The sequence below is a fragment of the Indicator indicator genome, chromosome 2, assembly GCF_027791375.1.
Source record: "Indicator indicator isolate 239-I01 chromosome 2, UM_Iind_1.1, whole genome shotgun sequence".
Classification (NCBI taxonomy): Eukaryota; Metazoa; Chordata; class Aves; order Piciformes; family Indicatoridae; genus Indicator; species Indicator indicator.
In genome coordinates, this window is record NC_072011.1 from 5,994,926 (window position 1) to 6,065,955 (window position 71,030).

The following is a 71,030-nucleotide window of genomic DNA, read 5'->3' on the forward strand; positions in this document are numbered from 1 at the left end:
AGTATTATTTGGACCAGGTCCCCAGGTAATACTGTCAATGAGGTAGCAGAGTGTTAAGTTTCAGATACAGTGACTTGGGGGCCTTAAGAACTGTTTTGCTGCAAAACTAGCACTTTAAATGCTCAGATGAAAATACAGAATCCAGAGAGTACTTTTTCTGTTTGAATGTAGAAAAGCTCAGCATGTGAGGGGAAAATGTTGGATGCTTGCCTCAACAGAATTTCACTGTGTTTTCTTATGTGTCAGCCGTCAAGTGGAGTATGTAGTAACAAATAGCAAACCTATTGTGTATTTGTTGCAGACTATTTTGGCCCAAATCAAGGTGCTATGATTACTTATATCAGGAAGCTGAAGCACTTCTGAAAAACTTTCCAGTTCAAGCTACAATCTCCTTTTATGAAGACTCAGAGAGCGAAGATGATGATGATAATGAACTGGAACAAGATTCAAGAACAGAATCAGATTGCTGATTGCAAGAAAGGCCAATGCAACTTCAAAGACTTAATTTAAACTTAATATAAAAATGTATTATAGTATTTTTAAAGATAATTTATTTGTATGTAAGTTATTCTTAATAAAACTGAAATGTCTTGTAATTTTATCTGACACTTTTTTCATCTGTTCTTGTCCTGGTTTAGGCAAAGGAGGTTTTGTTTTTTTTTTTTTTTTACTCTGAGGTCCTATATTTTGTAAACAGTAATTCGGATGTCAATTTTAGAAGCATGGAACAGATGCGTTGCTTAAAAGTCACTTTCTCCTTTTGAAGACACAAGGAAAACTTTATTATGATTTAGACTTCATGTGAAAGACTGTCAAGGAGTCATTGGAGGAAGTATTCCAGTGTTGTGCCTGCTATTACAACTGGAGTTTCAGACATGGAAAAAATAGTAAAGCTGTTTCCCCCTTGGAAGGAAGAGTCCAATTTCTACTCCAGTTTTGCCTTTCAAATAAGGGGGGCGGGGGGGGGGCTCCTTAAATTGCTCATGCTATCTCATGTTAATGAGGTGTGTTGTTACACAAACACAGCATGAAACTTATCAGTTGTTAAGTGGGTATCACAAAATAAGGAAAAGATCCAGTGTGAATTATTTTGATTGTGAGTTTGGTTTTGATACAGAAAACAAAGTTTAGTAGCAATGATCACAGAGGCCAATGCCCCTAACAGAATGAACAAACAAAAAGGCCTAAAATTCAAATTTAATTCACATATTGGTGCCTTTGTCAGGTACATCTTATGTGAGTGCTTGCATGTGTGTGTTGCTGCAGGCTGGGCCGGCTCAGTGTGTCATAGCATCCCTGGAATACTTGCCCTGTCACATCTGCTCCCAGCGGGCCTGACACAGCTCGGCAGGAAGGACGGGTCCTCCCACATAGCAGTTCTCACCTTTGGAGCGTCGGTAGTGCCACTTATACCCTTCAGGCTCCAGCACCATGCCCTGTGAGGGGAGACCTGGACGTAAAACCAAGCGCAGCAGGAGCCCAACTCCCCAGGGCAGATAAGGCGGCGGACGCAGTACCCGGAGTTCTCTCTTCAACGCCCGCCCGCGTTGCTCCGTCCTGCAACAGGACCTCACGAGCCCAGTCCGTTTCCACTGAAACCCCGACACTGAGGAACCGTCCAGGCCGGCAGCGCTAGGCCTAAACCCCGCCCGGCCGTGGGATCCGCCCGTCGCCGCCGCGCCTGCGCCCTGTGCCAGAGCGCATCCCCACGCCCGCCCGCTGGGGCGCAGGCCGCGGCCTGGCCCGGCAGGATGCTGAACGTTCCTCCGCAGGCCTTCCCTGCGCCCAGCTCCCAGCAGCGAGTGGCTGCGAGCGGCCGTGCCAAGGTAGGGAGGGGATGGGGAGAGTCACCCGCAGCCGGTGCAGGGGTTTTCCCCGGCGCCGCTGCCCTGGGGCCTGCGGAGCTGCCGGAGATCGGCGCGGGTGAGGGCCGAGATATTGGCCCGATTGGGTCAGCGTTTTCCGCGTTTGGTTTCGGCCAGCTGCGTGGCCCTGGCCCTCTACGGGAGCTGTCGTGGCTTGCTGGTCGGCCTCTGGTTGCGGCTGGTGGAGGGTTGCTGCCGAGGGGACGCGGCTGCTGTAGCCGGGCCCCCGGGTGAGGGTCTGGCTCCGCGTACCTCTCGTTCGAGAGGGTAGTGGTGATAACGCTCTTGCTCTGCTTTCCCAGGCTTTCTCGGAGTTGCTTCTGTGCAGAGACGGACAAGTTCAGCTTGAAATTACTGTGTGCAGTACGTGCTGGGTCCTCATCTTTGGAGTAGTTTTGGGGGCTGCGTCCAGTTCTGGAGCCCCTATTACAAGAAATATCTGGACATGTTGGAACGTGTCCAGAGAAGGGCCAGGAGGATGATCGCCTCTCGTATGAAGACAGAGTTGGGGCTATTCAGTCTGGAGAGGAGAAGGCTCTGAGGAGATCTTATTGTAACCTTCCGGTATCTGAAGGGCCTACAAGAAAGCTGGGAAGGGACTTTTTAGGGTGTCAGGTAATGATAGGACTAGGGGGAATGGAACTAAAATAGAAATGGGAAGATTCCGATTGGATGTTAGGAAGAAATTCTTCACCATGAGGGAAAGAACAGGTTGCCAGGGAGGTGGTAGAAGCCGGGGAAGTTTTTAAGGCCTGGCTGGATGTGTCTCTGAGCAACCTGACGTAGTGCATGGTGTCCCTGCCACGACAGGGGTTTGGAACTAGGTGATCCTTGAGGACTCTTAACAGCTCCGTGATTCTGTGATTTTGTGTCTTCAGACCTAACTTGGAAAGCAGTCTTAACTACAGTAGCCTCAAGTGATGTGGGTCTGTGTGTTCTTTAATCTTCTCCTTGCTGATTTTGTTGTGGGTTTGTAAGACCACGAGCCTTTACCCTGTTCTTTGCTATTAGAGTTTGGGTCCAAGGAGGTCCCAGTCTGTGGGGCTGTTGAAAAGGAAGGTGCTTGTTGGAGAACGGCTTGAATCCCAGGGACATGGTTCTGTGGAACAACTATTTGAGCAAAATGTGTAGGCCGTATTCCATTCTGTTGCTTACTGTTTGTAGATAGCTTTTATGCTGATATGGCAAGGTCACCATGGCTTGTGACCATGTGACAAGTGGCTGTGGCTGTGGTTGTGGCTGTGCTTGCAGCTGTGTTGTTAATTTACAGGATGAAACAATGAATAGTTAGAAAGAAGCCTGTGAAATGGCACGTAGACTTAACCGCAAGTGGGCTGGATATTATAATGTAGCTTCTTACCAAAAACCTATCGAATGATGACACTTGTGCATATTCACCTGAGTTGCACCAATAGAATAGTGACATTTGTGCATATTTAGCTGAAGATGTTATATAAGCTGTGTATTCGAACAATAAAGTTGAAGCTTGCTTATCAATCACATTGATTGCCGCTCGTCTTCCCTCACGTTCACCAGCAAATCATATTGATTACCGCTCGTCTCCCTCGCGTTCGACAACAGTGCTAGACACCCTGAAGATCTTACTTTGTCTTTCTGGGCAGACTACGATAAATTAAAAGTCTTAAGTCTTATCTTTTGCTGGGTGAGATTTCCACTTGTTGTAGGGCTTTAGAAAGTTTTTGTGAATGACAGTGAAGGTGAGCTTCCCTACCTTGTCCTACCTGGCCATGATCTTCCAAATTTCTCTTCTTTGTTGCTCGTAGGATTCCATGCCATAACTCAAACGGTGCTGATATAAACTTTAACAGCACAGGAGGACTTGATATCTGCAGCTCTCTGAATATTTGCTGATGCTCAATAATTCCCTTGTCTGTGTTACTAGATAAGATGTTCCCCTAAGCAGCCTAATGGCTGACTAGGACTCCCAAATATCAGTAAAGAATATGGATTGTGTAATTTCCTGTTTCTTCTCATTTGTTGCCCTTATTTAGAGGAAATGAGCGAATCACTTTTGCCTGACTCTTCCTAGAAAGCTTAAAAAAAGTATATTGAACAGCTACTTGTTCTTTTAGAGTTTAATAACGTTTGTACATTTGTTATTTTTCAGGTACCTTTGAAACCAGGAAGGAGTCTTATGGATTGGATTCAACTAACTAAAAGTGGGAAGGACTTGACTGGTTTGAAAGGGAGGCTAATTGAAGTGACAGAAGATGAGCTTGCTAAACACAACAAAAAGGAGGACTGCTGGATATGTATAAGAGGTTAGTTGCTGTGATGTTGCTTCTACATTTTTTTGCCTAACTTCTCTCTTCTGAACTTAAAGAAGCAGCAAAAACCCCAAACAAACAGCAACAACAAAAGCTGCACCTCAAAACAAACTATGCACCTTCTGTGTTTAGCGAGGTGTAATCTGACATAATTGGATGCAACTCTGTTTGAGTTAGAGATTTTGTGCCACAAAGATTTTCTTTACTTTCATGCTTTTCTTACGAAGTCTTCCAAGTGGGCATATTTTGTACTTTTATATGAGCGTATATAAACAAACCACAAGATTGTATCTCAGAAGTTGAAAGTATTGTAAGTTAGCGGTGTTAAGTGGTTTGGAGCAATAGCCATGCCTAGAAGAGTATTTTCAGTGCTGAAGTTCCTAGTTGTCGTACAGGAGGAGTAAAATGTTTACTCTCCAGTTGAATCCAGTTGAAATTCAGAGGCTAAAGTACAGTGATACTGCCTTAAATTTGTCATGAGATAACAGCACTTCTATGAAGATAGGTTAAGAAGGTCAGAGTAGCTAATGTGACATTACTCTAGGAGGAGTGGTTCATTTAGTAGTGACTGAACTGATATGGAGCAGCACTGATATCTGACTCCATGTCATTACTCCACTCCAGCAAAAGAAAGTTAAGAATTTCTTCATGAAGGCAACTTTGTTTTTGTTGGGTGCTAAAGGGGTTAAAAGTATGGGTGAAATATTGTTCAGTACTGGCTTTTGAGCAAGATAAAAGGATTGATTAATTTTTTGTGTGCTGCTTTTGCCCATACTAGCAAAACTGTGGTGGGAGAAGAGCTAAAGAGAGCTTATTTACTGTGGAGGCCTGTTTTTTTTTTTTTTCCTCAAAAAGGGACTTCTGCTTCAGAATCACTGCTTTTGAAGGCTTCTGTTTTCTTTTCAATGTCTTATCTTCTTTGACTCCATCTCTGAAGCTTTTTTTTACAAGAAATCTGCCATTCTGTTTCTGTATCTTTTTTTCCCCCATCTCTTCCTTTTCTTTGTTCTCAGACTTCTAGTGAAAAAAAGCCCTCATAACTGAGAATCTTGGTAGATTACCTGTAGATCTGGTAGGTGGACAGGTAGTAAAACAATACCATTGTGGTATAGCTGAATGAGGTTTCTGCATTGGTCGTTAGACTGGGTCTCTGGAAGAAAGAGGAGAAATTGATGAGAGGAATGTGAAGGGAAACAGGATCTAAATTTGTTCAAAAACCCAGTAGGATGATCATCGAAGAAAGGCACAAATTTATACAGAAGTGGAATATCAGAGAGTTAAGAAATAGAGTGAAGGGTGTATAAATGGCATTTCTTTTGTCCCTGCAAGTTAAATGGTAAATTGAACAAGTGAGAAGTGCTTATTAACTATATAGATGCTAACATCTTATTGCATGCAGTAATCAGTGCTGCACACAAGATGGCATAGTTAATACATCCTTCCGAAGATCAGGTCACTAAAATATGCAAGAATCCTTCCTTTTGTAATCTGGAATGGTTATTCTTACCATCTAGGATTGTCCCAAGTATGTTTCCCCCTTGCCCAGTGCTGAATGCCTGCTTGCTTCTGAAGTAATTAATGTGTGCCTCTTAATGTGTTTGTTAGGAAAGCAGTGGCACAGTTCTCCTTCTGGTAGCTTCCTGTTTTGATAGTGTTGTGTCTTCAAATATTGTTCTGTATCTTCCAAAATTCTGCTAGACAGGCCTGCAGTAGTCCTGTTAACAGCAAAATGTCTGTAGTTATATATGTTTATGGCTGCATTCTTCAGGTGCTAGTTACGCTGGTTGCATAGCAACAATAATTAGCCTTCAGCATTTCAGACCTATGAAGAAGCATTGTTTTATCTCCCTGGAAATACTAAGGATAGTATTTGTGGAGAAAGAATACTGAGTCCTTTTACTGGGACAAATTTGATACCAGAGTTGTAAGCCTTTAATGAGCATAGACTATATTAAGTTTTTTCGTACCACTGAATCTGAAGAATGGAAGTTTAGTTGCTGTGGATACCACTTTTTCCCTATGGGAAACAATTCATTTCCATAGGCTTTTTTATTCCATAGGTGATGGGTGGTAAGGAAGCAACTCTGGCAGCACTTCAGGGGTAACTTAATAGGAAAGGAGAGCGAAAACAGTTCTGTGCACTGAGTGGCTTCATTTTATGTCTCTGTTTAAATCAACCTCTGGTTCTTTTACCTCCTAGCTAGGGCACATCATGTTCAACTTCCTGGGTTTATTTTGTTAAAGTCTTAACCTTCCAGGTTTCTCCAGATGTTCACTGGGCAAGTGGCAAAGCATTGCAGGATTGGCCTCTCTATGAAATAAGTTATGTTTTGTGCTCTATACAATTTTGTAACTTCTGTTTCTGGGTTTGGAAAGTCCTACTGTTTGTTGTGATAGCGTCTGCTGCTTGCCATTTCAGTGTTTAATGTGTGCTAGGCTTTTGGCTGGTAGGAGTGGTTGTAGCAGCTGTAGAAACACTGCTGAGGTTTTTGGTGTTCCATTTTCTGCAGGATTTGTATATAATGTCACACCATACATGGAATATCATCCTGGTGGTGAGGATGAACTGATGAAAGCAGCAGGAACGGATGGTACAGATCTCTTTGATCAGGTGAGAACAAACAGCAGCAAATGACAATTGTCACCAAAAAGTGTTCTGAAAAACGCATGAATTTTGGTTGGTTTTTAGGGTCATTCCAGTGGAAACAGTGATTTGAACTCTTTTATGTCTTAGGGAAAGGCAGTGGGTTACTGCTGAGAATGGCACTTAGATGTGCTGAAAGAAAATGTGACTTTTTGTTGTTGGAATGATGCTTCAATCTGACCATGTTATTAGGTGGGGTTTCTTTAGCAGGCATAGCAATAAAGCTATGCTATCTCAACAGCTTGAGATGCTGCTCTTAATAGACTACTACAGCAAGTAATTACTATTATTTGACAGGCATTTTCTTCTCAGAATTTTTAACTTCTTGAAAAATCCTTGTAGTATTCTTTTGTCTATTAGCTTGGCCACTGAACGGTGAACAGAGTACTAAGAAATAATGCTGGGACTGCCCTTAACTGACTGTGAGCAAATCAGAAGATAAGTGGTCTCTTTCTTTACTGCTTCTGTAAATGTTTTGAAAAGACTCAGAAAACAAAGGGTCTGCTGAATGAATGTACTTGGTGTAAGGCATCTATTGCAAACCTGGTGCTGCAAAAGATGATTCCTAGAGTTGGTATTTTTTAGAAACTTACTTCTTTGGGTCTTCTTGGCTCACAAGGTTTGTCTAAGAAATTGGGAAGCAGCAGAAAGGAAATCTCTTGTGTCTGAAAGGAAATCTTGGTCTCTATACAGTTCATGCATCACAGTATGTTATGCCTTTATTTGCAAAACATTTTTAGCAAGGAATGTAAATGAAGTGATGACGTTTTACTTTTCTTAAGTTTACCTTTGGTTAGTGCTTTCACAAATGAGCTGCTGCATTCAGGCACAATTCTCTGATTTCAAGAAATTTGGAGTTTCTCTCCTAGAAGCTCATCCAGTGTCAAACTGTAGACTGAAATTCTGTAGCTGGGTCATTGTCAAGTATTGTATGATGGACTTGGAAACTGGAGTCTTGACATCAAGGCCATTTAAGGAAGTTCCTCAAGTTTTTACTAAGTTCAGATACATACTGGAGATTTTTTTTTTTTTTTTAAGTTTTGTCATGGGAGTGCAAAGCAGTGTTCAGATCCTTAAAATAGGTTGTTCACATTTTTTGTTTATGGAAGCATGTCTCATTTAGTTCTCACTGCTTTAGCATTCTCTGTCTGTCAGAAACTGCTCTCTTTCAAAGTTTGGTAGATTACCAGTGTTTCTCAAATTTCTGGAAAAATTAACTGTCACTCAAAATCCTCCATTTCTATCTGTTAATTGTATATGAGGAAACTACAACTTGTGGATGAGATTCTTTATTGTGTCTTCTTAGTTTGTCCAGTTTAAAGTTCTTACTTTTAAATCTCTACATACCATTCAAATTTGTCATACAGCACTTTGTTTCCTTTTCTCTTCTTGTGATGTTATCCTGGATGCCCTATCAAAATTGTCTTTTCTGACATCCATTTCCTCTGCAAGTTCTCTAGTTCTGGTCTGTTAAGATACTGCTTTTTCTTCACATTATTTGACATTTAAGATAGGTAATTTCCAAATTGACTAAGTGATAGTAAGACAGAAACAAACAAATACACCAAATTGGTAGGTGGTGTTTGTGTGTCTAAACTACTATTCTTTATATTTGTTTTCTTCATCACTTTTCCCTTCATTTGTGTCTAACCAAGACTAATTACCCTTGAGATAAGACCTCAAGAGCCTAGACCCTTGAGATAAAAAGATTTTTATTTTGCTAATCGTTTAGCATACATTGTAAAAATTAAATTCACTCTGCAATAAAAGTAAGTACTGAATAACACAATAATGACTGTTTAAAAACATGATCTGCTAAAACATTAGCTACTGTACAAAATTAAGTTTCCTACTTCAGTGCATAGAACAACATGGTAAGAATTAAAAATTTTGTAAAACCTTATTTTGTTGATGCAGGTGCATCGTTGGGTCAACTATGAATCAATGCTGAAGGAATGTCTTGTTGGGAGAATGACTGTCAAGCCTGTTGCTGCTCCAAAAGGTGAGAGTTTTAAGTGTTAAACTTCTGTCATGCTTTATTTCAAAGTTATCTGGAAATTATCCTCATATTTATGAGGAAAGTCTCTATTCTTGCATAGAGAGGAAGCCTATTGGATATTGCCCTTCAATTTAAGAAAGATGTTGAGGTGTTCGAACGTGTTAGAAGGGCAGCTAAGCTGGTGAGGGGTCTGGAGCACAGCCCTGTGAGGAGAGGCTGAGGGAGCTGGGGGTGTTTAGCCTGGAGAAGAGGAGGCTCAGGGGAGACCTCATTGCTGTCTACAACTACCTGAAAGGAGGTTGTAGCCAGGTGGAGGTTGGTCTCTTCTCCCATACAATCACAGAATCATAGAATTGTTAGGTTTGGAAGGGACCTCACCACCCTCATGGTGAAGAGCTTCTTCCTAATATCCAATCTGAATCTACCCATTTCTAGTTTCATTCCATTCCCCCTAGTCCTATCACTACCTGACACCCTAAAAAGTCCCTCCCCAGCTTTCTTGTAGCCCCCTTCAGATACTAGAAGGCCACAATAAGGTCTCCTCGGAGCCTTCTCTTCTCCAGACTGAATAGTCCTGACTCTCTCACCAGTGACAGAAGCAGAGGACACAGTCTCAAGCTGCGCCAGGGGAGTTCTAGGCTAGATGTGAGGAAGAAATTCTTCACAGAAAGGGAGATTGGCCATTGGAATGGGCTGCCCAGGGAGGTGGTGGAGTCACCGTCCCTGGAAGTGTTTAAAAACAGGCTAGGTGAGGCACTTGGTGCCATGGTTCAGTTGATTAGATGGTGTAGGGTGATAGGTTGGACTTGATGATCTATGAGGTCTTTTCCAACCTCGTTAATTCTGTGCTGTATTCAGTCTTTTTGCAGCAGATACCTGAAGATGAAACTCTTTTATGTATGGTTTTGTAAGTAATGTAGTGCACATTTTCCCTTTTGTTTTTAGTCATCAGAAAACAGATGCTTGTCATGTGCATATATATAAATATGTATTTATTTATTATGCATATAAAAATATATATACATAAATCTAGGGTAGAAAATATATATGTATTTTGTCCCCTAGATCTTTCTTCCTTCTTCTGACCCCAGGGAACAAACTGTTTTAGGCAGTTCTTTCATCTTGAAATAAAAGTCAGTATTTTAAATCTGGTAATTTTGGCACCAGACAAAGTTCTGGCAAGCTGCATATATACTGAGATATTTGACTGCATTTTATAGACTGTTGCCCTTTCCAGAACATTTTATTGGGTCCTTTAATTTGAATTTATTTGGGCAAAATATTGCTGATACAACAGCCCTTTTAAGCTAGGACAGCAAGAGCTGTAGTATATTGTCTTAAAATGGCAGTGATGGCTTCCAGAGACTACTTCAGTATTTGCTTCAGTTTGTAAGCCACAGCCAAAATTTTCTATACCTGGGAAGCAAATGCTTGTTACTGAATCACAGAATTGCTAGGATTGGAAGAGATCTCAAGAATATCCAGTTCCAACCCCCCACCATGGGTAGGGATGCCTCCCACTAGATCAGGTTGCTCAGAGCCACATCCAGCCTGGCCTTCAAAACCTCCTTGGGCAACCTGTTCCAGTGTCTCACCACCCTCATGGGGAAGAATTTCTTTCTAACAAAAAATCTGAATCTACCCATTTGTATTTTTGCTCCATTCCCCCCTAGTCCTATCACTACCTGATCACTACCATAAAAGGTCCCTCCCCAGCTTTCTTGTAGGCCCCCTTCAGATATTGGAAGGCCACAATAAGGTCTCCTTGAAGCCTTCTCTTTTCCAGACTGAATAGCCCCAACTCTCAGTCTGCCCTTACAGGGACAGACTGACCCTCAGCAAAACTGCAGTGAAATCATGAAAGAATTAATGGCTGCAGCAATTTTTCTCCCATTGTGTAGTGTCCTTTAGTTCGCAGATCCAACCATCTCTTGCAGCTCTTCAGCTTGTGAGAATGTGCACTGCTTACTTGCTTAGTGCTGCTGTGGGTTGGATTTGCACCCCAACAAATTGGAAATTTACCCCCCCCCCCAGAGTAAATTTACCACACTAACTCAGAACTTGGAAGCACAATGAAGTTATATTTACAAAAGTAGACTAAATATAAAAGTATAAAAGGCAATAGAGACAAGAAACAGGTAAATGAGCAGCAGAAAGGAGAGAGAACACTCTGTGTTCCTAAACTATATAGAAATTTGCAGAAATGAAATAAACTTATCTCTGTTCCTTGCTTAGCCTCTTAGGAAAATTTCTCTAGGTTCACTAAGAACAGCAAATCTCTTCTTCAGGGGCACCTGAGGGGGTTCAGTGGCTATTGGTGTGCCACGGCTGCAACACTTGGGAGGAATTTGTCTCCACTGATCTCCAGTTTCTGAGTCATCCTGTTTGGGAAGCTGGCAAGGTGGTTAGTGTCTGGTGGCAAGGGGTCTTAGTGTCCTGACTACTGCATAGCTGGTGGGACAGTTTAGGAGGGACAGGGACCTGTTGGAGAGGGTCCAGCAGAGGGCTATGAGGATGATGAGGGGACTGGAGCACTGCCTTATGAGGAAGAGGCTGAGGGACCTGGGGCTATTTAGTCTGGAAAAGAGAAGACTGAGAGGGGATTTAATAAATGTTTCTAAATATCTGAGGGCTGGGTGTCAGGAGGGAGGGGACAGGTTCTGCTCACTTGTACCCTGTGATAGGACAAGGGATAATGGATATAAACTACAGCACAGGAGGTTCCACCTCAACAGGAGGAGGAACTTCTTTACTGTGAGGGTGACAGAGCATTGGAACAGGCTGCCCAGAGAGGTGGTGGAGTCTCCTTCTCTGGAGACTTTCAAGGCCCACCTGGATGTGTTCCTCTGTGACCTGAGCTAGATTGTGTGGTCCTGTGCTGTCAGGGGGCTCGGACTCAATGATCTTTGGAGGTCCCTTCCACCCTCTGACATCCTGAGATGATCTTACCATCATGCTTATTGTTTTTTCTTATGCTTGTAGAGATTTCTTCTGCTCTTTCTGAAGAGAAGAAACGACTTAATGGTAAGTATTAACCTGCAGTGAAGGGGGAGTTGAATCTTGAACTTATTGAATATTCTCAAAGGAGCAGTGGGGTTTTTGTGACACTTCTGTCTGTCTTTGTATTTGAATCTGGTGTTGAGGCATTAATTATTTGTGCAAATTAGAGAAGGCAAAATCCTGAACAGGTATTGTGAATTTAATGTTTAAAAGTAGAGTAGGATAGATAAGGCAGGTATGAGATGGACAAACTTTCTGCTTGAGTCAGGCAGGATAGGTGACAAATTTCTGTGTGCTGTTAAGTCTATCTCTACAAAATTGCCAGGTTTTCTGATCCTGTCTCAGAAAAGCTAGTTGACCATGGGGCTGCAGTAGCAGAGACAAGACAGAATCTTGGGGAATACTTAGAATTAGTAAGTCTCTATTCAGAACTGGAAGGTCTCCACTGGGAAATAAGTTGAAATGCAGGTGAATTAGCTGATCACTGAACTGCCTGAGATGTAACTGAGAATGACTGGGCTGACAATTGGCATGGCTCTAAGAGAAGCAAATAAGGTCCTGTAAATGTACTAGAGAATCATTCAAGCCTTCACTGAGCCTTTCCTGGAGTACTGGAGGTAGCTTTGGTAGCTCGTGATCCAAGAACTATGCATGTGATTTTGATGCTTTTAGGGAAATGCTACAGACTGGTTAGTGATATTAGTATAAGAGGTTTCCTGAAAGAGTATGGCTTCTGAGGCTCATTCAAATGAAGTGTGCTAGAAGTGTCTTGTTGGAGCAAATAAGATGACCATCTGTGAAGGGAAATAATACAATTTGAACTCAAACTGGTGTATTGGCATGAAAGATGACAGGTGCAAATTGGTTATGGAAAAGTCCAGGCTGAAACTTTGGACAAGGAGTCTGGAGCAGTCAAATTTTGGAGAGGCAGGAGAAGCAGAAACATAGATGAATCTTAAGGTGAAGCCAGAGAAGTTCCCAGCAAGTCCAGGCACACTGAGAGGAAGGTAATTTGTTCCAGGTTTCTCTGGTGAATGTCCAAGTAAAGAGCAGTGACAAGTGGCATTCCTCAGAGGTTAGTACTGGGTCCAGTGCTGTGTACCATCTTTGTCAGCAACATGGACAGTGGGATTGAATGCACCCTCAGCAGGTTTGCTGACACCAAGCTGTGTGGTGTGGTTGACATGCTGGAGGGAAGGGAACCATCCTGAGGGACCTTGACAGGCTTGAGAAGTGGGCCCATGCAAACATTATGAAGTTCAGCAAAGCCAAGTGCAAGGTCCTGCACTTGGGTTGAGGCAATCGCAAGCACAATTATAGGCTGGGCAATGAGTGGATTGAGAGCAGTCCTGAGGAGGAGAGCCTGGAAGTGTTAGTGAATGGAAAAACTGCATATGAACCAGCAATGTGCATTCACAGCCCAGAAAGCAAATTGCATCTTGGGCCTTGTCAAAAGAAATGTGACCAAGAGGTCGAGGGAGGTGATCCTGCCCCTTACTCTGCCCTGGTGAGACTCCACCTGGTGTACGGTTCTGGAGTTCTCAGCAAAGGAAAGACATGAACCTGCTTGTGTGGGTCCAGAGAAGGGCCAAAAAGATAATCGGAAGGCTGGAGCACCTCCGCTGTTAGGACACAGTGAGAGAGTTGGGGTTGCTCAACCTAGAGAAGAGAAGGCTTTGAGGAGACCTTATAGAGACCTTAGAATCAGAATTGTTAGAGTTGGAAGGGACCTCAAGGATCATCCAGTTCCAACCTCCCTGCCATGGGCAGGGACACCTTCCACTACATCAGATTGCCCAGAGCCACATCCAGCCTGGCCTTCAAAACCTCCAGAGATGAGGCTTCTGCCACCTCCCTGGGCAACCTGTTCCAGTGTCTCACCACCCTCAGGGGGAAGAATTTCTTTCTAACATCCAATCTGAATCTATCCATTTCCAGTACTCAAAGGGAGTACACAGGAAAGGTGGGGAGGGGCTCTTTATCAAGGAGTGTAGTGACAGGACAAGGGATCATTGTTTTAAACTGAAAGAGGCTATATTTACATTAGATATTGGGAAGAAATGCTTAGATAATCCAGTAAAATATATCCTTGGGTTTTGTCATCATTGGTTGCAGAGAAAGTTAGGGGCAATCAAAGCTGAGATACTCAGAGTACATTGCTAGTGATAAAAACCAGTGTGGGTGTAGCCTAATGTGCTCTTAAACATCTGTTCATACTTGAGTTTCAAACCAAAGACATCAACATTTCCAAATACTTCCTTTCCTGAAGCATGCCTTGTATTGGAGAACAAGTATGTATCATAGGTGTATTTTAAAAAAAAATCTTTTCAGCCTTGCACTTTTCAGCTAACTGAATTTCTTTCATCCAAACTATGACAATGATACATTTTTTAATATTAATAGTAAAGAAAAGTTACTTGGACACTTCCACCACCTGAAAACAAGGTGGTGGTTGAGTATATGCACAGTGGTCCTTGAAAGAGCTTACCATGTGGAAAAGGGTAACGGGAGGAGAGTTTGAGCTGGAGTTTCAACTGGCTGGAATTCTTTAGCTTAAGTAATGTTGCGTTCCTGTTTTTCATAGTAATATTTTGTGTTTACAAATATGGGTGAAGCTTGTTCTGGATCTTCTAAGAACAAAGAAAACAATATTTAGAGAAATCTTTCAGAGCATCCTAAAATAGTTTAGATTGGAAGGAACATCTGGAACTTCTTTGGTCCAGTCGCTGCCCAAAGCAGGGTGAACTTCTGTAGATCAGTTTGCTCATGAGCAGCCCCACCCTCATGGAAAGTGAAGAGTGGTGGCAATTTGGATTTTATTCCTTTTTAATTTTTTACCTTTTTCCTTCTCTATACTTGCTTCTTTCCCACCTTCTCTTTAGGTAGTTGAAGACTCCTGTTGCCTTTCCCCTTTAGGCTGTGCAAACACAGTTCCCTCAGCTTCCTCTCATATATGCTGTGCTCCTGGAGCTGACCGTTTTGGTGGCCTTTCTCTGGAGTTGATCTGATGTATTAATGTCTGTCCTGCTCTGGGGAGCCAGATCTGGACATGGTACTCTGGATACGGTCTCAGAAATGCCGAACAGAGGGGAAGAATTGCTTCCTCTTGCTGAGGATAAAGCTGGCTTTCACCACCACAAGGATGCAGCATCTGCCCAAGTTTGCCTTTCCTGCTAAGTCCCTGGAAGGTTTTTCTCCAAAGCTCCTTTCTATCCAGTCAGGCTTCCCACTTGTTTTTGTTATATCAGATTACTTTTTTTTTTTTTGGTAACCCAGGTGAAAGATTTTACATTTGCTTTTGAGCTTCATATAACTTTTGTCAGCCCGTTTCTTCAGCCTTGCTGGGTCCCATTGAAGGTAGCCATAACCTTGTGTGTTTCAGTTGCTTCCCATGTACTTTGTGACAGCATGACAGCATGTGCCCTTCAGATTGCAAGTGATGGTGTCAAAGAGTATTGGCATTCGCTGTTCCCTATACCATCTGTAACTGTCCACAGTTGGACTTTGTACTGCTGATCACACCTACTGTGTCTGGCAGTCCTACTGATTTTCTACCCAGGCTGCAATCGAGCTATCAATCCTAGCTCTTTCCAATGTAGCTGCAAGGCTGTGTGAGAAACTCTGTCATTAGCCTTGCTATCACACCTTGGGATTCTGCAAAGCTTTCCTGAGATTCAGAGTTGTAATTCATTCTGCCATTCACAGGATCACAGGATGTCAGGGGTTGGAAGGGACCCAAAGAGATCATCGAGTCCAACCCCCCTGCCAGAGCAGGACCATACAATGTAGCTCAGTTCACAGAGGAACACATCCAGATGGGTCTTAAAAGTCTCCAGAGAAGGAGACTCCACAACCTCTCTGGGCAGCCTCTGTGACCCTCACAGAGCACTGAAGAAGTTCCTCCTCCTGTTGAGGTGGAACCTCCTGTGCTGTAGCTGATATCCATTGCCCCTTGTCCTATCACAGGGTGCAAGTGAGCAGAGCCTGTCCCCTCCCTCCTGACACCCAGCCCTCAAATATTTATAAATGTTTATTAAATCCCCTCTCAGTCTTCTCTTCCAGACTAAAAAGCCCCAAATCCCTCAGCCTTTCCTCATAAGGCAATGCTCCAGTCGCCTAATCATTCTCATAGCCCTCTGTTGGACCCTCTCCAGCAGGTCCCTGTCCCTCTTAAACTGGAGAGCCCAAAACTGAATGCAGTACTCAAGGTGAGGTCTCACCAGGGCAGAGTAGAAGGGGAGGAGAACCTCCCTCAATCTGCTGGACACACTCCTCTTAATACACCCCAGGATCCCCTTGGCCTTCTTGGCCACAAGGGCACATTGCTGACCCATGGATAACTTGTTATCCACCAGGACTCCTAGGTCTCTCCATGGGGCTGCTCTCCAGCAGATCACCTCCCAACCTGTACTGCTGCCTTTTATTATTCCTCCTCAGATGCAGGACTCTGCACTTGTCCTTGTTGAACCTCATTTGGTTCCTCTCTGCCCAGCTGTCACTCAGTCCAGGTCTCGCTGAATGGCCTCACAGCCTTCAGCTGTACCAGCCAAGCCTCCCAGTTTGGTGTCATCAGCAAATTTGCTGAGCAGACACTCTGTCCCCTCATCAGTGTCACTGATGAAGATGTAACACCGGACCCAGCACTGATCCCTGGGGGACTCCAGTAGTTACAGCTCTCCAGCTGCACCTGGCACCATTGATCACCACTCTTTGGACTCTGTCATGTAACCAGTTCCTAATCCACCTCACTGTCTGCTCTTCCATCCCACACTTCCTGAGCTTGCTCCCTAGGATGTCATGGAAGACGGTGTCAGAGGCGTTGCTAAGGTCAAGGTAGGCTACATCCACTGCTCTCCCTGAATCTACCCATTCAGTTATGGTATCATAGAATGCTATCAAATTAGTCAAACATGATTTCCCCTTGGTAAATCCATGCTGGCTACTCCTGATAACCACCTTCCCTTCTAAGTGCCTGGACACCTTAAGTACCTGAACTCCATAGTGGCCATCAGCCTTTGGCTTCACCACTAGCTTTTCTTTGTTTATAACCACCATGACCCCATAGAGCACTTCCCTAAATCGCTTCACTGATCACTTGAATCATTGTCACTTTATTGCAATGTGGCCTTTTGTTTTCACATCTCACCTTATTTTCAGAATCTTAAAGAGTATTTCAGAGTAATTCATAAATAACTTGATTTGCCTGGGCACTGTCTTTTCTTTTGTATGTTCTTACATTTCTGTTGATCTGCAAAAGCAAGTGTGTATGACCATCATAGAATGTTAGGGGCTGGAAGGGACCTCCAAAGATCATCCAGTCCAACCCCCCTGCCAGAGCAGGATCACCTAGACCAGATCACACCAGAAGGCATCCAGGTGGGTCTTCAATATCTCTAGAGAGGGAGACTCCACAACTTCCCTGGGCAGCCTCTTCCAGTGTTCCATCACCCTCACAGTGGAAATTTTTTTCCTCCTGTTTCCATGGAACTTCCTATGCCTCAACTTCCACCCATTGCCCCTTGTCCTGTCATTGGGCATCACCAAGCAGAGCCTGGCTCCATCCTCTTGGCACTCACCCTTTACGTATTTATAAGCATGAATGAGGTCTCTCCTCATAAGGAAGATGTTCCGCTCCCTTTGTCATTTTTGTGGCTCTGCACTGGACTCTTTCAAGCAGTTCCCTGAGGTGCTTCCTGAACTGAGGGGCCCAGAACTGGACACAATATTCCAATGTGGCCTCACCAGGGCATAGTAGAGGGGAAGGAGAAGGATGAAAGTCTCTTATCCACTGAGGTCAACCTAAGCATATCTCTTCCTCCAGAAAGGCTTATCCTTTGAGTAGGCTTTTATTATTAGGTGATTGGTTTTCTTTCACAGTGATCTAACTGCTCTACCATTTAGTTTCCTTGGCAGCTGCAGATGGTGTGTACCTAGGAGTAATTAAGGATCAAAGAAGAAGTAATTCAAATGAGTTTTAATTGCTTTTAATTCCCCCATCTGGATGATCAAACCGTTCTGACTGATGGGATTAGACCAGAGTTGGCTCTCTTTGTTCTTATCTCTTTCCACATGGTGGAGCCACTCAGTTACTGTGTGGAAGCTTGAGGTCAAACTACAACCATCCCTGGCATTTAGAAGCTACTCATCTAGGTAACTGAGAACTCGGGGGTTATTACAGGTTTGCAGAATTTGCCTTTAGATGGGCTTGCAACCAGCACTTAACCAGCTGTTTATCTTAGACCTCTGCCTAACCGTTGTCCAGGAAAAACTTCATGTGATGTTACAAATCATGCTGTGTTTGTCTGTGCAGCTTCCTTCAGCATGATTCTATGTAACCTCCTTGTGTTAAAACTGATGAGGGATTGCAGTTCCTTTTATCTGTCATCTCTGCCCAAGTTTTTGCTGGTTTCTTTTGAGCCGTAGATGACTGTAGTTGACATTTTTCAAAGCCTGTCTCTATCTTGCCTCCCTTGAAAGGCCTCTTCAGGTTGCTTCATGTTTTTTAATATGTCAAGTGAGTAGCTGAATTCTGTAAAAATTCCTAGCAAAGTGCAAAGTAGAGAGATTAAGGCTGATGTCTTTGCTTAACTGACTGATGTGAAATTTTTACTTGTGAATTAGATTAGACCAGACATCCCAAATTGAATTTGTTCATCTGAATTGTATAAACAAATAGTTCGCTTGAAGGAAATTAATTCAGATAACCTTTTTCCCTGTGCTTTGCTATAGCAGAATACAGAAAGGACAAGCTAGTAACAGCTCAAACTGAGACCAAGCTGCATGTACCAGCAGGACTGCATGCACAGATTCAGTGATACACAGAAATCTTAATTTCTGAAGTAGAACTTCATGTTCTAGGAGCCTGCTCTCCAAGAGGAAGCACTGAATAAAGGCATAATAAAACAAACAAACAAAAAAAGCACAGGGGTACTTCTGGCTGGCTGTGGTAATAAAGCCACTAAATGTTGTGGGAGGGGTATTTAGAACATTGAATTAAAAAAAAAAAAAGGCACTTCTGTTCATGATTTCTATTACATGAGCACCGCAGCAAATGTTTTTATCACTCTGCTCTTCGTAGGTATGCTCCCTGAGAAGAAAGCTCTGGGTGCTTCTGCTAAAGATTTAACTCCAAGGTAAAAGCCTTAATTTCTTATTCAATGTCTGGTGAACATTCAGTTTAATAATTCTGTGCAGTTCTTAGTAAATGCAGACAACTTTTTCCATGGTTAGTTCTTGATGTTTCACCTGAATTGAGTACATATCATTGCCATCCTCTTACAATGTGGGAAAGCTGAAGCTCAGTTTTAAATAAACATCTTGCTGCAAAGTTCTTGGCTTCCTCTGTGTGTTTCTAACTTGCACTGCCTTGCATCATAGACAAATACATAGCTTATATTCTCAGCCTTGCCTCTTGAGAAAAATCCTGCAAAGTGATTCCAGATGGGCTGATTACTTCTTTGATTTTTAGTTAATTTATCCATATATAAAACCTGGTGTGCCTTGGGAAAGTACTTAATTTCAGACTGGAATATATTAAGATGTGGTAACTGTATTCAGGTTTCTACAGTATGCAAAGCAGGCCCTAAACCCTCACTGTGATATGTCTGCTGTTGTCACTGATCTGCCCTTCTCCTCTGCAGTGCCTTGAGTTGCTAAGGTTCAGTTTCTCACTTTGCATCAACATCCCTGTGAATGTGGCATCTCTGGGCCAGTTACATGCAGTCAGGTAGAGGACAGTGGTAATGTAGATACAGGGGGTAAATTTTGCTGTAGGGAAAGAGCTGACTTTCACTGGCTGAGATTGCAACCCAGGTGGAAGTCAAGGGAGAACTATAGATGTGTAAGGTGGAGAGCTAGGTATGAGGTTGTCAGATTTATGCTCTCCAGAAAAAAGGGTAGGGAAAGGAACAGCTGTTCTGGGGCTGGGTGGGTGGGTTACTTCTTGGCAAGTGTAAGGCCATACAAATAATTAATATTTAAAGCTTTGCTGATTCTTATCTTACCCTGGGTTTATTACAAGGTTTGAGCAACTTGGGAACATAGGAATGTGAAACCTTCATTTGGGGAGATGAAGGGAACTGCAGTTCCTCTCTGATATATGAACCAGAGCCTGAAGCTAGGAAGTCACCCTGGCTGTTTAATACTTTTGTCTGTAGTCAAGAGTTTAGTCATCTTATTAGGAAGGTTGATGTACTGCAAAGAGGATGCATGTTCTTTTGAAGTAAAACCAACAGCACATAATTTTAGCTACAATGTGCTGACTATCAGGATCCATAATTAGGCAGTTATTATTTTAATAGTCTTCTAAAAATTACTGGCTCTGGACTTGAAGAAAAGTAAATAACTTTGGGGTTTAAATTTATGAAAGAAGCTCTGCTTGAAAACTGCTAGTCAAATAAATTTTGGTATGCCCAAAGAAAGCACTTTGAAATTTTTTTCTATGTTGTATATTTTGTTTTACAGTTATGACTGGTTCCAAACAGACAGTTCGATCACCATCGTCATCTACACCAAGAAGAAGGTAAGTGTATTTGTTGAAAGGGAGGATTGCAAAATCCAATTGTGATCCAGATTGAATTTTGGGAGAACTTTATTAATTTAATTTTTTTTCCCTCATTTCTGAAAGGAAATGAATGCAGAGTCAGTGGTAGTTGACTGTCAAGACAAACGATTAAGGGGAGAGATCATTATGGATGACCACTCATATCTCATAGAAGTTGGTGGGTACTGAATTTTGCAGTTAAAAGTGCTGAGTTGTCATTCTACTTCATTAAAATCCTCTCATCAAACCATTTGCATTTTTGTATAGCAATTAACATTTTATTGCTCTTTGATAAGAGATGATTAATGTAAAAGAATTACGTTATTTATCAGCTCACTTCACTTGCTTAGAACACACTGAATTTTTTACACATGGAATAAAATGTAGCAGAAAATGGATGTAAAAAGTATATAAATATTTAAGTATATTTTGGAAGGTTTTTAAAATACTTTATTCAAGAAAGGCAACTGGAATGATTTAGATAAATGCAGACTTGTACCTTTACATGAGTCATCATTATAAATAATGAGAAAAATGATGCCTTTCTTAATTGCAGAATGTTAGGAGCTGGAAGGGACCTCAAAAGATCATCCAGTCCAACCCCCCTGCCAGAGCAGGATCACGTAGACCAGATCACACAGTAACACATCCAGGCAGGTTTTGAATGTTTCTGGAGAGGGAGACTCCACAACCCCCCTGGGCAGCCTGTTCCAGTGTTCCATCACCCTCGCAGTGGAAATTTTTCCTTATGTTTCCATGGAACTTCCTATGCCTCAACTTCCACCCATTGCCCCTTGTCCTGTCATTGGGCATCGTTGAGTAGAGCCTGGCTCCATCCTCTTGGCTCTCACCCATCACATATTTATAAACATGAATGAGGTCACCTCTCAGTCTCCTCTCCAAGCTAAAGAGCCCTCAGCTCCCTCAGTCTCTCCTCATAAGGGAGATGTTCCACTCCCTTTGTCATTTTTGTGGCTCTGCACTGGACTCTCTCAAGCAGTTCTCTGAGGTCCTTCTTGAACTGAGGGCCCCAGAACCGGACAGAACATATTAGGCTTGCAGAAGTCATGAGTGAAAGAGCTTTAGGCTCATTAGTTCACTCAGAATTCCTGGCCTTCAATTGTATGCATATATGACTACTAGAATCTAATTTTGATTTTGCCTAACATGGAGTTTTTTCTTTTTATTTCAGACTTGATTCATGCAGTTCAAGAAGACATGACTGGTGAGTTCTGTCTCTTGCAGCACTTCTGTATCTCTTCTAATATCAGAATTTGAAACTTCAGTTTATTTTTCTGATTCAGCAGTTTTGCTTACCACCAGGTTTTGACACAATTAAATCAAACCATAACATTGAAGAATTATTACTTTTTAAATTGTGACATTTGGGCCTCTGAAAGTAATAAGCTGACTGTGCTCTCATCCCTTTGATCATGACTAAACATTAAAATAATCAGAAGTTAGTTCTGTTGTGTATTGGTAAACTGTTCTTTGCTTAGCCTGGGATTTTCTTGTATTTAATTATACATTCAAATGGCCTTGGAAGGAAAGGAAGTAGTAAATGGTGGTAGTTGCCAGCTTCCAGTGAATGAGGAGTCTGAAATCATGAGCATTTTTTTTGACCAGACAGGCTGTGAAGATTTTCATGATGTATTTAATAAACAACATGCATTAATTGTGCATCACAATAAAGTGATAACTGGAAGCACATTTAATTTGATAATGGATCAATTCTCTCTGTCTTGAGAAAGGACTAATTCTTAAATTTCTTTATAACGGCTGAGTGACCTTTTTGTTTGTTCAAAATGTAACTAAGAGTAACTGTGAATCCTTTTCTCTTTTAGTAAATATTGCTGAAAAAGTTGGGAAAGTAGAAATTACGTTAAAGAAAAAGGATAACATACATTGGAAAATTCTGGGACATCCCTTGGAGAGTCATAATACATTTATCAAGCGCACAGACAGAGGTAAGCAGTTTCATGGCTGTGTTGCCAGCTGCTTTAAGATTTTTTTGGAGCTTGTTACTCAGTTTCTTCCAGGATTTCTTTATTTCTAGTCATACCTTCATTTCTTTAAGGAATTTTGTCTGGTCGTGTTGAAAGCTGATCAGGAATTCCCATTTTCCTTGAAAAGATGTAGCTTAGGTGGTTTTTTTGCTTTGCTTTGGATTGTTGTTTTTTGTTCTGCAGTGGAGCTGGAGGTCTTCTAGGTTTGTGGAAAGACTGCAAGAATCTGACAGGGGAAGGTGAAGATGGCTTGAGTGTGTCCCATGACTAGCTGTGTACTTAGCACCCTTTTTGTCCACGTGAAAACCTCAGCAGTCCTTGAGGAGATAGTGCATGGACTTTGGGTCAGTCATTATAGGAGTAACTGTAGTGAAGGAACAAAACCCTTCACTTTCAACTGCTACTATTGATCTAGTCACCTCTTTCAACATTGTAAATTTCCAGCATGCAGCATGTACCAGTACAAGTCAGGAGGTGGTCTGCTGGAGAGTAGCCCTCTACAGAAGGACCTGGGAGTCCTGGTGGATAACAAGTTATCCATGGGTTAGCAATGTGCCCTTGTGGCCAGGAAGGCCAAGGGGATCCTGGGGTGTGCATTAAGAGGAGCGTGTCCGGCAGATCAAGGGAGGTTCTTCTCCCCCTCTACTCTCTCCTGGTGAGACCTCACCTGGAATATTCCATCCAGTTTTGGGCTCTCCAGTTCAAGAGGGACAGGGTTCTACTTGAGAGAGTCCAAGGGAGGGCTACAAAGAGGATTAAGGGACTGGAGCACTGTCTTAGGAGGAAGAGGCTGAGGGACCTGGGGCTGTTTAGTCCGTAGAAGAGAAGACTGAGAGGGGATTTAATGTTTCTAAATATCTGAGAGCTGGGGGTCAAGAGGGAGGGGACAGGCTCTGCTCACTTGCACCCTGTGATAGGACAAGGGGCAATGGATAGAAACTACAGCACAGGAGGTTCCACCTCAACAGGAGGAGGAAATTCTTTACTGTGAGGGTCACAGAGCACTGGAGCAAGTTATGGAGTGTCCTCTGGAGACTTTCAAGACCCATCTGGATGTGTTCCTGTTCAATCTATGCTGGATTCTATGGTCCTGCTCTGGCAGGGGGGTTGGACTCGATGATCTCTGGAGGTCCCTTCACACCCTTAACATCCTGTGAGCCTGTGGTCTTGTCACCTGATCTACGATTATATAAGGGGCTTCAATCAATGTGTAGGTATCAAGGCCAGCTCCCAACAAGCTGATAGTCTGCAAGAAGCAGATTTTATGTATGAATTCATTTTGTGGTAACAGAATTGTATGGATTTGATGCAGCAGCAAAGTGTGTAACCCTGATGAGTGTCCTTGTTTTGCTGTAAGAAAAAATAACCTGCACAATTCCATTGCATAACATAAGCATGCTCCTGATGTCATTGCACTTGTCTAGTTTCTCAAAAGCCACTGTCTAATAATCCTCTGATATTAGTCTGCCTTACTGTGTGAAGACAAAATTGTGCTTTTTTAAGGCCTAATTAAATGTTCATCCCCATGTTATAGACTTCTTACTGACTCTGGTAGACTACTTAGGCCTTTAAGATCAAGAGATTCCTGTCGTACAGAAAGGAAGATCTACAAGCACATCTCTTTAGCTACCTTTAGCTTGTGTAGAATGTAATTATCCTTATGAGAGTTTCAGAGACTGTCATATCCACTTTAATATGATACTTTTCAATATAATCCTCTGCATTTAAGGGGATAGAGCCTGGACTAACATATTGCTTGCTGTTCATTGCTTGTTTTCTCCCACTTTATCAAGACTCATGATTATGGAAAACAAAATGAGAAAATAGCTTGGAAGAGCAAGAGATGTGGAATATTGTGGCTTTATAGATCCTTTGCAAATGAGGAAGGTGAGGATAATTGGATGCAATTGATAAAAATCCAAATTGATCCTGAGTAACCAATGATTCCTAAATGATTATTCTGCATTTTTTTTCTAAGAAGTCAGTCTCCAAGACAGTATTCCTCCTGTTATGCAGAGAGGTGTCACAGGTATTGGATAACTTTATTTTACCTATCACTGATGGACTGACTTCAGATTTGGTTAAAATGAATCTCCAGAAAACTTCAGTTCAAGGGTTTGCTGAGCCTGAGTTTCTTCAGATCCCTGATTACAAAGGTGACAAAGCTACCAAATACATTGATATGCCTTTTTAATCTCTACTCCAGAAACTTTTACTCTGTGGTTTGTTTTTTTTTTTATTTATTTTGCCCCCCCCCCCCCCCGAAATTTCAAATTGAACATGCTAGAAGGTTAGGAGGGAGAGAATATTCAGGCCTAGATGTCTTTCCTTTATTCCAACACTTGGCTTTCAGCTTGAGCATAAAATCTACACATTGGAGGCTTCTGTTCACTCAGTTTAGTCTTAATTAGCCACCTTGTTTCTGCTTAGAATTGTGCTCTCCTACTCTGCACTGAAGAGTTTTCAATTTTACTGCTCCTTTCGTGGGAGCAAAATAATGTCACAGTTGAAGAAACTTGCACCTTGTGCAGTGTGGGCACAGAAATAGTAATTAACAGCTTAGCTATGAATTTTCTTGTCTGTAATGGGGTTGCAGTTGGGTTTGTATGCAAAATTACATTTTCTGAAGCAAAATAACATTATTCTGGAAATAAAATAATCAAGACCTCCAGCCTGGTAAGTAATTCTGACCTCATAAATGAATGCATTTTGTATATGAAGTTAAACAGATCTTTGAAGAGCAGATTATTAGATTCTTCTTTGAGGAACTGCAAAAATGCTTAGTAGGAAGGGTGTTGAAGATAGAGAGACTCTCTTTAATACTATTTGCACTTTAGTGTGTTCTGCATGGTGGGATAGTAGCATTGTCAAGAGGTTCTTCTCCCCCTCTAGTGTGCCCTGGTGAGGCTGCATCTGGAGCATTATGTCCAGTTCTGGGCCCCTCAGTTCAGGAAGGACCTCAGGGGACTGCTTGAAAGAGTCCAGTGCAGAGCCACAAAAATGCTGAAGGGAGTGGAAAAATCTTCCTTATGAGGAGAAACTGAGGGATCTGAGGGCTCTGTAGCTTGGAGAGGAGGAGACTGAGAGGTGACCTCATTCATGTTTATAAATATGTAAAGGGTGAGTGCCAAGAGGATGGAGCCAGGCTCTGCTTGGTGATGCTCAAAGACAGGACAAGGGGCAATGGGTGGAAGTTGAGGCATAGGAAGTTCCATGGAAACATGAGGAAAAATGTTTTCACTGTGAGGGTGATGGAACACTGGAACAGGCTGCCCAGGGGGTTGTGGAGTCTCCCTCTCTAGAGATGTTCAAAACCTGCCTGAATGTGTTCCTTTGTGGTCTGTTATAGGTGATCCTTCTCTGGCAGGGGGGATCAGACTGGATGATCTTTTGAGGTCCCTTCCAGCCCCTAACTTTTCTGCACTTCCAGTTATTTTTCCTTGTGGCTTCAGGTTTCATTGGAACCACTGCTAATGAATTTAGAATCATGGAACGGTCTGGGTTGGAAGGGATCTCCAGAGGTCATCTTGTGCAACCCCCTCTGCAGTAAGCAGGGACATCCTCAACTAGATCAGATTGCCCAGAGCCCTGTCGAGCCTCACCTTGAATATCTCCTGGGATGGGGCCTCAACTGGGCAACCTGTTCAGTGTTCCACTGCCCTCATGGTAAAGAACTTTTTCCTAATGTCCAGTCTAAATCTATTCTTCTCTAGTTAGAAACCCTTGCTCCTCATCCTATCACCATAGGCCTTTGTAAACAGTCTCTCTCCAGGTTACATAATATACCTAAGAGGGCAATCTAAATTTGGAGTTTGCTTAGACCTAGAAAGGTCTTTTTTTTCAAAAATCAGATTGATGGAATTGGGACAGAAGGTTCTGTATGGCAAACTAACAAGAAAATGAGGGAGGTAGAGGTTAGTTTATTACATGTGGAAAAGGCTGGGATCTGTCAGATTGCAAAGGTCATAAAGTTGTCAGGAAGCAGTGAACCAGCTGTTGAATCACATAAAGCAAATTAGAAAGAAGCATTGTGAGCTGGGACACCTTGTTTAAACCCCTTGTTTTTGGACATCTTGTTTAAACCCCCAACTTGTGGACATTTCATGGATAAATATTGTTTGTTTGAAAACTTTTCTTGTTTAAAATTTTGTTTCTCTTGTGGTTGAACTGTCAGGCGAAGATCCTGTACTCACTGAAGAAGAGAATATTAATAATGATGGCAGTTCCTTCAGGCAGCAATTGGCTGCGCAGTGACAGAGCACTTTATGAAGTCTTCATCTGGTTTTGTGCTTTTAATCCAGAACATCTAGGAATAGCAGAATGTTTGGGGTAATAATGCTGCAATAAGGTAACTGCAGCACAGATGAGTTAGTTGGAAAATAATACATTAGATGAAACTACTGAAATGCTTAAAGTGATCTTTAAATGAGAGTTGCAAAACACTGTGGAGGGAAACTAGACAGGCTGGCTTAATGTCATCCTCTCAAGCCTGGTTGGTTGGCTTGGGGTTTTTGTTGTGTGTTTGTTTCTCTTCAAGTTCAGCAATTGGTGTCTGTTCTCCAACTTTACCCCTACTTAAGAATAAGAATCAACCAACCTTACTGGCTTGTGCTTCCCTTAAGTGCCACAGTTGGAGGTAAGAGAAAGGAAGCAATGGCAGTGGTGACTTGAGCTGCAGCAGTGTCTACATTTTACATTTTCATTTAATGAAGATTTCACTGGAAACTTACCTATGCCCTCTCTCAGGCAAGACTCACTTAAAAGTTGTGTTGACTCAAGAAGGAGTTTTGGCTGACCTCAGGCTTTACAGATCACAGAATGTCAGGGGCTGGAAGGGACCTCAAAAGATCATCCAGTCCAACCCCCCTGCCAGAGCAGGATCACCTAGAGCAGATCATGGAGGAACACATCCAGGCAGGTTTTGAATGTCTCCAGAAAGGGAGACTCCATAACCCTCCTGGGCAGCCTGTTCTAGTGTTCCATCATCCATACTCAGCCACAACAAAGCAATGCAGCCACAGTCAGCAAAGCCAGCAGAAGCCAGAGCCAGTATCTGCTAGAGCAAAGGAAGTGAAAAGAAAAAGTTAGCTTATACAAACCAACTTTGTTAGTAGTCTGTCCAATGGGATTATTTAGAATTCACCATTATTTTCCCTTTTACATCCAATGGTAATTTATTTACATTCTACTACTTTCCGTTCAAGATCTGTGGAAAATTTTCAAGGTACAGCCTAAAACTACCACAAGTGAAAAAAAATTTTCCTCATGTTTCCATGGAACTTCTTATACCTCAACTTCCACCCATTGCCCCTTATCCTGTCATTGGGCATCACCAAGAAGAGCCTGACTCTGTCCTCTTAGCACTCCCCTTTAGGCCCTGTTGAAATGAAGTACGCTTGTTACAGATTTTTCTGGTAGTCCATTTCTCTTCAAATGAGGATTAGCACATGATTAAAGTTAGGAAATGAAGCAGCATGTGCTAGTGCAGTGGCAAAATGCAAAAGATCAAGGTGCATCTATCTGTGATGAACAGAAGAAATGTTAGAATCATAGACTAATGTAGTTGAAAGGCACCTCTGGAAGTCATTTGGTCTAACCTCCTGCTCATACCTGTCCAGTCAAGGTTTGAATGTCTCCAAGGACAGAGACTGTCTGTGGGCAACTCACCCCAGTGTTTGACCAGAGCATCCTCATGGTGATGCCTGGTTGGAATTCCCTGAGTTGCAGCTTATGCCCTGTTTCATGAGTAGCTCAGCTGTTTATGCTAGCGACTAGAGGATTTTTCAATAGGAGGAGGACGCAAGAAATGTTATTTTACTGAAATTACTTCATTAAGCATTAAGTGTCATTTAGAAGGATGTCATACTCAACTATTCTCATCTGTAAACCTGTCAAATTTTGGGAGGCTTTACATGAAAATGTTTACTGGGACTGGTTACAAATTTTAAACTGAGTGCCTTGCCACGGAGATAATTTCCAGTATAAGTGATGGCCTCTGTTGTAGCAGAGGTAAATGACTTATCTTGATCTGAGCCTGCAGGAATGTACAAGGTTGGGGGGGATTTTATAGTTTGGCTTTTGTGGGGTTTTATTTGTTTCATTTTTTTTTTGTGGGAGTGGTTTTTTTTGTTTGGTTAGCGTTTTGTTTTGTTTTTTTTTTACAGCTATTCTGAACAGTAGTGTTCATTCCTTGATTTCTTCTGCAATTTCTTGAAAAAATTTGATGGAAATGCAGAAGACCTTGCATAGTGATTTTGTTTGTCTGTTTCTTTGGTTCTGTGCTTTCTGGTTTTTTGTTACCTTTTGCCTGGCATTTAGTTGATGCACAGGTTGAAAAGCACTCTGTTTGAAACCTATGTCCTCACCTCCAAAATGCCTGTATCAACAAAAATTGGTGCTGCATATAGGACCTTGTAGTTGATTTAAGTAAGCATAGAATCACAGAGTAGTCTAGGTTAGAAGGGACCTCCAATGGTCATCTAGTCCAACCCCCTCTGCAGTAAGCAGGGACATCCTCAACTGGATCAGGTTGCCTAGAGCCCTAAACATGTGAATGCATAACTGAAGTTCACAGCTTCTAGTTGTCCTAAAGGCATCAGTTCATCTCTAAAATACTCATTGGCAATGCTAAAGTGTGTGTTGCCTACTTAGGCACAGATGTTAATTTAATCTTATGACATGTGTAAGGATATAAGTAATGGTATAGTGTACCTGAAAAATTGTGCAGAACTGGGACCTGGGGGTTCTAATTGACAAGCAGCTGAATATGAGCAAGCAGTGTGCACAGGTGGCCAAGAAAGCCAATGGCATCCTGGCTGGGATTAGAAATGCTGTGTCCAGCAGGAGGAGGGAGGGGATTGTCCCCTGGGACTCAGCTCTGGTGAGGCCACACCTTGAGTATTGTGTCCAGTTTTGGGCACCTCAATACAAGAGAGATGTGGAGGTGCTGGAGCCAGTGAGGGGAGGAGGGCAAGGAAGCTGTGAAGGGCCTGGAGAATAAATCTGATGAAGAATGACTGAAGGAGCTGGGGATGGTTCGTTTGGAAAAAGGGGAGGCTGAGGGGAGACCTCATTGCTGTCTACAGCTACCTGAAAGGAGGTTGTGGAGAGGCTGCTGCTGGTCTCCTCTCACAGGTCATTAGTGATAGAACTAATTGAGGGAATGGCCTCAAACTGCAACTGGGTAGGTTTAGACTGGACATTAGGAAACAATTTTTCCCAGCAAGAGTGGTCAGGCATTGGAATGTGCTGCCCAGGAAGGTGGTTGAGTCCCCAGGCCTGGATATGGGCTCTGATTTAGGGGTGAACCTGCTAGTATTTGGTGTTTTTTCCTTCTTGCCAGTCAATGCTGCTAACACACAGATTCAGTAAGCCCAGTGTCAGGCTGGTATAATGTATAAGGCTTAATCTAAAATTAGAAAAATATTTATGCTTCTCTTATCACTGGAAATATGCTTAGAGCCTTTTTTTAAGGGCGTTTAGTGAAATACATACCTCCTAAAAGATGTATCAGAAAAGACTGATGGAGGCCTAAGTAACAAGTAAAATCATGTTTTTAGGACTCTTCTACAGAAAATGCAAGCTGGCTTCTAAGACAGAAGTTACCCATGACACCAAGCTTTTGTGCTTAATGTTGCCTAAGAGCACACATCTGCAGGTTCCCACTGGGCAACACATTTACCTCAAACAGATCATTGCAGGTAAGAAAAAATTGAGAATGTAACCATGAATGTATTGACATAAATCCATTTGCAGAGTCTTGGGAGGATGCCAAGTCCGTGGCCACTAATTCCCTGATTAGAAAGTCTCTCCTTCCAGGATTGCAATCAGTGCTTAATAATGAACTGACTGAAGTAATATTGGTGGAAAGCTGGCTGTTGAGGTAGCTGGCACTTACTGGTGACCTTCTTGGCTTCTCTTTCAGCTTTCCCTTTGCAACAGTCTCTCTGCTGAAGTAGTGCTGCTCATTGTCAAAGAGAGGGGAGCTCATTGTAGATGTGCCATGTATGATTAGTCACTTCCTTTTAGTTCACAGCTTTGTTGGCATTCAGAGGGTAATGTTGCAGTTTTGGTTTGTTTTCCTTTTCTTCTGAGGGTGTCAGGAGTTTTAGGGAGCAGACAGAAGCTCTTTTACCTCTCTCCAAAGAAAACACTCCACACAGGATTGGAAAGAAGCGGAAATTTAAATGGAAGTACTACTCACAGCTATGTACAACCATACAAAAACATACGAAATACACCAATTCATATTTAGCCTTGGCCCAGTTCTCTCCAATCTGGGCTTTAGCAAGATCTCATTAGGCCAGAACCTTCCCAAAACCTTCCTCCCCCCAACCAGGCTTGAATCCCAGGCCTCAACACCCACCCCCATACCTCCCTACCCAGGCCTGAATGACACAGTAGAGATTAGCTCTGCCAGGGCTGAAGCCAGGCTGCAGACCTGCCCCACAAGAGGGAAGGTTCGGCTGCTGGGGGCAGAGAGAGGGAGAGAAAAGGGGGAAACTGACTACACAGCCAGTTTATATGTGGAAGGAAGATGTAGACTGATGGGAGCGAAATAACAAAAGATTACTCTTTCCACCCCCCTGCACCTCTCTGGTACTTGGAGGACTTTTGACTTAAGACATCCCAGTTCTTAAACCCATAACAGAGGGATTTATAGCAGTTGTGTGATACTGCTTTACACTCCAGTTGCACAATATTAATCATAACATGATGTTATGAGGGGGATACATCCTGAAAAGCATTATTGAAGAGCTACTCTTCCACCTTTTTTTTTTTATTATTTTTATTTAAAGAAAGGCTTAAAAATAGGAAATCAGTGAAATATCCGACTGGAGTTTTTTTAGGGATACTGTCCTAGTTTTGAGCCATGAGCTGCCCAGGGCAAAAGGACAGAAAAGATATTTTATCCCTTCCCAAGGAGTAAAATAAAAATACTCCACACTGGATCGAATGTTTAAATGGAAATTCTATTTACAAATATATACAAAAAGTATTCAGGTAAAAGGAAAACATTCACAAATTAGGCTCAGTTCTTCACCTGGGCCTACCAGGCCAAAACCTTCCAGAGCCTTCCAGAAACCTCCACCCCACTCAGCCTCAGCAGGGCCAGGATCAGGGCAAACTGCCCCCCTACTAGACCCAGGCTTGCCACAGGCTTCAACAGCCCCAGTGGTGTAGCTGGAAATTGCCTGCCAGCCAAGGCCAGGAGAAAGCCTCTCCCCCACAAACCATAAAGATAACCATAGAGATGCATCCTGAGATGGAGAGAAGAGAGAGAGAACTGGCTGTACACTGCCTTAAGTAGAGAGATACAGGAAAACAGAACAGAGTAACAGATTACAATATCCTGGGACAAGCTGCCCATCCCCCTGGCGCTCTCTAGCCTCTGGAGGACTTGTCTTTATGGGTATACCAATTAATTCTTAATTTCCTTTAACCTACAACAGATACTTTTTAAGATGTGCATATTATGGTCATGCTGGTCACTGTACTTGCATTAGTGTACATGGTCAAGAGGTTTCTCAAGAGGATTTTTGCATGTCCTTCAACTGCAAACTCTATTTTTCTTCTTCCATACCTAATTCTTTGGTGTTGTCCAGCTCTTTCAGCCCTTTTCTTCCCCCTTCTCATACAGTAGTTTTTTGAAAAGATAGTGGAAGAAAATATAATCATGCAGTACTAATCTGCTATTTCAATTTAGAAACAGCTATGTGCTACTTCAATTTAGAAAAAAAAAATCAACCTGTGGCACTTGAAATTAAATGCAAGAGTTTAGATTTTCATGTCCTTTGGGAAGGACTCTAGAGCGTTTCTTCCAGTGTTTTGAATTGCTAAGTAATGTAGAAATAACACAATGTAGAGGACCTTGAAGATTATAATTGGAAGTAGAAGATTACTATAATAAGAGCTGATGTAGTGGAAAGTAACATACTTGTGTGAAAAGCATGGAATGGTGTTAGTTTTATGGGATATGGAGATTATTTGTTCGGGGGGGTGGGGGTTGGCATTTGAACTAAATTTAGTGGTTGCTGAGTACTTCTCATAATTTCATTTCCCTCTTCTGTCTTCTGTCTAGGAACAGAGGTAGTAAAACCATACACACCTGTATTGCCTTCTTTGCCACTAGATTTCAAAGAACCATTTCACCGTGATGGTGCATATATATATTTAATGATTAAAATTTATTCCTCTGGACTGTTCACGCAGGCACTTGACCACCTACAAATTGGTAAGTATATGTTGGTTTTGTTTTTTTTTTTTTCCATCTGGTTTTGCAACAAATGCTTTATTATCTTGGATTCCCTCCCTGGGTATTGTGATGTTGTTATTGTTTAACTACTCACACGTTGGAACATACTTGAAACTTCTAAAAAGGTTTTGTTCTGCATGCCCTAAGTGTACAAGTTTATCCTCACTGTAACTGGGAGCTTACCATTACATAAAGGGTATATTTATATAAGAGCTGTATTTAGTGTATAGTTAAGTAAATACCAGCACTATGTACATTTCATGCCATGAGCTCTACTAAGTTGTCCAAGACTTTCTAAGGGCATCACAAGGATGATAAGGCAAGGAGCAGTGGATACAAACTTGAACATAGAAGGTTTCACCTCAGCATGAGGAGAAACTTCTTTCCAGTGAGGGTGACAGAGCTCTGGAACAGGCTGCCCAGGGGCATTGTGGAGTCTCCTTCTGTGGAGACTTTCCAAACCCACCTGGATGTGTTCCTGTGTGGACTACCCTAGGTGATGCTGCTTTGGCAGGGGGGTTGGACTCAATGCTGGATCTCCAACCTGTGATTCTGTAAAGCTCTTCTGATCTTCCAAATGTGTTCATGTTTAATTATTGAGAGATGTCAACTGTATCACAAGTCATAGTTGATCACTTTTCATTGTATGTAGTCTTAGAATGACTTTTTGTACTTTTCAGATAAAGAAGGCTAAATGTGTTTTGTTAGACTTGAGAAGCATTTCCTTTTCTGTTGCAGATACTGAGGTAGATCTATAACACTGACTTTGCAGATGTTTTTGTACTCACAGTATAAAATCCATCAAGACAAGGCATTTTAATTGAACATCTGTTCATTTAATAGAATCATAGAATCATTCAAGTTGGAAAAGTCCCACCCATAACCCTTCTCTACAAAGTTCACCTCTAAACCCTATCCCCAAGCACCATATCTAAACGACCTTTAAACACATCCAGGGTTGGTGATTCAGCCCCCTCCCTGAGCAGCCTATTCCAATGTCTGACCACTCCTTGTGTGATGATCCTTTTGTGAAATGTGTAATACCTTTTTGAAAGAAATCCTGGTAGTACAACGATCAAAGCAATATAAAAGGGCCTTTAAAAAAAACCCCAAATACTAATTGGCTTGTTTCCATCTCATTAATTCTTCTTCTTTTTTCTTTTTTTTTAATAAAGGAGATTATATTTCTGTCAGCAATCCTGAAGGTAACTTCAAGAAGTCACAGGTTCAGACTTCAGAAGATCTCTTTTTATTGGCAGCAGGCACAGGCTTTACACCAATGGTTAAGCTGCTGAATTTTACTCTGACTGAAGTTAGCTGCCTTCGGTATGTACACTTCTGATGATTTAACTCCAAGATAGAATCATCCATAGGAAGGGTCAAAGGTCATGGGCAAGCCTCAATGTTACTAAAACAATTAACAAACTCAAATGTTACAAAAACATTTTCCTTCAACTTGTGCCAAAAGCTGGCACGCTTTAGGGAAGAGTCTGTCAGACTCTTAGGGAACTTAGACGTATTTGATTATTAGCTGCCATCAATAAAATGGACTGAATTGCATTTTGGATGTCAGTCATTATATAAAGGAGCTCACCAAGTAGAAAATCCGAGGGTGGTTGTTTGGTTTTGGTGTGTGTGTTTTAGGGTTTTTTTTGTTGGTTGGTTGTTGTTGTTTTGGGTTTTTTTGTGGATGGTGGTTTGTTGTTTTTGTGTTGGTTTCTTTTTAGAAGGGTATTATTGTGTGTTTTTGTTTAGTGGTGGTTGGTTGGTTGGTTCAATTAGCTTTGCATTTGAGTGCCTTTTTTCACTGTTGAAGTATTTCAGTGTAGATAGTGGGTTTAGGAGTAAGGAGGTTTACAACTGTTGAATTGTGGCTTCTCTTTGATCTGTTAGAATAGCTGGGATGCTTTGATATGGTTTTCACCTGCTAAGCAACAGTTACACCTTTTTACCAGATGAGTTCCATTCAGTCTTTTCAGATGCCTAAAGAGGTATGTGTTGCATGAGCATTCTATATTCAGCTAGTAAAACCCACAGAAGGGAGCATTCCTTGTCCTTGATCAGTTGAACAGGTTGTTTTGACCCCATTACATCCTTCAGAAGCCCAGAACTAGTACTTCTTCTTGATGTCATTGTCCATTTACAATTGTCAGAGAGTATACAATAGCTCAACTTTAAAAGGAAACGCAAAGAATTGCTCTAGGGGAATATTTTGATAGAGGGGAGGGGTGCTCACATGGCTTTCAGCAAAGATCTTATTCTAGAATGAGTCACATCTTGAAGAATTTCCAAGCATTTACATTTTTTGTCAGTGTGAACTGTTGTAATCTGGGAGAGGATAAATACAGAAAGTATATCTGAACTCTGTTTTCTTCAAAGCTCTGCAGAGGACAGCTCAACAGACTTGCTACTGTTTTCCTGTACCTCTGAATTTGGACTCTTGTAATAGAGATTAATTTCTAATACTGAGTTTCATTCAATTTAAGCACAGGATCTTTTGGTTCATTATATCTTTATAAAGCACATTTTGAAACAACAGAGAGAGATTATTTGGACACTAGTCTTCATAGTAAAGCTAAGAAGGATGGCATGTCCTGCAGAAATCCGCTTCCAGGAAAAAATTCTAAACCCAGGCATCATTCTTGTGTTGTTTATTGTTCAGCATTTACAGATCATCCTATTTTGTGAGCAGGGAGGCTGTGTGCTGTTTGGCTCTTCTGAAGCATTCTGTATTGTCAGTGGGCTGCATCAAGAGAAGCGTAGCCAGAAGGTCAAGGGAGGTGATTCTCCCCCTCTGCTCCCACTGGTGAGACCTTATCTGGAGTACTGCATCCGGTTCTGAAGCCCCTGTTGCAAGAAGGATCTGGACATGCTGGAAGGTGTCCAGAGAAGGGCCACCAGGATGATCAGAGGCTGGAGCTCCTCTCCTATGGAGGCAGACTGAGAGAGTTGGGGTTGTTCAGTCTGAAGAGGAGAAGGCTCCGAGGAGACCTTCTTGTGGCCTTCCAGTATCTGAAGGGGGCTACAAGAAAGCTGGGGAGGGACTTTTTAGGATCTCAGGTAGTGACAGGACTAGGGGGAATGGAGCAAAACTAGAAGTGGGCAGATTCAGATTGGATGTTAGGAAGTTCTTCAGCATGAGGGTCTTGAGACACTGGAACAGGTTGCCCAGGGAGGTGGTGGAAGCCTCATCCCTGGATGTTTTTACGGCCAGGCTGGATGTGGCTCTGAGCAACTTGATCTAGTGTGAGGTGTCCCTGCCCATGGCAGGGGGTTTGGAACTAGATGATCCTTGAGGTCCCTTCCAACCCTGACATGAAAGAAAGAAAGAAAAACTTAAAGAGAGCATGGTAAAAGATGCAAATATTGACATTTTGTCCAGAATCAGAATAAAGAGAGTAGATAATATGCAAAAGATTATTACTGTTTGCATCTACTCTGTCCTTTAAAGGTGGCCAAAGTGGCTTCTTTTACCTCTTCTTATTTTAACAGTTTGTTATGGGAACTCAATGTTCAGAGTTACCTTAGGATGCAGCAACATCTGTTTTCTTACTAGTTGAAGTAAATGAGATTTTCCTTCTTGCTGTGAAGGCTTGCTTGGTGGTGGAGCAACTTGACCTGGTGCAGGTTCTGTTTATATGCAGGAACTTAAGCCTTCGCTGTTCTGCCTGCTTTAGGCAACTTGGGTTTTTGCCCTTTAACCCTCACTTTCTCTTTTGGGAAAATATTGCAAGAGTGTCTCTAATATGTGTGTTTATATATTTATATAAATGCTATTTATATACAGGAGAGTATATGTATAAGTAATACAATTTGCATGAAATTGTCTTATTATGAAGAGTAATGATTGTTGTAGACTTGGATTGCTCATGCTGGAACACAGATTGCAGAAAGTTGAGGAAGCCTCTGAATGGTGACTGACTTGTCACTTGAGGGTACAGAATCAACCTCTGCCTAGCACTGGGTGAGTGCTGCTGAACCTCTAGGGCTGCACTGTGGACGCTGGAAAATCCACAGTTTCCCTAGGCAGCATTTGCTTTGGTGTAATGGGCTTGGATCATTGGATTTCTACTCTTAGTATCTAGCCAAAGGCTCCCAATTATCTTTAAAGTAAAAGCAGTAAAGGTGAAAATCAATTTTGTTCTCTGCAGTATCCTTGTATGCAGCTTGCTTTCTTCTCTTACTAGCCAAACTGTATTTGGCCAAAATATTAATTTAAAAAGAGTATTGGTCCTCTGTGCTGTTTTTTTCTTTTCCTCCTTAAGATGAGATTTTTGCTCCTTTTTACTGCTGCTGTTTAAGTGCAATCAGGTGGATATGTTTCTTAAATAAAACTGAGGCACAAAGGCACTAAGCCCTAGTTAGAGGACTGACACTTGACACTCCTCTCCAACAAGTATAGGGTGCTTGTAGTCTACTCTTGATTTTCCTTGGTAGTTGTATCTTGTTTTGTCTCCAACTTTCCAATCAAGGAGTGTTAGAGGTTGGAAGGGACCTCCAGAGATCAAGTACAGTCCCTGTGCCAAAGCAGGATCACCCAGGGTAGTCCACACAGGGATGCTTCCAGTTTGGTTTTGAAAGTCTCCAGAGCAGGAGCCTCCACAACCTCTCTGTTCCAAGGCTCTGTCATCCTCACTGTAAAGAAGTTTCTCCTCGTGTTGAGGTGAAACCTTCCATGTTCAAGTTTGTATCCATTGTTCCTTGTCTTATTACTGTGCACCACTGAAAAAGAGGTTGTCCCCCTCCACTTGACACCCACCCCTCAGATATTTTATAGATATTGATCAGATCCCCTCTCAGTCTTCTCAAGACTAAACAGCCCCAGGGCTCTCAGTCTCTGTTGGTAGGGGAGATGCTCAAGCCCTCTAATTCTTCTCATGCCTCTCTGTTGGACTCTCTCCAGCAGATCTCTGTCTCTCTTGAATTGTGGAGCCCAAAGCTAGACACAATACTACAGATGTGGTCTCAGCAGGGCAGAGGATAGGGGCAAAAGAACCTCCCTAGCCCTGCTGGACACACTTTTCTTGATGCACCCCAGGGTACCATTGGCCCTGTTGGGCACATTGCTGTCCCATGCAGAACTTGCTGCCCACCAGCACTCCAAGGTCTTTCTCTGTGGAGCACATTTCCAGCAGGGCAGCCCCTAACCTGTCCTGGTGCCTGTTGTTTTTCCTCCCCAGATGCAGGACCCTGCACTTGTCCTTATTGAACTCCCTGAGGTTTGCCTGCTCCCAGCCTGTCCAGCTCTGGTTGGATGCCAGCACAGCCTGACAGGTGTCAGCCATCCCACCCTCACCCCCTGCCGGTTTTGGCCTTCCTAAATTGCCACTCTACTCTCATATTCACTTTAAATATGGTGCCCCACTTTCAACATAATTTTTGGTTTAAAGGTGATTTTATAACTTTTTACTTCCTCCTCTTCCTCTGTGCTAAAATCCTCAAAGGTCCTCCATAACTCCTCTCTCTTTACAGCTTTCCATAAGACCTTGCATGTCATTTTTTTGAGCTTATTAAAATCTATATCCCTTGAAGTAGTTTCCAGTATGTTAGATTCTCCCTATTTCCTTCCAGAGGGCTGCTGATGACAGTTTAGATAACACCTTCATTCTCTTAAGCAGCTGTTCTATAGTGGGTGAGGATCATGCCTAACTCTCCACCTCTTCCATTTAGCTGTTTTCTCCCTGATGTCTAAAAAAACTGTTACTACTTCATTCCAAGTTTGGGGGGTGGTTCTGTTCTTTTTTGTAGTCCTGAGCAGATATGTTAACTACAGCAGATACATTTATTTACACTGGGGAGTATCAGTAAGGATGTCTCAAAGCATTGTTCTCCAGATGACCTATTGCTACCTTTGTTCCCAGTGCATGGCTTTCCTATGCACTTCTCGGAGGCTTTTTTTTTCCCCACTTGGGTAACACTAGATGCTGTGGTGCACCACACCAGCTTTGACAGCACTACATTCTCAAAGTGGCCTTTATTTTCCATGTGTTGAGCGAGGTAAGCCCTGGGAAGCATGTAAATAATCTAGATTTTTGGCACATTTTGTCCCCTGAATAAGATGGTTTTAACTTTTATAGATGCAGCATAGGTGATTTGGGGCTGATTTGTTTCTATACCAGGCAAGTACTTTGTAACTTATTTTGATTTGCAATGCATCTGGAACACCTTTCAATAACACTACTGATGTGTGTTATATGCAAGTCACACAGAATTGTCAGGGTTGGAAGGGACCCTATGGATCATCTAGTTCCAAACCCCCCTGCCATGGGCAGGGACACCTCACACTAGATCAGGCTGCCCATCCTGTCTGGCCTTAAAAACATCCAGGGATGGGGCTTCCACCACCTCTCTGGGAAGCCTGTGCCAGTGTCTCACCACCTTTATGGTGAACTATTTCTTCCTAAGGTCTAATATAAGTCTCCCCTCCTCTAGCTTGGATCCATTCCCCCTAGTCCTATCACTACCTGATGCCCTAAAAAGTCCTTCACCAGCATTCCTATAGGCCTCCTGCAGATACTGGAAGGCCACAATAAGATCTCCTCAGAGTCATACCTCATTTCTGTATTTTGGCTTCAGAAAATCAACATGCTTCTCCTAAGTAGAAAATTATCTCTTATCTTTGTCATCTAATGTAGCTTGTAAGAGATGTCTTGGAATCTTGAATTGCTACTAAACTGCAAAAGGGGAAAAATTCAGAAGTCAGAAAAATGTGGTATCTTCAGACTGGGAGTATATAGGGTTGTAAATTGCAGGTGAAGTACAGTTGGACATCCTGAAGTCTTTGCAGAAGCCCTTAGCATGTGATGCACAAGTGTGAAAGTTGGCTCTGCCAGGTAGAGAAGAGGAGGTAATGGGAATTAGTATTTCCAGTGCAGCATCACATAGTTGTTTCAGGAACAGGTTCTTCACCATGAGGGTGGTGGAACACTGGAACAGGTTGCCCAGGGAGGTAGTTGAGGCCCCTTCCCTGGGCATACTCAAGGTGAGGCTTGACAAGGCTCTGAGCAGCCTGATCTAGTTCAGGATGCTCCTGTTTACTGCAGAGGGGATTGGACTAGATGACCTTTGGAGGTCCCTTCTAAGCCAAACCATTCTATGATTCTATGAAATGCCCAGTGTCGAGTCCTTGCCTCTTGGAAGCATGGTCTGCTGCATGTGAAAGGGATACTGGATAGTAGAATGCCAGGTTATGGAACTGGAATTGCACAGCTGTGCGATGTGCAGGGCCAGCAGGCTTAGCTGTCAGGTACCCACATTTCTGTGCCAGGTGTCCCAGTGTCCTGCAAACTGACCTTGCTGCTTCAGGCACTGCAGCAATGTGCTCTGTCCTCACACACCTTGTGCCTAAGTAGAAAAAAACAACAGTTGCTTAAAGCCCTGTGGGGTGCAGTTCTGGAGCTGCTTGCATTTAGCAGCACATCCTTTGTCTTCTGGCAGTCGTCCCCAGGGCATTAGTCTGTTGTTAGCCATAAAGGAGAAGTTAGGGGTATGTGACTTCATCAAATGGTAAATTCTCTTTTGTAAAAAATCAGTCTTTCTGTGTTTTACCTCCACTGCAGCATAAAAATCTGAAGAGTTGATAGCATTGACTTTAATGACAGGCGTTAATTTTTTTTTTTTAATGTGAACTATGTGGCAAATAAAATGTTTGTAAGCAGTAGCTTTCCAGGTGAACAGATTTTATAAATCAGCAAATAAAGTAAGAATAAGATAACCTGGTACAAAGCTTCTCAAGTTATGAGGTAATTTTCTTGTACTTGTGTGTGTCTAGATTCCATCTTTATGAAATTAATACTGCTATAACCTCCTGGAAGTTCCAGTTTGATCTGTACAAGCTGGTGTGTGTGATATTAAAAATGTGTGCAGAGTTTATGTACTGGCTATGAATTGTAGTGCTCAAACATCCATAAGAAAGCACTACATAAAGCTCCACAAGCAGTGTTGTCATTGCAGCCACATCTTAGTAACTTCAGTCAGCAGTTCCTGAACTAGAGGTTGCAACTGCAGACAGGGTTGTGAGATTTAGAAGAGAGGTCACAAATCTGGCAGGGGGGACAGCAAGAAAGACGGTATACTGAGTTAGTGGCAAAAAAGATTTGAGGATTGCAGAGAGTTGCAAAACACCAACCAAACAAAAAATGCATGCAAAAGGATTCTTTATAATGCATATGATTCTTGAACATACGTTTTTAATACAGAAACAGTCTGCAGTAATTTTTCTTTAATTATTATTATTTTAAGGACAGTGAAGCTGATCTTCTTCAACAAAACAGAAGATGACATACTTTGGAGAAACCAACTAGAACAATTAGCTCTTAAGGATGAAAGGTATTTAAAAGTCTTGTGGAGAACAACTCATACCATGCTGGTGTATAAGAAAACAAATCTGGTAGTGATAGGACTAGGGGGAATGGGGCAAAACTAGAAGTGGGTAGATTCAGGTTGGATGTTAGGAAGAAGTTCTTCACCGTGAGGGTGGTGAGACACTGGAACAGGTTGCCCAGGGAGGTGGTGGAAGCCTCATCCTTGGAGGTGTTTAAGGCCAGGCTGGATGTGGCTCTGAGCAACCTGATGTAGTGTGAGGTGTCCCTGCCTGTGGCTTGGAATTTGAAACTAGATGATCCTTGAGGTCCCTTCCAACCCTGACAGATCTATGGTTCTAAGTCCTGGGGCTTGGACTGACTGTACAGCTTCAGCACAAAGACAGATCCCAGTGCTGGAAACTCTTAGCTATGCAGTTAATGAGTCCTAGGGAGTGGAGGGAGGTGTGCTTGCAATGGACACAGATGCATAGCAACAGGCTATGCCATTTTGTTCTGTAGGTCCCATAGGAAGCCAGGGGGTTGATATGACAGTGTTCAATAGACGTTTATTGGAGATGTTAAATTAGAGGAGATGGTTGTTGTGAAAAGATTTTTGAAGGTGGAGAAAATCAGCCTTAGCAATAGAAGACAGAGAGATGCAAAGGGAAGCACAGGTTTTACATGATAGGAGTACATTTTGTTTGTGCTTACCTCATTCTTGGTTGGAATTGCATGAAGAAATTAATTTCACTTGTTCCTTCACGACAGTGGAGTTAAAAATCAATATTATTGCACAGCCTGGTGATGTCTGGCACATTCAAAGCTTCATAGTCTAGACATTGTGGAAATTTACAGTAAAAAAAATAAACCCTTTCTGTCTTTCAGTAAAAGCCTGAGACACAAGTGCTTGTTTTTTACCCAATAACCAATCTGTTGGTGAGGTTTTGAAACCTCATTAACCTCATTTTCTCATCAACAAAATTGTGCTGACATGTTCTCCAATCTGGCTAAGCATTCTTACCTCACTGCGTGTGTATTGAGCTGCATCAAGAAGATTTGCATAAGTGAATAATGGAACAGTAAAAGCTCTGCTTTAGTATCTTCAGTGGTACCAGCTGGTTTTCTTTGTAAGATGAAATATGGAACTAAATTTTTAAGATTGTAAGATTGGGTTAAATGATGAAATACTGGAGGTGATTTGACTGGTAGGAACACCTCAATGCCTATGAGATCTGATACTGTGTAAGGGCAGCTGAGCAAAGCAGGAAACATCAGTCACTAGCATTTTGTGTAGCAGATTTCTAAGCAGAGGCAATGTTTTATGAAATACTTTCCTCCTTACCAGGTTTGAGGTGCAATTCATTCTTTCACAACCAACAAAGGACTGGGTGGGTAAACAGGGGAAGATTTCATCATCTCTTCTCTCTGAGTTTGTGAAAAGAAGCAGAAAAGACTCCAAAGTGCTTATCTGCATCTGTGGTCCAACACCTTTTACAGAACAAGGAGTACAGTGAGTATTTGAAACAATGAAATAGAGAACAAGGTGGTTTTTTTGGTTATTTAGAAGTTACATCCTAACACACCTCTAGTGTTTCTGACTTGGTAGTCTTTCAAAAATGGCCTTATGTTTTCTGCTTTGCAAGAAAAAAAAATAAAAGCCAACCAACCAAAACAAATAACAAAAGGCACAAACAACAACAACAACAAAATCAACATTTTGAAATTAAAAGCCAACCAACCAAAACGAACTCCATACAACAACCAAAAAAACCCAAAACGAATCACAAAAACACATCCCCCAAAACCAACCAATCAAAAAACCCACAAACAAAACAACAAACAAAACAAAACCCCAAACAACAAAAATCCCCAAGTAACAAAAAAGAAAACAAACAAAAAATCCCCAACAAAATAAAAACCAACAAAAAACCATACCCAAACAAAAATCCACAAACACAACACCACCCCAAAAAAGCCACAAACAAAACAATAAAAAAAGAAAACAAACCAAAACCAAACATAAACAACCAAAGGAAAACAAACAAAAAAAACACACACCAAACAACCCTCCAAACCCCAAACAAACCCAAAAAAGACAAAAAACCTCACAACAATAATAACAAAAAAAAAGCACCAAACCCAAAACCAATCAAGCAAGAAAGCCCACCAAAAAACCCCAGAAACAAAACAACAAAACCCAAACAACCAAAAAAAGATAAATTAATAACAACCACTAAAAAAATCAAACAAATAAACCAGTAACAAAACAAAATCCCCACCTGGCATCGGATCTGAGAGCTATATTTAGTGTATAGTTAAGTAAATACCACCAGTATGTAAATTTCATGAGCTCTACTAAGTTGTCCAAGACTTTCGAAGGGCATCACAAGGATGATAACACAAGGAACAGCAGGTACAAGCTTGAACACAGAAAGTTTCACCTCCATGTGAAGAGAAAGTTCTTTCCGGTGAGGGTGACAGAGCTCTGGAACAGGCTGCCCAGGGGGGTTGTGGAGTCTCCTTCCCTGGAGACTTTCCAAACCCACCCGGTTGCATTCCTGTGCAGACTACTCCAAGTGATCCTGCTTTGGCAGTGGGTTGGACTTGATCTCTGGAGTTCCCTTCCAACCTCTAATGTACTGGAATACTGTGATCACCTCTAACAGTGATGTTTTTTCACAAGGCTTTCAATGCTGTTTTTAATTCCTTGTGCATAGAAAAATTGCTGCAATAGGAAATAAACTTTGTGTTTGTCTTAGTGTGACAAATTAAGTTACAAAAAGTAAAATTCAAAGCAGTTGTTCTATCACTTATCTCATTTTTTTAAATTAATTTATGTCTGTACCTAATACTTTCCTTCTTTTATGTGCTATATATTTAAAGGTAAAAGATTCTCTAACGTTCTTGTGCTCAGCTTCAAAATCCTTAACCAATATGGCCATGCCTTGCCGAAGTCAAGAGCATGGATTTAATTGAGGGTGGAATTGGCCCATAATTGTGCTGCCTCTTGAGAAATTTGAGATGATTTATTTTTAGAAATAAATAATCTTTTAAAAGATCCTGTAGCACATAGGAGCTCCTAAGCATGAATTGCTTTGTTAATGTATTGGCAAAGGTGAACTTCATTGTACACATCTGGAAAGAAAAGCCAAGGTAGTGATGCTGAAGTGCTTCATCTGTCTCTGTGATGGGTTTGGGGTTAGAAAGATTAATATTGTGAACTTCATTTCTGACTTTCAGATACCTGAAGGATCTTGGATACTGCCAAGAAGAGATCCACGCTTTTACTGCATAAACCCTGAAGAGAATATCATTGTTTGTATAATTCAGTCTTATTTATTTATATCTATGGATTTAAATAACTGAAAAGCAATTTTGTAAGGCTTGAAATTTCACTCTTGGTACCAAAACTGTTTCTCAGAAGAAATCTTATCTTTGAAAAAAATTTTTATACAGTGTTTTATCTTGGTTTTGTAAATACTTTTGCTAAGACTTAAGTCAGCCAGGTATTAATTTATTGTAAAGGCAAGCAAAAATATATAGGATATGTTATGTAAAATATTTCATGTCTTGGTTCATGAGAATTCTTAAATTTGTGACAGGCACTGATTTAAATCTTGACGAAGCTTATTGTTTCTTACTGTAAAAAGTCTGAAGAGCAATACTGTCTGAAATTAAATATTGCACTGTAACTCAGGTGATCAGTCATTGAAAATGTTCTTTCTCCTCTGATACCTGTATTTGACTTGCAAATGACCCAGATACGTTTTTGGCTTTGTAAACAAAGAATACATTTGGTAAAAATAGAAAATTTACATCAACTAATAAAATAAAATGATAATTTTACATTACTTTGTGCATTTTTCTAACTGTTTGGTTTGGTTTCAGTTTTCTGATGGCCTGCAGAAAGGTTTGCACAAGCTTAGAGAACCAGCTGAGAACTCAGAACAGAGGCACAGGTCTTCCACAAAACCTTCAGTGTGACCTCACTGATACCAGGTATCCCTTCTCATGAGGAGATGTTCTGAGGGTAAAAACATGTTAGCTGATGGCCTGCAAATACAGTAGCATTAAATCACAGAATCATTCAGGCTGGAAGGACCCTCAGGATCATGCAGTCCAACCGAGAACCCTACTCTACAAGGGTCACCCCTAAACCATATCCCTGAGCACCACATCCAAACCACTTTTAAACACCTCCAGGGTTGGTGACTCAACCACCTCCCTGGGCAGCACATTCCAGTGCCTGACCACTCCTGCTGTGAAAAAAATCTTTCCTAATGTCCCGTCTAAACCTTCCCAGTCACAGCTTGAGGCCATTCCCTCTTGTTCTATCACTAATTACCTGTGAGAAGAGACCAGCACCAGCCTCTCCACAACCTCCTTCCATGTAGTTGTAGACAGCAATGAGATCTCCTTTCAGCCTCTTCTTTTTCAGACTAAACAGCCCCAGCTCCTTCAGTTGCTCTTTATCAGATTTATTCTCCAGGCCCCTCATCAGCTGCTTTGCCTTCCTCTGCACTCACTCCAGCACCTCAATATCTCTCTTAATCAGTGGGTTATTTTTTTTACTCCATTATTTCAAGTATGTTATCATGAGGGAGAAATCTGCTGTCTAATAGCAGTTTGGAGAACAAAGCAGCAAACTTACCCTCCTTCCAGATGCTGTCAGTAATATCTGTAGGCATTGTTTTGCCTGACATCCAGTGCTATTTACATCCTCCTGTTGTTTGAGTGAATATTTCTTCCTCCTAAGAAGCCAGGGCTGTGGTTATGGCATTAACACTTCAGCATTCATGGAAGGTGTTTTAATACTAGCCTTAAGAAAGGTTAAATTGCTAGCTGACAGTGACTGACTATGCTAAATGGAGCTGTCATCTCTCCAGTGCCCTCTAGGTTATTGAAGTTAGAAAAAGATCTGGTTGTCAATCCCTGCCCATAGGTCACAAGTGATTTCAGAAGAGACAGTGGTATTGTCATCACTTTGTCATCTAGAAGGATCTAAATGCTTTCAGTTACCATTTTGCAATGCATTGTTTGTGGAGATTGGTCCTACAAAGCTCTGAAGAGGGTTTCTCTTCTGCAGAGTAGAAACAAAAGCACTGTGCTGGAAAAACAAAGCACTTGTTGAGTTTTACTATTTTTTTTTTTCTGTTACAAATGCATGATTACTATGGTGACTCCCAAAATCACATTTGGATGTTAATGCCTAAACCTTACATCTCCCATAGGATACTGAGGAATTTCTCATGTTCTGGACAGCAAAGATCTGATGGGAGGCTCTCCAGTATAAACTACTTTCATTAATTGCCCTCCCCTCAGGCTTTTTTCAGTCTTGAGAAGAGAAGGCTGAGAGGGGATCTGATTAGTGTCTATAAATAAGAGGGGTGGGTGTCAAGTGGATGAGGCCAACCTCTTTTAGTGGTGCACAGTAATAAGACAAGGAACAATGGATACAAACTTGAACATGGAAGGTTTCACCTCAACATGAGGAGAAACTTCTTTACAGTGAGGGTGACAGAGCACTGGAACAGACTGCCCAGAGAGGTTGTGGAGTCTCCTTCTCTGGAGACTTTCCATACCCACCTGGATGCATTCCTGTGTGGACTACCCTAAGTGATCCTGCTTTGGCAGGGTGGCTGGACTTGATCTCTGGAGGTCCCTTCCAATCTCTAACATTCTGTGATTCTGTGAAATGCAAGGAAGACATTGCTCATAGGACAGTCCAATTTGCAAATATATCACGGATTCACAGATTGTATCAGATTGAAAGGGACCCTTAAAGATCACCTTGTCCAACCTCCCTGCAGTGAGCAGAAACACCTCCAATGAGATCAGGCTGCCCAGGGCCACATCAAGTCTGATCTTGAATTTTGTCTCCTGGGACAGGGCAAGAATGATACCCATGTGGTGATTCCTTCTAGACCTTTTCAGGAGGACCTCTTTAGTCATGGCATTCAACATTTCTAATTGGGAAAATACCTATTTAAGTATCTTTTTGCAACAGCTGAAATCCAGAAGACACCCAAGTGTGTAGAGTCATACAATTGTTTTGGTTGGAAGAGACCTTTAAGGTCATTGAGTCCAATCTTCAACCTAAGACTACCATGGCCATTAAACCACATCCCCAAGTGCCATGTCCATGTTTCTTGGACACTTCCAGGGACAATGACTACACTACCTCTCTGGGCAAGTTATTGAGAGCAGTCATCATTTGCTGTCTGTAGTAGAGTGCAGTGAAGGGACAATCACTTCCAAGTTCTGAAGTGGACCTCCTGGTGAGATGAGCAGAGTTGCTTGTTTTCCCCCCACCCTGTTTTGTGGGAATTAGTATGATTTAGAATTGTAGGAATATTCAGTGGCTGTGTCTGGCTTGTTTGCTCTTCTTTAGTACCTTCAAATCAGATTAAGACTGTGTATCACATTTAATGGTTTTAGAGGTAGAAATAGATATTAGAAGGCATTTCTAACTGTAAATAAAAACATTTCATTTACAATTAAATTGCTTTGATTAAAGCAATAGAATATAGGTACTCTTTATATGTACTGATGACAGGTTCTTACAAAAGGAAATCCTAATAGGCCAGAACTGGGTGATGAGAAATTCCAGGTGGAGGCTTGCAGAAATAATAATAACCAAATAATATAGCTGGAAAGCAGTGTGTTGGTTTGTATGAAACTACACTCATCTGTCACAAATAAGGGTGTGGGGGTGGAAGCCTCATCAGTGAAGTCACTGGTCTCACCTGAACACTTTTCCTCTGGTAACCAATGAAGGATAAATCGTGTGGGCCTTTAATGAGTAGGTGAAAGCAGAGATTTAGCTTGAAAACCAGATGCCTAAAATGAGGTGCCTGCAGCTGAGCAAAGTTCCAGAGCTGCCCTTGGAATCAGTAGAGATCAAATCAGCACAGCCTGCACAGCTCCAAGAGCTGGTTTAGCAGAGCTGTGTGTGAGATTCAGGGTGGCCTGTGCCGTTTAAGATCATAGAATCATCATCGAATGGTCTGGGTTGGAAGGAACCTCCAAAGGTCATCTAGTCCCAGACCCATATACAGGGGCATTTTTTCTTAGGTGTTTTTTTGTTCTTTTTTTTTTTTTTTACCCCTTCAGTTCATGGCTGGTAGACAATGTTTTCTACACATCTGAAGCCCACTTGGGCTTGCCTAAATCTCCTGTCTCATTGTTTAGGTCTTTGATCGCTAGTGATGCAAAGTGATAATATCTAATTTGAACTGAAGTAGTGGTTTTTCCAACTGTAGCTGTAGTCTGGATGTATCAGAGAATCATAGAATAGTCTGGGTTGGAAGGGACCTCTGAAGGCATCCAGCCTAACCCCCCTGCAGTCAGCACGGACATCCTCAACTAGATCAGGATGCCCAGAGCCCTGTCGAGCCTCACCTTGAATATCTCCAGGAATGGGGTCTCAGCCACCTCCCCTGGCAAAGCTGTTCCAGTGTTCTACTACCCTTGTGGTATCCTTTGGAGTTTTCCTGTGGCAATACTTGGCAAAGGGCTGTGAAATCAAGACACTACTAAAAGGTTATTTTCCTGATCTTTAAATGGCCTTGTTAACACACCTGTTTTCACACAATCATCAGCAAGAATCATCTTGCTTCATTTTATTCCTTTCTAGAGGTGTAGATAAGTCTTCTCAGAGTAGGAATTATGCGATTTTCTTGGCTAGCAGCATAAAGGGGGAGAAATCTGGACTGAAAAAAACCCAACAAGCTCTCCATACTTCAGTCCCACATTTTAACTTTCTGAGCAGATATTGTAAATAGCATAAAAAAAAATCAATTCATGTTTTGTTTTACTGTCTGTGATCACTAAGTTAACATTCTGCTTAGAGTCCAAATTCACTTAGTCCTGAGCCAGAGTAAATAATCCCTCTTTGTCTCTCCATACAGCCCCTGCATGCAATACCGATTCTCCTGTTAGTTAACTACCCACCTTTTATTCTTTGATTTTCCTTTTATTAGCCAAATTTCCTGTGAAGTTCCATGCAGGATTGGATGCTTTGTTGCTGTGGAAACAGATGACTGTCTTCACACAAACTGGGCATGCTGAGTTGCTGTGGCAACACAGGTAAGAAATTCTAGCAGGTACAGAAAAGTGTCAATCCTGTGCAGGCTGCTAAATCCCAGCACCTGGCATCTGCCAGGAACCTGTGCTGGACATGCCAGAAGGGAGTGAGGAGTTGCCTATGATGCAGATGATGGTATTAAACATTAAAATGGCAGAGTATTCACAGAATCACAGAACATTAGAGGTTGGAAGGGACCTCCAGAGATCATTGGGTCCAAGCCCCCTGTCAAAGCAAGATCACTTGGGGTAGTCCACACAGGAATGCATCCAGGTGGGTATGGAAAGTCTCCAGAGAAGGAGACTCCACAACCTCTCTGGGCAGCCTGTTCCAGTGCTCTGTAACCCTCACTGTAAAGAAGTTTCTCCTCATGTTGAAGTGAAATCTTCTATGTTCAAGTTCATATCCATTGTTCCTTGTCTTATCACTGTGCACCAATAAAAAGAGATTGGCCTCATCCACTTGACACTCTGCCTTCTTATTTATAGACAATAATCAGATCACCTCTCAGCCTTCTGGAGAACACAGGGAGCGTGTAAGCTCCTGCAGAGAGCCAATTTGCAGAGCAGGTGTTTGGCCCATTGTATGCTTTGGCTTAAGCAAACCACTCATCCCTCAAAAAGAGCAGAAGTAGGGGATTTTCAGTTATATAACTTCAGTCTCCATCTAATTGGAGTCAGCTTGTTCTTGCATTTTTCTTGGTTGATGGTGCAAGGAGATAGCAAGGCTTTAGCAGGTGTTTTATTCACGCTGGGAAAAAAAGTTTTAAATGTCAACCTTTTGAACTCATCTTCTAGACTTTCATAATGACATGGGTTTGCACTGTCACTGAACTGTCTTTGTTACACCAGAAGCCATAAACTGAAACAGAATCACAGAAAACATCCAGTTGGAAGAGACCTGGAAGATCATCCAGTCCAACCCTAGACCCAGCACTGAATGGTCAACACTAAACCATGTCCTTAAGCACCAGGTCCACATGCTGCTTAAACACCTCCAGGGACCATTCCAATGTTTGAGAACCCTTTCAGTGAAGAAATATTTCCTAATATCCAGCCTGAACCTCTTCTTCTAGTCCTGTTGCTTGCCACCAAGGAGAAGATGCTGCCCCCTACTCGTTCCAACCTCCCTTCAGGGAATTGTAAAGAGTGATGCCCTCTGGCCTCAGCCTCCTCTTCTCCAGATTGAACAAGCCCAGCTCCCTCAGACACTCCTTGTAGGTCATGTGCCCCAGGCTCTCCAGATGTCTCATTGCCCTTCTCTGGACACACTCCATCACCTCAGTGTCCTTCTTGTAGTGAGGGGCCCAGAACTGAACACAGTACTTGAGGTGTGGCCTCATGAGTGCAGAGTTACAGGAGGATGATCACCTCCCTGACCACCATGCTTCTAACAGAAGCCAGGATGCCATTTGCTTTCTTGGCCACCTGGGCACACTGCTGACTCATATTTAGCCAACTGTCAAGACTGATGGCCAGATTGGATTGGTCTAGAAGTTTAATCGATGAAAAAGCCAGAGAGTGGATCAGAGTGAGACAATGAAGTATCCTCATCTGACAGGCGAGCTGTATACAACAGAGCTTCTCTTTTAAGATACCTGGCTTTGATTATCAGTATTAGGTGTGTAGTCCAACCCTAGAAAACCTGGAGAATGCAGGTAGCCTTGCCTCTGCATATAGCAGAGATCCATGGGATGTGGTTTTGGGCAGAGATGGCTTTATTTGGAGAATAAATCTTACAAAGAGCTACTGAAAGATCTGGAGCTGTTTAGTTTGAAAAAGAAGAGGCTGAGGGGAGACCTCACTGATGTCTATAACTACTGAAAGGACACTGTGGAGAAGCTGGTCCTGGTCTCTTCTTAGAGGTAATTAGTGATAGAAAAGAGGGAACAGCCTCAAGCTGTGACTGGGTAGGTTTAGACTGGACATTAGGAAGATTTTTCATGGCAAGAGTGGTCAAGCATTGGAATGTGCTGCCCAGGGAGGTGGTGGAGTCCTCAAGCCTGGATGTGTTTAAAGGTGGTTTGGATGTGGTGCTTGGGGCTATGGTTTAGGGGTGACCCTTGTGGAGTAGGGTTCTGGGTTCGACTTGGTGATCCTGAGGGTCTTTTCCAACCTGAATGTTTCTGTGAGTCTGTGATATAAAGGTTTGGTACTTAGTGAAGATCTATGCTCCCCAGAAAATATATAGATAGAGCAAGATTTCCCTTGGACTTGAGGAAATTAAGAAATAATTGCCCAAAGTGATTTGCTACCCTAATCCTGTAACAACTGGATAGTTACCATAGTAATAAAATTGTTCACCATAAGAGAGAAAATAGCTGGACCATGCCCTGGATAGTTTGGAGCAACATTTAGTTCAGATTCCCCTCACTGGGAACAAAGCCAACAGAAGAATGTCACGTTGAATAAAACAGGACACTGGCAACACCAGAGTATGTCTCAGGTGGGCAAAATCCTACAGAAAGTGGCACAGAAAACAACTTTTGTCTGTATTCCACACACAGTTTATTGCTAATGGCAGTCCAGCTGGCTCCCTAAGTGAAAACTGTTTCTTTTGTTTCCTCTTTCAAATAGCCAGGCATCGTGGCAGTGTTTGTTAATTTTATGTACTCAAGAGAGCAGGAACGTGAGGCAAGCTCAGAATTTATATCCTTTCAAGCTGTGTACACTGAAACCCAAAGAATGTGGATTTTTACTACGTAAATAGTTTGTATGTGCATTTTCATATATACATTGAATACATATACATATATTTAATGCAGTGCAATCTCCTCTTGACAAAGCTATTAAGTGCTAATCTGATTCTAAGCATGGCAACAATGCTTGTGAAATGTGTATTGAGATGCTGACCCAACCTGAACACTAGGAACCTTGAGTACTGTGTCCAGTTCTGGAGCTCCTATTACAAGAAAGATATAGACATGCTGGAATATGTCCAGAGAAGGGCCACAAGGATGATCAGAGGGCTGGAGCTGCTCTCCTGTGAGGACAGACTGAGAAAGTTGTTATTATTCAGAGGAGACCTTACTGTGGCCTTCTAGGAGTATCTGAAGGGGGCCAACGTGAAAGCTGGGGAGGGACTTTTTAAGGTGTTGGGTAATGATAGGACTAGGGGGAATGGAGCATACTAGAAGTGGGTAAATTCAGATTGGATGTTAGGAAGAAGTTCTTCCCCATGAGGGTGGTGAGACACTGGAACAGGTTGCCCAGGGAGGTGGTGGAAGCCTCATCCCTGGAGGCTTTTAAGGCCAGGCTGGATGTGGCTTTGGGCAACCTGATCTGGTGTGAGGTGTCCCTGCCCATGGCAGGGAGGTTGGAACTGGATGATCCTTGGGGTCCCTTCCAACCCTGACAATTCTATGATTCTGTAAAAGTGCTGACAGACCAAGACCCAGAGAAGTGGGAGCATCTGGGAGCATCTCTTAATGGGTGCAGCTTGGCAGGTGAGCACGAGCCTCATGCAAGATAAACCCATCACTCAGGCACACGGGTTTCTCCTTTCCTGTTACACATCAGAGGGGACTGGTCCTGCAGCTGCAGGAAGTCCCCTCGTTGTTTAGGCTGGGGGTCTATGCATATTCAGCTCCATGTATGTTGAGTCTAGGAAGTAAGAGTTATCTCCACCCTGATAAGGTTTTCTGACCTTGCTGTGACCTTTTGTAGAGGCCACAACATCAGAAGGATGTTTCTTTTTCATCCTCAGTCCTGACCCTCTGCTCATATCTCAGATTTTAAGCTAGGCTGAGGACTTGGTTTAACGAAGATGGTTCTGTCTTCTTATACTTCCCTCATCAAACTGACTACTTCTTCCTCAGAAAACAGAAGACTGGTGACCATCCCTTGCCCTGCAGGTACTGGGGAGCTTTGCCCAGGATATCAACAATGTAAGAGCCCTCTGACAGCACTCAGGATACAATTGGCTTAGCCTGCTTCTATGTCCAGTAGTCATGCAAGGTGGAATCTGCATGCTGTCAGTGAACTTAGACAAACATCTTGGGAACTGTTGTGGTTAAACCCCAGCCAACATCTAAACACCACAAAGGCACTCAATCCCCACTCCCTACTCCCTACTCCCAGTGGGATGGGAGTAAAACTCCTAAATTAAGAACAATCAGATAATTGGTAATCTCAAATAAAATGTTATAATAACAGTAATAAAATATAGTAAGAATAATAGTAATGAAAAGGAATCTCACAAAAAGAGGGAGAAATAAAGCTCAAGAAAAGACAGGTGATGCACACTGCAATTGCTCACCACCCACTGACTGAAGCCCAAGCAGCGATCAGCCCCTCCTGGTCAACTCCCCCCATGATGCTCTGTGATAGGGAACATCCCTTTGGCAGTTCAAGTCAGCTGTCCTGCCCATGCTCCTTCCCAGCTTCCTGTGTACCTCCTGGCAGAGCACAGGAAACTGAAAATTTCTCAACTGAGGATAAGCCCTGCTTAGCAATAACTAAACCATCAGTGTGTTATCAACAATGTTCTCACACTAAATCCAAAACACAGCACTGCACCAGCTATTAGGATGGAAATTAATTCCATTCCAGCCAAAACCAGGACACAGGCCAATTCCCAGGCAAAGATTTTAGTAGCAAGAAGATGGGTAGTCTCCTGGGAAGGGGATCTTCAAAAGGAGTCATGTTGTAGAGAAGACATCTCCCCCAGATTTGTTAAAGATTGCTTTCATTAGCCCAAAGAAGACAGTTAATGCTGTTGCTCAGCAAAGATGCCTGTCCTATTTGTGCTGCAAAGAAACATTACTCAAAACTTCTGTAGAGTAGCTGTTGTGCTCATTGCTCTCGATGATGGAAAATAAGGCTGGCCCATGCTTCTTCTTTGACACTGTCTTCAGAAGGGAGTCGTTCTGACAGGGGATTGAGTCCATCATCAGTAAGCTTGCAGATGACACCAAGCTGGGAGCAGGTGTTGATCTGTTAGAGGTAGGAGGGCTCTGCAGAGGGACCTTGCCAGGCTGGATAGATGGGCAGAGGCCAATGGCATGAGATTGAACACATCTGAGTACCACCTTCTACGCTTTGGCCACAACAACCCCATGCAGTGCTACAGGCTGGGGACAGAGTGGCTGGAGAGCAGCCAGGCAGAAAGGGACCTGGGGGTACTGGTTGACAGCAGCTGAACATGAGCCAGCAGTGTGCCCAGGTGGCCAGGAGAGCCAATGGCATCCTGGCCTAGATCAGGAATAGTGTAGCCAGCAGGACAAGGGAGGTTATTCTGCCCTGTACTCAGCACTGGTCAGGCCACATCTTGAGTACTGTGTCTGGTTCTGGGCTCCTCAATTCAAGAGAGATGTTGAGGTACTGGAACCTGTCCAGAGAAGGGCAACAAAGCTGGTGAGGGGTCTGGAACACAAACCCTATGAGGAGAGGCTGAGGGAGCTGGAGGTGTTTAGCCTGGAGAAGAGGAGGCTCAGGGGAGACCTCATTGCTCTCTACAACTACCTGAAGGGAGGTTGTAGCCAGGTGGGGGTTGGTCTCTTCTCCCAGGCAACCAGCAGCAGAAGGAGGGGACACAGTCTCAAGCTGTGCCAGGGGAGGTATAGGTTGGAGATTAGGAGGAAGTTCTTCTCAGAGAAAGAGATTGGCCATTGGAATGGGCTGCCCAGGGAGGTGGTGGAGTTGCCATCACTGGAGACATTCAAGAGGAGACTGAATGAGGCACTTAGTGCCATGGTCTAGTTAATTGCTTAGGGCTGGGTGATTGGTTGGACTGGATGATCTTGGAGGTCTCTTCCAACCTGGTTGATTCTATGATTCATCTCTTGTGGTGTGTGGGGTCAGGCTGGAATGGGCTTAAGTTTCTTCTTAGGATCTCATATGCTGCTCTGCTTTGGATTTGTGACCAAAGCACAGTTTATAACACCCTAATGTTTGAGCTATTGTTGAACAATGTTTTCACAGCATCAAGACTTCCTGGTTTCTCACTTTGAATGTCTCCTTTTCCTCCCAATGAATAGACTTGGGCTCTTACTATCAGGCTCAACTCACATTGTGTCCAAAAAAGATTTTTTTCCAGTGCATTGAAGATGCCATGCACAAACTGCATGCTGAAGGAAGGAGGTGGATAGAGAGCTCTTTATGTTTTTCCCAGACCAGTGATAGATTTTCCCCCTATGGGTTAATTTTTTACTGAAGGCAACTTTTATCCACCACTCTGCACCGTTATCTAATTTCCAGTCTCTTGGGATTTCCTTTCACTCTTTTATTCTTCAAAATTTGTCCCTCAAGGCATTTATCTTAACTGTAAGAGTCTGGCAAGTAGGGCAGTTTTCAGTACTGCATGTTGAAGACCACAGACTAAAAAGAAAGCTGACCCTTCTTCCTACTGCCCACCCTTGGTTTACCCCTTGCAGATCTGCTCTGTGAGGAATAAACTGCTTCTCTCTCTCTCTTTTTTTTTTTTTTTTAATCCACCAGCCTTACAGCCTAACATCATTCCAGTAGTCATCTCTGCCTTACAAGTACCAGCCACCTTTTCTTTCAAACCATTTAATGGATTAACATAAATCAAGTTAATTCTCTTTCAGATTGTGCTTTGATGATGTGGCTTTTCCTGGAGAGCAGGAGAAGAGCTGTGTGACTGTTAGTTTGCCTATCTGATTATGTTGTTTTATCTAACAAAAGAAACTGTCTGTCACAGGAAACAATGCCTCAGAGAAAGTATTGTAATACCTTTTAATGGTGAGTCGTGTGGTGATTCAGTGATGGTGTTTCTGAAGAGGAGTAACCCTGCTTGATGAGACTTGTGCCTCTGTTTAGTTTGAAAAAGAGGAGGCTGAGGGGAGACCTCATTGCTCTCTACAACTACCTGAAATGATGTTGTAGAGAGGCTGGTGCTGGTTTCTTCTCACAGGGAATTAGTGATAGAACAGAAAGGAAGGAATGACCTCAAGCTGCAACTGGATAGGTTTAGACTGGGCATTAAGAAAAAAATGTGCACGGCAAGAATGTGCTGCCCAGGGAGGTGGTGGAGTCACCAACCCTGTATGTATTTAAAGGTGGTTTGGATATGGTGCTTGGGGATATGGTTTAGGGGTGAACTTTGTAGAGTTCTGGGTTGGACTTGGTGATCCTGAATGTTGGACTTGGTCTTTTCCAACCTGAATGTTTCTGTGATTCTTCTAAGACCAACCTCATTTCTGCAGAGGGTGATACCCACTGTAGGTTATGTGCTCTCCTCTAACAAGGAGGAGCCAGCAGGAAGGAAAATACTGCAAATACTAGGCTAAACTGAAGCTTCAAAACCTGCTTTAAAGGTTGAGCATCAGATGACAGTTGTTGTATGGGACCAGAGAACAAATATATCCAACTATCATTTTTCTCATTTCTAAGGAAATGAGGAATTATTTTCATGTCCTCCCTTTGCGATTTCTGCCTGTCTGAGCACATGTCCATTTATCTGTGGTGTGAAAGAGTGCACCACTCTTGAGCCCACCTTGAGCTGCAAGAGGGAGAAGTTGTACTGAGCAAGGCAGTGGGTGAAGTAAAGCCTATGAGAATCTAAATATCTGTGTCTATACTGGTAAGGCATGCCAATATTAATATGCTAGGAAGGTGGTCCCTGCCTAGAGGAGAATGTGCATCTGTGAAAAGGGAACAGAAGAGGTGCAGAGAGAGCTGCCCTTGCCTGGAAATCTGGGGATACTTCCAATGCACAGACTTCCATTCGCCCAGCCTTACAGCAGCCAGTTCCTTACAGACAACTTGAGGGGCACTTGAATTTCAGTGCAAAGGTCTGTGTATGTGAGCCACTGTGAGCCTGATGTCTTAAGGCAGAACTGAACTTAGGATGCTTCCTTCCCTTTTAGTAGAGAGTCACAGTATCCGAGCATCACAGTATCACAGTATATTAGACATTGGAAGGCACCTCCAGAGATCGAGTCCATCCCCCATGCCCAACCAGGATCACTTAGGGTAGTCTGCATAGGATTGCATCCAGTCAGGTTTTGAATGTGTCCAGAGGAGGAGGCTCCACACCCTCTCTGGGCATCCTGTTCTAGTGCTCCCTCAACCTCACTGTAAAGAAGTTTCTCCTTATGTGGAGCTGAAATCTTCTGTGTTCAAGCTTGTACCCCTTGTTTCTTGTCTTAGCATTGCACACCACCAAAAAGAGATTGGCTCCCTCCCCTGGAAAGCCACAACTGCCTCAACGTCCACTGCAGAACTGCTCCTTGGCACAGCAGAGCAGAATTCACGCTGTCCTGAGGGAATTGGCTGATGTGGTTGCCAGGCCGCTCTCCATGATATTTGAGAAGTCCTGGCAGTCAGGTGAGGTCCCTGGGGACTGGAAGAAAGGAAACATCACAGCCATTATTAAAAAGGGTAAAAAGGAGGGCCCTGGGAACTACCAACCTGTCAACCTCACCTCTGTGCCTGGGAAGATCATGGAACAGATCCTCCTAGATGCCATTCTAAGGCACAAAGAGGACAGGGAGGTGATTCAAGACAGCCAGCATAGCTTTACTAGGGGCAGGTCCTGCCTGACTAACCTTGTGGCTTTCCATGACAAAGTGACTATGTCAGTAGATAAGGGATGACCTATGGATGGGATCTATCTGGACTTCTGCAAAGCCTTAGACACAGTCCCCCACAACATCCTGCTTGCCAAGTTGGAGAGGTATGGATTTGGAGGGTAGGCTGTTCAGGGGGTAAGGAATTGGCTGGATGGTCTCATCCAGAGGGTGGTGCTCAATGGCTTGAAGTCCAGATGGAGAGCAGTGACAAGAGGTGTCCCTCAGGGGTCTGTACTGGGACCTGTGCTGTTTAATATTTTCATCAGTCACAAAGACAGTGAGACTGAATGCACCATAGCAAGTTTGCAGATGACACCAAGCTGTGTGGTGGTGTTGATACACCAGAGGGACAGGATGTCATCCAGAGGGGCCTGGACAAGCTGGAGAGGTGGTGCCCAGGTGAACCTCATGAAGTTCAACAAGAGCAAGTGCAGGGCTCTGCACCTGGGCCAGAACAATCCTCACTAGCAATGCAGGCTGGGGGATGAGATGTTACAAAGCAGCCCTGTGGAAAAGGATTTAGGGATGCTGATGGATGAGAAGCTGGATGTGAGCAGGCAGTGTGAGCTCGCAGTCCAGAAGGCCAATGGCATCCTGGGCAGCATTAAAAAATAGACTGCCAGCAGATCCAGAGAGGTGATTCTGACACTTTGCTCTACTGATACCTCACCTGTAGCAGTGTGCGCAGGTCTGGAGCCCTCAATGTAGGAAGGACATGGAACTGATGGAGAGGGTCCAGAGGAGTGCCATGAAAATGATCAGGGGGTTGGAGCACCTCTGCTACGAGGACAGGCTGAGGGAGTTGGGGATGTTCAGCCTGGAGAGTAGGACACTCAGGGGAGACCTAATAGCAGCCTGCCAGTACCTGAAGGGAGCCTACAGGAAGGATGGGGAGAGACTGTTTACAAAGGCCTGCAGTGACAGGACGAGAGGCAATGGCTTCAAACTAGAGAAAGGCAGATTTAGCTTGGTTATCAGGAAGAAGTTCTTCACCATGAGGGTGGTGGAACACTGGAAGAGGATGCCCAGGGAGGTGGTTGAGGCCCCTTCCCTGGAGATACTCAAGGCAAGACTTGATGAGGCCCTGGGCAACCTGATCTAGTTTGGGGGGGTCCTGTGACTGCTGGGAGGTCAGACTAGATGACCTTTGGAGGTCCCTTGTGGTCCAGACCATTCTATGATTCTAAGAGCAAATCAGGTTTACCTGTTGGTCAGTCTGTAAAATAAATCACATGGAACCAGGAAGAGCTACTGCATAGGGCACTTAGGTGTACTGCTGACTTCCACTGGTTGCCAGGGCTTCTGAAACATAGGGTGTGACCATGGCTTTCTGATAAGCTGTTGAACTACAGGCTGTAGTTTATCAAATTTCAGGGGGCCTAGAGCACATTTCTATGTTGTTGCTAACTAACTGCTGGGCTGGGCAGGCATCACAGATTATTTTCCTAAAGTAAAATAAAATGGAAACCTGCAAAATAAACTCGGATGCAATGCGTGTGACTCCTGAGTAGTTAGGACTAAAGCTGTTTCATATCCAAGGTAGCATTTAGAAAACAATACCTGGAATTTACAGGAGCGAAGTGTGCCCTCCTCTCCTCTCCTCAGAGAGTTCTTTCTTAAATTAGTGTGGTGTTGTGGGTAGGATTATTTCTTTGGAACCATGACAAAGACAAGCACTGGGGAATATTGTGACCTTTCTTAATATGTGAAAGTGTCCAGGGCCGAGCGGCAGTGGCAGTACCGTGTCCTGAGGGCAGCAGAGTGCCCGGGGCACCGTCCATGCCCTCACCCTTGCCTTGGCTGGAGGTGCCCAGTGGCGGGCGGGACGCGGGTGGGCCGAGGCTGCCGCTGCTTGATCGGCTGTGGCCGGGCGGGCTGTGGTGCGGTGCGGTGGGATCCGTTTCGGTTGGGTTCGGCTCCTGCAGGGTAGTGGTACGCGGCCGGTGCCGCTGTGCAGGTAGGCAGAGGGTCGCGAGCGGCGGCCGTTCCCCGCCGTCGGTTTTACCGTTCTCGGCTGCCCCTCAGCGCAGGGTGTTCCCAAGGGCGGAGCGGGGGAGGAGGTCAAGGCGTTCCCTGAGGGGCTGCGCCTTTGCCCCGGGACGAAGCGGCGGTCCGCGGGGCTGGCGGCGCGGCCGGTGCGGGTAAGCGCGGTGATGGGACGCTGCTGCTGCTGCTGCTGCTGCTGCTGCTGCGGGGCTGAGCGAGCGGAGGGCGAGAGGGACGGGACGGGACGGCCATCCCCGGCCTGGCCTTCTGCGAGCCGTGGAGCTCAGCCGTAAGCCCTTGTCCCGGCTGGCGCTATGCGGGCGGGACGGGAGGGGCCTGCTCCCGGTTGGTCCTGGGCGCGTTGTGCGCTGCCGCTGCCCGGAATGCCGGTAATTCAGGCTGCGTTAACGGGTGGCAGCGTGGTTTTGACTTAAAATTTGGGGAAAACGGGAAGAAAGGCCGGATAACGTTGCGGTGTCTGGGTTTTGGGTTTGTTTTGCTTTGTTTTTGTTCCGCCATCATTCAAAGGGAAGTGCTGAACGTGTGTCTTCATGCAGTGTTGCATTCCCTCTTCCCTTTAACCTGTGTGCTCTTCCCTCATCATGTGCCAATTCTCATGCCCCTTTACCCCCCCATGGCTCCTTCCCTTCTCTCCAGAGAGTCGTTCTTAGTGGTCTGGTCCTCTGGTCATCAGCCTCTGTTGACAGTGAGTGGTGTGGTAGGCAGTTCAGGTCCGTTCTCCTAAGCTGTCTGCACTTGTTTTTGCTGTTGTTGATCATCTCAATGACAAGCTGGCAAACCTACCCTTTGACTGGTGTTCCCTGACATTTGTCTTGTTCATTCTGGTGTGTCATCCTCACCCACAGCACTTAGTGCTGAATGGTGACTGGAAATGTAGTGCCACCCTGTTAGTGTGCCACTTCTCCTGTGAGCAGGTGTATCTGGTAGGGGGATGAGACACTGCTGGCTTAACCTGACTTAGGAAGGCTGTTTTGTTTGTCAGAAAATTGATGCACTTTCTATAGGGAAAAATCCCAATCCAGAATATTAAGAATTGAGCAAAGTAATTCACTTTGTATTCTTCTCCTGGTTGTCCACATATGCTTTGTGGCAGAAGAGGTTTGAAGGTGAAGCACAGATGATGCTCTTGCAGCATGCTGAAAGATCAGCAGTGGCAATAGTAGTGTGATGAGGGTTGCACTAGGGAAGGCAGCTTTCTCCTCGCATCACCAGCCTGGTGTGCATGGTGGGCATGGAACAGATCCTTCTAGAAGGATTCATATGGCGAATGGAGGAGAGGGAGGTGATTCAACACCTCACCTTGGGTACTGTGACCAGCTATGGGAGCCTAGAAGATATCCAGGGAGGGACTGTTTGCAAGTGCACGTGGCACTAGGAGAAGGGGTAATGGTTTGAAAGAAGAGAAGGGTAGATTTAGATTGCATTCTGTGATCTGATCCAGCTGTGCCAGCATCAGCAGCTGAGCAGCTCCCATGGGCCACAGAATGGATCAGGCAGAGAGAAAGCAGTAGGGACAGCTGTAACGTTGTAACTTTTATTAACATTTAACATCAACGTCAGCATTAACATTTCTGTTAACATCAAAAAGTGTCCAGTGCAGGGCCGAACAGCACTGTCAGTGCCATGTCCTGTGGGCTTACGGAATGCCTGTGGCACCATCCATGCCCCGATCTTATCTCGTGGGTGCTGGTGACCTCTTCCCCCCGACCCTGTTCTGCTGCTTTTGGATGCTGCACGTTCAGGGCCAGGCAGGGACTCCCTGGCTCAGGGCGGGTGTCCCGCGGAGGTGGCACCGGCTGTCAGTAGGCGCTGGCTGCTCTGCCGTTAGCCATTTCCCTGCAGGTTTGGCTGCTGGCAGATGATGAAGAGGGTGGTGGCAGAGGTGGCAGCTGGCCTTAAGTGCCAGCCTCTCTCCATGCCCGAGCTGCTGGTATGTCCAATCATGCCACTTCTGCCGCAGGGCAGTGGTACCATCCGTGCCAGGCTGTCGGTCTGCAAGAGAAGGCAATGAGAAAGGTTGCTTGTGAGCAGTGTGCCAACATTTTTCCCTGCCCAGCAGCACACTCTCTCTGGCCTCCACACCCCTCAGCTGCAGTGTCATCCTTCTCCCAGAGGAGCCATGCTTACCCATCACTGGGTCCCTTTTCCTGCACCTCCTGCCTGCCAGTTTGGCCCTCTTCCCAGCTGTCCCGCATCATCCTGCTGCTTCTGATACAGGACAGTGGTACCATCCATGCCAGGCTGTGAGTCTGGAAGAGAAGGCAATGAGAAAGGTTGCTTGTGAGGAGTGTGGTGGCCTTTTCCCATGCCCTAGTTAGTGCACTGTGCCCTGACACCCACACCACTCATCTGCAGTGTCATCCTGCTCTCAGAGCAGCCATGCTTACCCATCACTGTGGAGGGATACATAAGGGGTCCTCAGCCCAGCTGTACTGCATCATCCTGCTTCTTCTGATGTGGGGAAGTGGTGCCATCCATGCCAGGCTGTGAGTCTGGAAGAGAAGGCAATGAGAAAGGTTGCTTGTGAGGAGTGTGGTGGCCCTTTCCCTACTCTAGTTAGTGCACTACACCCTGGCACCTGCACCCCTCAGCCGCAGTGTCATCTCACTCCCAGAGCAGCCATGCTTACCCATCACTGTGTAGGGACACGCTAGGGAGCCTCGTCCTAGCTTTCACACGTCACTGTGCTGCTTCTGATGGGGGGAGGTGGTACCATCCATGCCAGACTGTCCATCTGCAAGAGAAGGCAATGAGAAATGTTGCTTGTGAGGAGTGTGGTGGCCTTTTCCCCTTGCCCACCAGCCTGCCTCCCTGGAACCTGTACGTGTCAGCCGCAGTGTCATCCCGCTCCCCGATCAGCCATGCTTACCCATCACTGTGTAGGGACACACTAGGGGCCTTCGGCCCAGCTCTCCCACATCACTCTGCTGCTTCTGATGTGAGGAAGTGGTACCATCTGTGCCAGGCTGTGAGTCTGCAAGAGAAGGCAATGAGAAAGGTTGTTTGTGAGCAGTGTGGTGGCCCTTTCCCTGCCCTAGTTAGTGCACTGCCCCCTGGCACAGACACCCCTCAGCTCCCAGAGCAGCCATGCTTACCTATCACTGTGCAGGGACACACTAGGGACCTTCAGCCCAGCTCTCCCACATCACTCTGCTGCTTCTGATGTGAGGAAGTGGTACCATCCGTGGCAGGCTGTAAGTCTGGAAGAGAAGGCAATGAGAAAGGTTGTTTGTGAGCAGTGTGGTGGCCCTTTCCCTTCCCTAGTTAGTGCACTGCCCCCTGGCACAGACACCCCTCAGCTGCGGTGTCATCCTGCTCCCAGAGCAGCCATGCTTCCCTATCACTGTGCAGGGACACACTAGGGACCCTTGTCCCAGCTGTCCTGCATCATTGTGCTGCTTCTGATTCGGGGCAGTGGTACCATCATCCATGCCAGGCTGTCGGTCTGCAAGAGAAGGCAATGAGAAAGGTTGCTTGTGAGCAGTGTGGTGGCCCTTTCCCTGCCCTAGTTAGTGCACTGCCCCCTGGCACAGACACCCCTCAGCTGCGGTGTCATCCTGCTCCCAGAGCAGCCATGCTCACCTATCACTGTGTAGGGACACACTAGGGACCTTCAGCCCAGCTCTCCCACATCACTCTGCTGCTTCTGATGTGAGGAAGTGGTACCATCCGTGGCAGGCTGTAAGTCTGGAAGAGAAGGCAATGAGAAAGGTTGCTTGTGAGCAGTGTGGTGGCCCTTTCCCTGCACACCCGTGCGCTGCCCTGCCACCCACACCCCTCAGGCCCCCGTGTCATCCTCCTCTCAGAGCAGCCATTCTTCATGCTTACCCATCACTTTGTCTCTGTGTCCCTTCCTGCACCTCCTGGCTGACAGAGAGCCTGCATTTAAGGAGTGTGATTGCTTTGTCCCTGTTCCCTCTACCCCAGCTGGAGCTCCTGCAACGCTCTGCCCTCTGGTCCCCCCAGCCCATTTTCACCCCACTCCCACAGCACCAGTGCCCACCCATCCCCATGTCCCTTTCCACACCTCCTGCCTGTCTGCCATTTGGCCTCCCAGGCTCCATACCTGTGTGGGGTTGTCTGACAAGCACCCAGGGAACTTGATGAGCAGGGCACCAGTGGGAACCGGTCCCCAGAGAAGGCTGAGTCCCAGCTCTGGCACTGCCCTGCAGGGAAGTGTGCACCAGCCTGTGGTAAACGTGCAGGCAGGTGTCAGAGGAGAAGAGGTCTGTGGCATGGAGGCAGCTGCCTTGGCACAGCGGTGTCATCCCTCACCTAGTGGTGCCTCCTCTCTCACCGGCTCAGCAGCCTTCTGTCAGGCTGTGAGGGGCCATCGGCTTCGTTCTCCATGGGCAGATTCTGCATCTTATGCCTCAGAGCTTTTGCAGGCACTCAGGGTAGGATGCTGCCTGTGAGAGGTGCTCCTCTGGGAGTGGCACCCCAGGGAGATGGCTCCTCTTAGGTAGTCAGCTCCTGGACGCTGCAGGCTCAGCGCCAGCTGGTGCCGTCTCCAGGGACACACCGTCCCTGGAGGCAGCAGGTCCTATTCATCTGTCTGTGGCCTTGTGCAGGAGGTGAGAGCACGGAAAGCTCTGCGCAGAGCTTTCAGTGTCCTCCTGAAGATGGAGGGCCGTTTTTGCTGAGCCGGGGCCAGCTGGTGCATGCCACCATCTGCCACGGTGTCTGGAGGAGGTGAAGGAGACACCTCATCCTCGTGCGGTGCTGGGGACACGCTGGCTGTGCTGGCTTCTTCCTGAGGCTTTCCAGCCAAGGGGGACTCAGTGTCCTGAGGGGCCGCCGGTGTAGTTTCTGGTGTTTTGTTCATCTTTTGGACCAGGTCTTGTTGCTGGACGATGGCCACAGCCTGGTGCACAACGCTGCTCACAATCCGTTCGGCTGTCTCCATTATCCTCTCCTGGCTGGCTGTAGAGCTGCACAGGGCAGGAGGCTGGCTCTCCTCCAGTGTGCCCTGCTCACCAAGCACAGGGGAAGCAGGAGTGGCCTTTTCCTGCTCTTCTAGTGCGAGTGAATCAGGAGCCACATTGCTCTTCCCTTCCAAGGGAGACTCGGTGTCCTGAGGGGCTGCCAGTGCCAGGGCTTCTTGTTCATGATCTTCAAGAGCTCCATCCAGAAATGAAGGTGCTGACTCAGCCTCTGTGTGCCCCATGCTACATAATGGGCTGGGTGACTCCTGGGCTCCAGAGGCAGACATCTGGTCCTGGAAGAGCTCTGGGTAGGCGGAGTTGATCCAGATGCTAGTGATTTGGAAGTCTTGGGACAGCTCCATGATGCTGTCCTCCTCCTTCTCCTTCTCCTTCTCCTTACATATCTCCACGTGAGTCGAGGCCCCCAGCATGTCTTCATGTGGCACTTGCTTCTGGTCAGTGCCCTGTGCAGGTCCTGCCTGTTCCTTGCTGGGGGTTTCCAGATTCCCCAGCTCCTCATTCTTGGTGCTGGTGCCCTCTGTGTATGCCTGCTGCTGAGCTGGTGGCAGTGCCAACAGCGGTTGCTGGGACAGGGATGGGGATGGTGCTGGTGCTGGTGCTGGTGCTGCAGCAGGGCGGAGCTTGAATGGCTGAACCCAAGTAGCCTCATCCCTCGTCTGGATGGGTTCGAGCAGCTGCTGTTGGAGCTGGCTCTGCCCCAGGCCATGCCACTGCTGCCAGAGGGTGACTCTCACCCTGACCTGGGGCCATCTGTGTGCACTGCAGACCAGGGTGCCTGTGTCCTGCTCCAGGCCATGCCACTGCTGCCAGAGGGTGACTCTCACCCTGACCTGGGGCCATCTGTGTGCACTGCAGACCAGGGTGCCTGTGTCCTGCTCCAGGCCATGCCACTGCTGCCAGAGGGTGACTCTCACCCTGATCTGGGGCCGTCTGTGTGCACTGCAGGCCAGGGTGCCTGTGTCCTGCTCCTCCATAGGCTTGCTCACAATGGAGAGGACCGTGTGATGATTGGCAGCAGCCTCATCCTGCGCCTGCTGCTGTGTCCTGCTGCCCAGGTAGCAGCGGATACGCAGCACTGGTGCTTCCAGCTTTGCAGCTCGTCCCTGCTGCCCTGGCCCTGTGTCGCTCCCAGGGGACAGTGTTGCAGCAGCACTGGTGCCCTGAGGTGTGCTGGCTTCAGGCAAGGAGAGAGCTGGGTGGTCCCTGTGTGGCTCCTCCCTCTGTGCCACTGGCTGCTGGCTATTTTCTTGGGTGGCTGGGCAAACTTTGCATAGGACTTCCTTCACCAGGTCCTGGAGTGCTGCTTTTGTGTCCTCATCGCAGGCTGTGCCCCTGTGTCTGTATGGGACCAGCCTCCGGTTGATCCTCACCCTAGCTGCTGTGCCTGGCTCAGGGCGGGTGTCCCGTGGAGGTGGCACCGGCTGTCGGTAGGCGCTGCCTGGTGTGCCGCTCGCCCTTTCCCTGCAGGTTTGGCTGCTGGCAGATGATGAAGAGGGTGGTGGCAGAGGTGGCAGCTGGCCATAAGAGCCAGGCTCTGGCTTTGATGGGGCCCCGGGATTGTCCCAGGGTTTCACTGTCTGGCTTGGCAGCCAGGTTGTCACAGGGCTCACGCTGTCCCGCATCACCGTGCTGCTTCTGACAGCAGGCAGTGGTACCGTCTGTGCCAGGCTGTCGTTCTGCAAGAGAAGGCAAGAAGCTTTGTGTGAGGACTGTGTTTCCTTTGGTCGTGGCCCCAGGTGGAAGAGCTACCGTGGGCTGTGCTGCCTTGGGCACCCTCTTCTCCCCTTCCCCTGCCCCCTCCAGGCCCCAGTGTCACCCCGCTCCCACAGCAGCAGTTCTCCCACCCATCCCTGTTCCCTTCCTGCACCCTCCTGCCTGCCCACCATGTGGCCTCCTGGGCTCCGTACCTGTGTGGGGTGTCTGACAGCATCCTGTGAAGTCGAGCAGGGCAGCGGTGGGAGCCGGTCCCCGTAGAAGGCTGAGTCCCAGCTCTGGCTGCCCCGCAGGGAAGTGTTCACCAGCCTGTGGTAAACCTGCAGGCAGGTGTAGGAGGAGGTGGCGTGGGATGGAGGCAGCTGCCTTGGCACAGCGGCGCCATCCCTCACCTGGCGGTTCCTCCTCTGCCGCCGGCTCAGCAGCCCTCTGTCAGGCTGTGAGGGGGCGTTTGCTTCGTCTTCCGTGGGCATCTTCAGTGTCTCGTGCCTACGAGCAACCCAGGGGAAATGCTGCCTCGTGAGAGAGCTGCTCCTCTGGGAGTGCCACCCCGGGGAGCTGGCGCTCCTTAAATAGTCCCCTGGGCACTGCGTGACAATGGCCTGGCCACACCCATGGCTGTGATGTCACAATGGCCCGTGGAGCTGGTGAGGACTCCACGACAGAGGCCTGGCTGCACCATGGGCCCTGTATCACGATGGTGCTCACCACGGAGATGCCTGCTCCCCCCATGCCTGTGTCCCAGCCTGCAGCCTCCCGTCCATGTCTCTATGTGAGCCCCATCACACTCAGAGAATTACAGCATGGAGAATGGAACATGCTGGCCTCCTTGGTGCTGACGTAACTGAGAAGACAGTGGGGTGCAGGGCTTGTGGCCAGGGAGCTGTTTGGCTCCTTGAGGTGTGCCATGGTTCCTGTGGGACATAGGTGGTTGTCACTAGGCAGGCTGGTGGCTCCTCTTTTGGGACAGTTTAGCTCTGCTTCTGCCCCTCTCCAGTGACGCTCCTCTAAGACCACAAGCTGAATGGCTTTACCACGGCACCTAGTGCCAGCCCCTGCCACACCTGTCTTCCTTCACTTCAGGTAGGATTGTGGCAAGAATAAAATATGGTGGAGCACATCCTATTGTTGGCCATTTCACTGACCAAATGAGGCAATTGGAGGATAGTCTCGCACGTACTTCTTTGGTTTCAGCCATTGAAACTCTGGAGAAATAAAGAATTGCATGAAAGAGCTGAAGGAGGAACTTAAAACCTCCATATCCAACTTGATGAAGGGGGATGATTCTGATTCCTCTTCCTCCAGATGGATACAAGTTTCAGCTGTCAGGAACAGATGTGCTCCAAGGAGGCCATTCCACAATAGGTCAAACCAAAACAGACAGCAGAGGCAATCACGTGGCAGTATCTGGATAACTCTGCGTGATCAGTTTGGTGAGAACATGAACAGATGGGATGGTCAACCAACTTCTGATCTTTTCAGGAGGTTACGGGAGCTGCAGAGGGGCAGATCCCGAGGTAGCAATACCAGGAGGGTAGCTGTCGCTTCCTCAGTTTCCCAGAACAACTCTGATAGCTCCAACAGTGATCCTAATTCTGGTGCTGGACGTTGTGCCAGCTGTACATGTGGAGGTAATCCCCACCATTAGGGGTGCCCTGCCTTCCGCCAGGGGGAGGTAAGGGATAATGGAGATAACAGAATCTATTGGGATGTGTACATCCAGTGGCCTGGCACTTCAAAATTTCAGAAGTACAGGGCCTTGGTTGACACAGGAGCTCAGTGCACCATCATACCATCAAATTATCAAGGGGGAGAATCTATAACTATTCAGGGAGTCACTGGTGGATCTCAAGAGTTGTTTAAGATAGAGGTTGATATAAGTTTAACTGGGAAGCAGTGGAAGAAACATACTATTGTAACAGGTCCTAATGCACCTTGTATTTTGGGAATTGATTTTCTGAGAGAAGGGTGTTTTAAAGGCCCTAAGGGTTACAAATGGGCTTTTGGAATAGCAACTGTAGAAATTGATGGAGGAAAATTGAAGTTGTCCATTAGACCTGAGCTTTCAGATGAATCTGCAGTTGTGGGACAACATGAGATAGAGGATGTGAAGCTGCCGGTTGCTTCTCAAACTGTGCATCACAGACAATACAGAACCAACCGTGACTCTTTGGTGCCCATTCAAAACTTGATTCGTCAGTTGGAGAGTCAGAAGGTCATCAGCAAAACTCATTCACCTTTCAACAGTCCAATCTGGCCTGTGAGAAAGCAGAATGGAGAGTGGCGTCTGACAGTTGATTTCCGTGCCTTGAATGAAGTAACTCCACCCATGAGTGCAGCTGTACCAGACATGATGGAACTCCAATATGAGCTGGAATCCAAGCAGGCCAAATGGTATGCTACCACAGACATTGCTAATGCTTTCTTCTCTATTCCCATAGCAGAGGAATGCAGGCCTCAGTTTGCTTTCACCCGGAGAGGCATTCAGTACACATTCAATCCTTTGCCCCAGGGGTGGATTCACAGTTCAACCATCTGCCATGCAGTGATCCATGATGCTTTGGAGAAAGGTGGAGCTCCAGAACACATTCAGTTCATCGATGACATCATCGTCTGGGGTGAGACTGCTGAAGAAGTCTTCGAGAAAGGTAACAAAATCCTTGACATTCTCTTGCAAGCTGGTTTGGCTATCAAGCGAGACAAGGTGAAAGGACCTGCCAGAGAAATCCAGTTTCTGGGAGTGCGGTGGCAAGATGGTCACCGTCACATCCCAATGGATGTGATAAACAGAGTCTCCACCATGGCAAATCCCATCAACAAGAAAGAAACTCTGCGTTTCTTAGGCATAGTGGGATTTTGGAGACTGCACATTCCTGGATACAGTCAGATTGTGAAACCTCTGTATGATGTGACTCGAAAGAGAAACAGTTTCCAATGGGGTCCTGAGCAACAAGCAGCCTTTGACCAGATCAAGCGAGAGGTAGTCCAAGCGATGGGTCTGGGACCTGTCCGAACTGGTCCAGACATTAAGAACATTCTGTACACGGCCGCGAGTGACAATGGTCCAACCTGGTGCTTATGGCAAAGAGCTCCAGGGGAGACACGAGGACGTCCTCTTGGTTTCTGGGGTCGTGGCTACAGAGGCTCAGAGGCAAACTACACTCCAACAGAGAAAGAGATTTTAGCTGCTTATGAAGGAGTGAAAGCTGCTTCTGAAGTGATCGGAACTGAGTCACAACTTCTTCTAGCTCCTAGATTGCCAGTTCTGAATTGGATGTTCAAAGGCAAAGGTTCTTCACCACATCATGCAACAGATGCTACCTGGTCTAAGTGGATGGCTCTGATAACACAGAGAGCTCGAATGGGAAATCTTGAAAGGCCTGGTTTGGTGGAGGTGATCACAAACTGGCCAGAAGGCACAAGCTGTGCTAAACCTCCAGAGGAGAGAGTAGCTCGTGCTGAGGAAGCTCCTCCTTACAGTGATCTGTCTGATGATGAAAAGAGATATGCTTTGTTCACAGACGGTTCCTGTCGTCTTGTTGGGAACAAGCGGAGATGGAAATCTGCAGTGTGGAGCCCAACGCGCAGAGTTGCAGAAGCGAGAGATGGAGAAGGAGAATCCAGTCAATTCGCAGAGGTAAAAGCTGTCCAGCTAGCTCTTAACGTAGCTGAACGTGAGAGATGGCCAAAGCTTTATCTCTACACCGACTCGTGGATGGTAGCCAATGCCTTGTGGGGTTGGCTGAAAGACTGGAAGAAGAATGGCTGGCAGAGGAAAGGAAAGCCAATCTGGGCTGCAGATCTGTGGCAAGACATTGCTGCTCGTATTGAGAGAATCCCAGTGAAAGTGAGACACATCGATGCTCACATTCCTAAGAGCAAAGCTACAGAGGAACAACAACACAACCATCAGGCAGATCTAGCTGCAAGAGTTTCCCAGGTGGACATAAACTCTGATCCTGATCCTGATCTTGACTGGAAACACCGAGGTGAGCTGTTCTTAGCCCGGTGGGCCCATGACTCGTCAGGACATCAAGGCAGAGATGCAACCTACCGATGGGCTCGTGACAGATCCATTGACATTTCCATGGATGCTATCACACAAGTCATCCATGACTGTGACATTTGTGCTGCTATTAAGCAGGCAAAGCGGATCAAGCCCTTGTGGTACGGTGACCGATGGTCCAAGTACAAGTATGGTGAAGCCTGGCAGATTGACTACATCACTCTACCTCGTTCTCCATCTGGTAAGCAGTATGTGCTGACTATGGTAGAGGCAAGCACTGGATGGCTGGAAACTTATCCAGTTCCTCATGCAACTGCACGTAACACCATTCTTGGTCTGGAAAGACAAATCCTGTGGAGACACGGAACTCCAGAGAGGATTGAGTCAGACAACGGAACTCATTTCAAGAACAATCTTGTAAAAAGCTGGGCCAAAGAGCACGGCATCGAGTGGATATTCCACATTCCCTACTATGCCCCAGCTGCAGGGAAGATCGAACGCTACAACGGTTTGCTGAAAACCACTCTCAAAGCCATGGGGGGTGGATCTTTGAAAAACTGGGAGAAACATTTAGCACAAGCAACCTGGTTAGTGAACAGTAGAGGTTCAGTGAATCGAGCTGGGCCTGCCCAGTGAGATTTGTTGCGAAAGGAGGAAGGTGATAGAGTTCCTGTTATCAGAGAAAAGAATCTGTTAGGCAAAACTCTTTGGGTATTTTCTCCTTCAGGAGAGGCCAAACCTGTCCGAGGGGTGGTTTCTGCTGAAGGTCCTGGTCACACTTATTGGGTGATGCAAGAAAATGGTGAAATTCAGTGGGTGACCATGGCTTTCTGATAA

General features: G+C 44.8%; 2 protein-coding genes across 3 annotated transcripts in view; both read left to right on the plus strand.

The window, feature by feature from the left end:
* Positions 1 to 470, plus strand: part of RIPPLY2 (ripply transcriptional repressor 2) — a 2,428-nt gene extending 1,958 nt beyond the window's left edge. Inside the window, exon 3 of the mRNA XM_054399239.1 lies at positions 302 to 470. Coding sequence (XP_054255214.1) covers positions 302 to 470 — 169 coding nt within the window. The remainder of the gene's footprint in view (positions 1 to 301) is intronic.
* A 1,281-nt stretch (positions 471 to 1,751) lies between these two features.
* Positions 1,752 to 44,712, plus strand: LOC128977217 (cytochrome b5 reductase 4). Of its 2 annotated transcripts, none has more exons than XM_054394712.1 (16): positions 1,752 to 1,826; positions 3,994 to 4,147; positions 6,664 to 6,764; positions 8,715 to 8,799; positions 11,779 to 11,820; positions 18,875 to 18,929; positions 20,260 to 20,317; positions 20,423 to 20,516; positions 21,531 to 21,563; positions 22,183 to 22,305; positions 29,904 to 30,044; positions 32,426 to 32,578; positions 33,775 to 33,925; positions 40,841 to 40,927; positions 42,248 to 42,412; positions 44,143 to 44,712. In XM_054394712.1, the coding sequence occupies exons 1-16, from the start codon at positions 1,752 to 1,754 to the stop codon at positions 44,195 to 44,197; spliced, it is 1,572 nt and encodes a 523-aa protein (XP_054250687.1). In that variant the 3' UTR covers positions 44,198 to 44,712. The 2 variants fall into 2 exon arrangements, with proteins under 2 accessions (XP_054250687.1, XP_054250695.1); XM_054394720.1 differs by having other exon boundaries at positions 8,715 to 8,786; positions 11,781 to 11,820.
* The last annotated feature ends 26,318 nt before the right edge of the window (positions 44,713 to 71,030 follow it).

Bases quoted from the DNA above. Each gene is read 5' to 3' on its own strand.
- LOC128977217 (XM_054394712.1), top strand. From the start codon at position 1,752: ATGCTGAACGTTCCTCCGCAGGCCTTCCCTGCGCCCAGCTCCCAGCAG. The intron at 1,827-3,993 runs GTAGGGAGGGGA...GTTATTTTTCAG, and splicing joins CTGCGAGCGGCCGTGCCAAG to GTACCTTTGAAACCAGGAAG. The intron at 21,564-22,182 runs GTGAGTTCTGTC...TTTCTCTTTTAG, and splicing joins AGTTCAAGAAGACATGACTG to TAAATATTGCTGAAAAAGTT.